The sequence below is a fragment of the Pan paniscus genome, chromosome 1, assembly GCF_029289425.2.
Source record: "Pan paniscus chromosome 1, NHGRI_mPanPan1-v2.0_pri, whole genome shotgun sequence".
NCBI classification, from domain to species: Eukaryota; Metazoa; Chordata; class Mammalia; order Primates; family Hominidae; genus Pan; species Pan paniscus.
Genome location: NC_073249.2, coordinates 200,777,187 through 200,837,251, shown reverse-complemented (window position 1 = coordinate 200,837,251; position 60,065 = coordinate 200,777,187). Strand labels below are relative to the sequence as shown.

Here is a 60,065-nt window from a genome sequence, read left to right as displayed (position 1 = left end):
TGGGGAGAGGCAGTCTGGCCCGGAGTCAAGAACTGAGGGTGGGTGGGAAAGCATACAGCTGGGGCCCAGGCAGCCTTCCCAGGGTGGGGAGGGCGCTGGATGCCAGGCCCAGCCAGGTGAAAGAGCACCTTTCCAATCACAGCTGTGACACCCAGGACACTGAACTGCCTTGGCATGTCCTCACCCATGGGCCGGGCACTGCTGGTCCCAGGGGTTCGTATTGTACCAACAGGCAGCCCAGACCGACAGGCCCCCAGACCCTGCTGTAGAGGAAGGTCTACCGAAATAAGGCAGAAATCCCAGACCTGCCTGCACTGGCTGTCTGACTTCAGGAAAACGATTCAACCTCTGAGCCTGTTTTTTCGTCTATAAGAATGCAGGACAGCAGTGATGGTCTCCGTTTTTTTTTTTAAGCTGGAGTCTCGCTCTGTCGCCCAGGCTGGAGTGCAGTGGTGTGATCTCAGCTCACTGCAACCTCTGCCTCCCCGGTTCAAGCGATTCTCCTGCCTCAGCCTCCCGAGTAGCTGGGATTACAGGCACAAGCCACCACGCCTGGCTAGTTTTTGTATTTTTAGTAGAAATGAGGTTTCACCATATTGGCCAGGCTGGTCTCGAACTCCTGGCCTCAAGTCATCTGCCTGCCTCAGCCTCCCAAGGTGCTGGGATTGCAGGCATGAGCCACCGTGCCCAGCCAATGACTGTCTCTTGAGAGGGGTGTAAGGACTTGGCATACGGCAAAGCCCAGGATCAAGTTCCTGGGGCCTGCCATGGCTTGGGTGGGGGGTGGGGAGTTGGGTGGGGGAGGTTGAGTCCCCTGAGATTGTGGTGGAATGGAGCACCCACCAGCAACCCCCCACCCCTCTCCAGGCCAGTGCTTTCCACAGACTTTTCACAGACCTGGAGGGGCTGAAGGACCCACCTACCTAGAACACAGGCGATCAGGATGACAGTGCTGGGAAGGCACAAAGAGGTCGTTTCACAGATGGAAAGACAGAGATTTAAAGTGGGAGGCAAGTGACCAAACCCACCTCCTCCCACCTTGGGCCAGAATAGTCAAGACAAACTCAGCACTGCCCCTGGGGAGGCTGGGAAGCCCACCTGGCTCCTCAGTGAGGCAGCCTTGGGCCACAGAGTTCCCTGTCTCCAGGATGGTAAAAGTAACCAATCTTCAACAACCACAGGTACTTGGCCAACTGGCTCTTGTTCTCAACCCTGTGAGGGAGGCATCAACCCTGTCGGTGTACAGATGAGACTGCGGGGCAGAGGCCAACTCGCCCAAGGCACTTGCTTGCAATGGCAGAGACAGACCTTGTGACACAGGACTCCCTGATAACTGGGCATGTTGTCTCGATGAGTCGGGGACAGGTTTCCCCTCTTGCATCTTGTAAACACAAGCCACCCCTAAGTCAGGAATCTTCACACACAAGCCCCAGGAAGCCGCGGTTTCCCTCCTAGCTGGCCTCTGGACCAAGTGCAGCCCCACTTGTCTCCCTTTCCCTCCACCATGCCAGGCTCCGACTGGGTCAGGCCAGGTAGGCAACAGAGCTGGCCCAGCCATATCTTTCTGGAGACTCGGAATCCCCTGGGACACTCTCAGGGCAACAGAAGTGCCAGGGGGCTTGGAGACTGTTAGCACAGAACCCAAGCTGAAATCTCTCTACCCCTTGCCCACCACCTGTGCCAAAGTTGTTTTTTGTGTTGGCACAGCTGAGGAAATAAGGAAAGAGGAAACCTGTCTCTTACCTAGTAAGAAGCCTCTCCCCTCCAGGAAAGGGAACATTTGGCTCACAGCTGAAGTGACTAAGGCACAGATAGGCCTCAGGTGCCTCCTGGCTCCCTGCCTCAGGGATGCTCAAATGAGAGTGTGAGGGTCCTCACCCCCGTGCCTATTGCTATAGGCAGACGGAGGGGCTCAGATTCATAAAGGCAAAGGCCAGCCAGGCTGAGAATGGGGCATGAGGCAGGCAGTATGGGCGCGCTGGGGCCAGCCTCCCCTTGGACGTCCCGTGGCTCACCGCCTTTGCCCCTGCGAGTGGTAGAACATTTGCTGAGGATTAGGCCCAAATACAGCCCTTCCAGAGCTGGCCCAGGAGCTGGAAGAGCAGGGTCACACTAGCTTTATACCCGCTGAGTCCCCACCCTGGCGCTGGCTGTAGTCAGATGGGAGGCTGGGAAGAGCTCCATTCCTGGAGTGGGGCAGAGGTCAGGAGGGGGACCTGGTTTATAACACAGCTGGGGTAGGCAAAGTCCTGGCTGGGCCTGGGGGACACTCAGTCCAGCCACCTGCAGGTCCTGTTCATGCCCCAGTTGGTGCCTGGGTGAGCAGTCAGTCTGAGGGGCCCTGGCATGCCTGACAGTCCTTCATGTCCTCCGAGTAGTCCTCGATCTGGATGGTCACGGTGTGGAAGTGGAACTTCCCTTGGAGGCGGCTGCTGGCTGTCTTCAGCACAGCCTGGGCGTCTGTATTCTGAGCTGGGGGCCGAGAGGACACAGCGGGGGAAGCCATTTACTCTGGCCCTTTGGAACCATCAGGAGCCCAAATCTCATACCCCATCCCCAGCAGAACAGGATGGGGGACCATGAACATGGAGAAGCCCCCAGATTCCATTCCTCTGCCAGGTAGCCTCCCAGCCCAAACCTGGCTCATGCCTGAAAGAGTTGGTAAAGCACTGGCCTTAAGGCCAGGAATCTGCCACCTACTGCCATATACTAGCTGTAAAAGCCTGGGCAAGTAACTTTACCACCCAACCCCAGCCTCAGTTTCTTCATGGATAAATGAGATTGTGCTGATCAGATGGAATAATGCGTATCAAGTACTCAGCATGAGGCTGGGCTTGATGCATGGGCGCTGTGAGCATCTGGGGTCACCTGGACCCGTTGGGGATGGCACTAGGCCTTTGGCTGCCTGTCTCCCACCCCACCCTGAGTGTCCCAAGCACTCACCAATGGCGATGTGGACAGACAGAACAGGCTGGGCCACCGTCAGTGCCCAGATATGCAGGCTGTGCAGGGCTTCTACCCCCTCCACCGACAGCAGCAGATCACGAACAGCTGTGAAGTCAACGCCCTTGGGGGTCCCTGAGGACGGCAAGGACAGGGGAAACTAAAGGAAACTACCCCTCCCATGCCTGCCCATTGGTGCAGGGCTGGCTCCTGATCCTCAGGTGTCATCCCCTCAAAGAAGACCTCCTTGGCCTGCAGGTCTGAGGCTGCCTTCACCTCCCAAGCTCTCTGCCCTATCACTCTGTTGTATTTCCTCTCCACTCTTAACACTGAAATTATTTATGAATGTACTTATTGTCAGTTTCTCCCTCTAAAATGGACACTCCATGAGGGCAGGACAGTCTCCTTTGATTACCACAGTATCCTTGGTGCCTAAAACAGCACCTACTCCATAGTAGGTGCTCAATAAATATATTTTTTGGGTTTTTTTGAGACGGAATCTTGCTCTGTCACCCAGGCTGGAGTGCAGTGGCGTGATCTTGGCTCACTGCAACCTCTGCCTCCCTGGTTCAAGCAATTATCCTGCCTCAGCCTCCTGAGTAGCTGGGACTACAGGCGCATGCCACCACGCCCGGCTAATTTTTGTATTTTTGGTAGAGACAGGGTTTCACTGTGTTAGCCAGGCTGGTCTTGAACTCCTGACCTCAGGTAATCTGCCTGCCTCGGCCTCCCAAAGTGCTGGGATTACAGGTGTGAGCCACTGCACCTGGCCAATAAATATATTTTTGAATGGAAAGAAGGAAAGAACAGATCCTGAGAATCCTTGGACCCACCCAGGGCACGATCATCATCTTCATCATTATCACTTTCATCTGGGTTAGCATATTCTTGGAGAAAAAGCTCTGACCTGCAGCCAAATACTGCTAAGCCCAGGCCAGCATCCTACTCCATTCCAGACTGACCCTGACCACGCAGAGGCCTATGACCCTGGCCCAAGACCCCAGGCCTAGAGCATAAGAAAGCCAAGGTGCAGGGCCAGGTGTGGTGGCTCACATCTGTAACTCCAGCACTTTGAGAGGCTGAAGTGAGATGATTGCTTGAGCCCAAAAGTTCGAGACCAGCCAGGGCAACATAGTGAGACCCCCCCATCTCTACAAAACATTTAAAAGTTAGCCAGACATGGTGGCATGCGCCTGTGGTCCCAGCTACTTGGGAGGCTGAGGCAGGAGGATTACTTGAGCCTAGGAGGTCAAGGCTGTGGTGAGCCTTGATGGCACCACTGCACTCTAGCTTGGATGACAGAGCAAGACCCTGTTTCAAAAAAAAGAAAAAAGAAAAAAAAAAGGTAATTCAGGGCAGACCAGATCATTCTCCACCACTGACCGTTCTCCAACCCCACAAAGCACAGCCATGTCCCCCCAGGGTGTGGCATTGTTTGGTCCCTGAGATGTAGGAAAGGCCTGCGCTGCAGTGGATTCAGTAGCTTTGTCCAAGGCTGACTGTCCTTCTCTGAGCCTCAGTCTGCCCCTCTGTGCAATGAGAAGCATAATCCTCACCCCCTCTCTCTTCCTGAGAGAAGGCAGCCAGAGCCTGGGGAGGTGTATAGGGGAGGGCTGGAGAGCTCCAGATGCTACAGATGTCCCCCAGAAGCCACCTGACTAGGCAGAGGAGGCACCCTTAGGGGTAGGGGGAAGGGAAGACTTGGGCTGGGGGATGGTTCCAGGAACTGCCACACCTGAAAGCCCAGGCTCTATGTCAAGGTCAGCCCAGGGGCCCCAGGAGGTTTTCCAGCCTATGCCGGGGCTCCGGATCCTGGCTCCCCGCCCATGTGCTAGGATGCCCCAGACACACACATACCCTATTTGAGCTGATTAGCGCTTGAGAGCCAAGAGCAAAAAGGGAGCCACAAAGCCCAGGTTACCTTCCATCAACACCAGGATCACATCTCTCAGGATGGTCAAGGTTGTCCCCAGGACCAGGATGGAGAAGACGAAGGTGCAGATGGGGTCTACATACTTGTATTCTGGCTGCAGGAAGACAGGAAGGCAGACCTGGAGTTCACCATCTAACACCTCAGCTTCCCTTCTCCCCTCCCACCCAGCACTGCTGGGGAGAGATGCTCTCTCTGCTGGGTGAGCATGAGCCTCGCCCTGGCCCTGCCTCCCAGTTTTCTGCTCTTTATTTCACATCTGCAAGAGCAGAAAGGACAGACCACAGTTCAGAATAAGGCAGTCCCTTCCCACCCCTCCTTCTCAAGGAGCTGAGACATGGACAGAGCAAAAAGGCATCTTAGATACCATCTGATCCGCCATCCATCCCCATTTGACAGATGGGGAAATTGAGGCTCCATTAGAGCAAGCAAACTCATCCAATGTCACATGGCTAGCAAGGAGGAGAGCCAAGCTTCAGAGCAAATGCCTGCCTCTTTCCACTACAGCTCCCTGCCTCTATGTGATGGGCATTGCCCAGGGTTTGACAACACACAGTTGTAGGCTTGAATCTGGCTCTATGCTTTACCGGCTGTGTGACACTGTGCAAGTCACTGAACCTTTCTGAGCTACAGAAAACACTACCACCTACCCTTCAGGTTGTTGTGAGGATCAGAAGTGCTGACACTTGGTAGGTATTGGATAAATGTTCCTTTCCTCTCCCCACCCTTTTCCCTAGAACTGGGAGGGAGCTAGAATCTGAAAAGAAACCCCGGTAGAGAGTATACTTAGGTGGTCTACACTCCCCTGCCACCCCCACCACCCTGTGTCCCAGCTCTGACCTTGAAGTATAAAATATAGGCTGCCACTAGGACACCCATGCTCTGCATAAAGTCGCCGATCACATGGATGAAGGCAGCTCGGACACTGGGGTTCTCCTCCTGCTGGTTGGTGGTGCCGTGGCTGTGCCCATGGCCAGACTGGTGAAGGGTCAACCCCATTCTATGGAAGTGGAGACAAAGCCAAGGGCTCACTGAGGTCGCAGATGGAGGTCACCTATTAGGACTAGCCAACTTGTAGGGCAAAAATCTCAAGCCCCCAAACCTTGTGATCTCTTTGGCCATGTGAGAAGTCCAACCCACGTGGCCTTGGTTCAGACAGCCATGAGAGATAGGGCCCAGTGCCAATGCCAGGCTGAGCCTGGGCACAACAATGCCACAGTGCCAAATCTCAGAGCAGGAGGGCATTAGGGAGGTCACTGTCAGTTCACTCCATCATGTCACAGATGGGGAAACTGAGGCCTCTGAACAAAGACGAGAAAGACCCCGAAAGAGATACCCATTGTCTCTAACTGAGACCAATTTCAGACTTGTGTTCTGCCCCTAGGGACAGCTACTCCTGCAACAACTGGCCTCTTCCCGCCCCACTTCAGGTATGAAGCCACCAAGGCTAGTCCCTGACATGTATCAGGGAGTGGGTAGAGTGGATGAAGACTCCGATTTACAGCTCCCAGTGTTCTTGGCCTAGGCCTAAGGTAGGACCCAGGTGTTCCAGGTGCCAGAGCTCAGACCATTAGGGAAGTTCTGTCCTGTGGCGTATGCTGGAAAGTGGCACGGTCTCTTTCCGCGAAGCAGACATAGGTGTGGGTGTGAGAGGTGGGAGGAGGAGGGGAGACGAGGGAAACTGGGGCCCCACTCACGTGATGTTCACAGCCACAGCGCAGCCCGACGTGATCAGCATGGTCCCCCCGTCAATTTCATAGTCCCCAGAGATCAGCCGCTCCACAGCCAGGTACACCAGTACCCCAGTCACGACCCAGATGGACAGTACAGAGACCAGGGCTCCCAAGATCTCTGAGGAAGAACCCAACCCCAACACCCACCTTGGCATGGGCCTGAAGCTAAGGAGTCTTCCCCCTTCCTTCAGGATCCTCCCCACCCACCTCCCACACAAAGTCAGGGCCTGGGTCCCACTGGGCTCTGCTGAAGGTATGGCCAGTATGGCTGCCCCTTACCCCACCCCTCATATATCTAGGAATGTAAGAGCTAGAAGGAACTAATAAGTCATCATCTGAGTCCACCTTTTTGGTTGTACATGTAAAGAAGCTGACTTATTAAAGTATGTGCCTTTTGTTCAGCTAGTAAACTGAGGCTTCCGGGGAAGACAGGCTGGGCCATCTCCCACAAAGAGGAAGGTGACGATGCAGTCCAGGGTGAACGGAAGAGAGGTTAAAGCCTATATCTTCCAGCAGCCTTTGCTGGCCTTCCCCTCCCCCCAGAGCTGATCCACAGAGTTATGTGCAGTGTTAATGCCATTGTCATTTGTTCTTGAAGCTTGGCTACTGCACTTCTTAGGAAGGTCAACTTTGCTTCCCTGCAGACTGAGAGCTCCTGGATGACTGGGACCAGGGCTCCCCCATCAGACTAGGATTTCCCAGAGGACAGAGGCCATGGTTGACATGCTCTTCCCCCATCCAGATCACCCTCCTGGCCTCACTCAGGGGAGGAAGGGGGGATCCACCCATTACAGCCACCTAAGAACCCCTGTTCTAACCCACCCTCTCTCTCAACCCCATCTCCAGCCAAACCGCGATCCTCACCAGCTCTCTGCCAGCCAAAGTTCATGGTCTTGGTGGCTGGCCGGGAGGACATCCAGAGGGAGAAGAGGCTGATGAGCATGCTGGCAAAGTCAGTGAGCAGGTGCGCTGCGTCAGTCATGACAGCCAAGCTGTGTGCCAGGTACCCACCTGCAGGGTGGAGGGTCCTTATCAGCTCCCCCAGAGAGCTGGCTCCCAAGACTGTGTGTGCAGCAGGGAGACCACAGGCTCTGGAAGAAGACATTCTGGGCTCAAGATCTCTCTACCCATGAGCTGTACCACCGTGACAAGTGACCTACTCTCTCTGAGCCTCAACTTCCACTCTCTGTGAAATGGGCCACCAATATCTACTTAGAGGGTGAATGTGCACATCAAGTTCAAATAGGGACTGGAAAACATAGTAGATACTCAGTAAATGCTCTTCCCTTCTAGGAATTCAGGCCTTCCCTTAGCTACGAGTTGTGCGTGATCTTTGGCAAGTTACTTCACCTGAACATGCCTCAGTTTCATCATCTGTAAAGTAAGGAGAATAACGTCACCCGTGTGAGAACACAGGTTGTTGTTAGACCTGCATCAGATAATGTGTATATAAAGGCTTACTGTAGTGTGTGTTCAGTAATTGGGGCTTTTAGTGTCAGTATTGCTGGGAACATCCAGTCTATCCATGCAACAACTTCATTTAATTAGCCCAAAAGTGCTTACCAACGACTTCTCCGATCATGAACAACAGGCAGATGGCAGAGGCTACATACAGCTGGCGCTGGGCCTTCCCCTTCTTGGGGTCACAGTGACTGTCAGGACCCTTCTGAGCATGGCAGTGATGGTTGCTCTGGGCAGCCAGCTCAATGGCCTGCAAGTCCAGGCCGGGTCGGGGCAGAGGGATCCAGCCAGCCCCTTCCTGCCACAGAGATCCCGTGTATGACCTGGCCAGAGGGGAAGAGAGGGAACGCTCAGCTCTGAGATGAGGTAAGGAGGGCCGACTCTAGTCCCATTTCTCTGTGAGGCCTTGTGTCCACTGGGAAAAACAGCTAAGGACGCTCCGAGCTCGACAAACCAGAGGTGAGAAGCCTGTATTCAGACGGGGATGATAGGGGAATGGGAGTCCTGGGGCCCGGGGCCCTTCAGAGGCCAGAGGAGGCGAAGACCCTGGGAACCGGCCAAGGGGCGTGCTGTCCAGTGGAGCGCGGGGAAGGAACAGAGCGCAGGCTCTGGGAGAACAGCAGGCCCCCTCCAGCGCACTTGGGACACAGGGCCTCCCCGGGGCGGGGCTGCCTGGGGCAAAGTGCTGGGCGGGGCGGGACTCCAGGCATGGGAACCGCCAATCCCCCGGCCCCAGGCCCCCCGCGGGCAGGGGTCAGGATCTGGGCTGGGCCCCAAGGGAGAGACGGTCCTTGGGCCACAGCCCATTATCTTCGTTCCCTCACCTCACCCCACCCCTCCTGCATGGTCCCAGCTCAAGCCGCAGCCAAAACCAACCACTGCTAGGATGGCAAATGCGGAGGTGCGTCGGCTGCCGCCAAAATTCCCGCCCGTCCCCAGGCTCTCGCCTTACCGGATTGCCGGCCTGGCGTCCAACAGATGCTGCTTCTCCTTGGCCTCCATGCAGTCCCGCGCCGAATCCCGGCAGCCGCGCAGCCGCCCCGCCGAATGCGCCCTGAAAGTTGCGCGCGGGACTCCGGGTGGCGCTCACCCACCTGCCCGGAGGGCCCCGCGAGGTGCGCTCACTCCGGCCCGGCTCCTGCGGCCCCTGAGCTCCCCCGGCTCCCGCTGCGGCTGCAGCTCCGGCTCTGGCTCCGCGTGCCAAGCGCTCCCGTGTCTCGGGTCAGCCGCTGCGCCCCGCGGCCGCCGGCTTTATCCGGCCCTCGCCAACCCGTGTGAAGCGGCCGTCGGCGCGTCGTGTGCAAAAGCCCGCGGGGAAGGGGGGGCGGTCGCCGGCTGCAAAAGGCCGGGCTGTGGCCCCGCACACCTGTGCCTGCGCCCATGGGGCCCGCGGAGCCCACCTGCCGGCCGCGAGAAGTCTGCCAGCCTTCGCCCGGCGCGGCGCCGGGTGTTGCTGAGTGAGGACGGGGTGACGCCTGCGCCCCCTCTCCCGCACGGGGTGCGCCGCCTCGCCGCCGAAAAGTTCTCGACTTTAGTTTGTAGAAATCCGCTTTGGTGGTCCCGACGGCAGGAATGTGGCTCCTTGCCTCGGAAGAGGGTCTCCAGAGGCTACTGGGGCCGCGTCTGCCCCCTCCGACTGGCGGCTGCCCTGGGATTGATCATGTTCCCCTCTCAGGCCGGAGACCCCCCGAGGTCGGCTTGCGTTCCTGTCCTCCTGCTAGGAGGGTCCTGGGGTGGGGTGGGCTGCGCCGCCCTCAGGCTGGGGCAGTGTCTCTCCCTAGCACCCATCCTCGCCACTGATCGACCCATCCTCGCCACTGAAGCAGCGCCAGCTCCTCCTCTCCTGCGCGCAGGAGAATCTGGAGTGGCCGGCTTTGTCTCCACCCGCACAGAGAACAGTGTCATCGGCAGTCACCATCGGAGCAGAGACGACCACTGCCACTGCTGCCACCCCTTCTCCCCTCCCCCGCAGCGGCTCCTGGGAGCCCCAGGAAGCCTGACAAGCAAGCCTGGGAGATGCAGGCCGGAGGTGCCACCGTGTTGGTACCGCTGGGAGAAGCCCTGTCCTTCCTGGCCAGCTTGGTGCCCCACCCACTTGAAGCAGCCTCCTTCCCTGGTGGTTCTTGGGGATTGGGGAGCCTGTGGCCCCCACGCTGGCCTCTGACAGGTGCCCTCTGTGTAGAAAGAAGCTGCTGGAGACCTCCCTGTCTGGTCAATTCGTCTCCCCAGCACCCTTTGTCGCTAGGGCCATAGGCTTGGTGGGTATGCCCTTTCACAGAGCCAAGAGTCAGAGGTGCAGGCCTCTTGCCCACACCACTGGGGACAGGAAGGGGCTCTTTCAGTCTCTCATCTTGTAGGAGACGGGGTGCCAGGAGTGAGGATGTGAGGTGCACCTGCTCTGCTTAGGTCCTCACTGAGTGCCTCTCTGCCTTCTCTGGACTCTGGTTTTCTTCTGGAAAACCTCAGACACCCTGGTTTTCTCCAGGTCTGTCTACTCTGAGCACCAGCAGGCTCAGCATTACCTGGAGAAGGTGTTACAACGCAGGTTACAGGTCCCTGCATCAGACCAACCGAACCAGAATCTCTGGGTGTGGAGCCTGAATATTTCCCGGATTCAGTAGGTCTGGGGCAGGGCCTGGGAATCTGTATTTATAAAATTCTCTGGTGCTATTGTGGCATCATTGTTCATTTTTATGTGTAGTGGTTTTTTTGTTTGTTTGTTTGTTTGTTTTTGAGACAGTTTCATTTCTGTCTCTGTCGCCCAGGCTCGACTGCAATCTCAGCTCACTGCAATCTCTGCTTCCCGGATTCAAGTGATTCTCCTGCCTCAGCTTCCTGAGTAGCTGGGATTACAGGTGCCCACGACCATGCCAAGCTAATTTTTGTATTTTTAGTACAGACAGGGTTTCACCATGTTGGCCAGGCTGGTCCTGAGGTTATGATTTTTTTCAAAGAACACCTTTATCTAAAGTATTTAGGGATAAAATGTCATCTGGGTTTTGCCTTAAAATAATCCCAGTGGGGAGAGTACGGTACTGGTATAGAAGAAACAAATATGTCACCAGCTGTTGAAACTGAGTGATGGGTAAATGGGGTACACTATAACTATTCCCTCTACTTTTCAGTATTTAAAAAATGTTGGCTGGGTACGGCGGCTCACACCTATAATCCCAGCACTTTGGGAGGCTGAGGCAGGCGGATCACCTGAGGTCAAGAGTTCGAGACCAGCCTGGTCAACATGGCAAAACCTCGTCTCTACTAAAAATAAGAAAATTAGCCAGGCATGGTGGCAGGCGCCTGTAATCCCAGCTACTCAGAATTCTGAGGCAGGAGAATCGCTTGAACCCGGGAGGTAGAGGTTGCAGTGAGCCGAGATCATGCCATTGCACTCCAGCGTGGGCAACCGAGAGTGAAACTCTGTCTAAAAAAAAAAAAAAAGTTTCAGAATTAAAGACTTGGGGAAAAATAAACCTTTCCTGGCAATTCTGATGTAGCAGCCCATGGAGCTGTATTCAAGATTCATTGAAAGAACCCCCTTGAAGCCAGCTGTCCTCTCTTGCAGCATGATTTTAAAGGAAGCATGTTGATCAAGAACCCTTCATACCATCTTAAGGGTTCTAGTTTGCAAGTACAGGAAGAGCCCTTCCTATGGCAAAGGAAAGATCCCCTTAGTTGCAATTAACAGGTATCTTCCTGGAATTTAATCTTTAACTGATTACCCAAAGTCTCAACTGCTCTCTCTTCTCTTCCATAAGTGACAAGATATGGGGCTGAAATGCTTGCTGCTTACGTGATCAGTAGCCTGGAGAAGTAACAGAACATACACACGTTATAATACTGATTCTTGTGATTTCAAGGTGATGAAAACCTCTCTCTTTCTGGCCTCAAATTTCTCCTTCTGGACTCAAATCCCTTCAGTTTTCTATGGGAGGATACTTTAGGAGACCAAACCATAAAGAAAAACAAGTATGTGATTGTCAAAAAAACAAAAAAATTGACCGCTCCTCTTTCCGCTGCCCCAATCAGAAAGAGGAGCTGTGATGTGGTAGAGGGGCACATGGAGGGCTTCTGAGGGCTGGCAATGTTCTTTTTTTTTTTTTTCACCTGAGTGGTAGTAACATAAGGTTTCATTTTACAATAGGTTATTAAACTCTACGATGAGTTTTGTGCACTTTTAAGGGTGTGTGTGTGTGTATTACGCCGTGTTTTAAAAACTAAAACAAAATGCTTCAGAACTTGAGAAAGGACTGGAAATGAGAGCAAAATCTGATTCTTTGAAATTCAAAGTTAGGAACTGAGTTAGCCTTAGAAAAACTACCAAACTCCCAGAAGTGAAAATGGGCAGAGGTTGTGAGGGTTTTTGAGCACTGTCCTAAAGCAAGTTCCACATAACTCTAGTTCCGGAGGATGTCATAGGAATAAGTTGGGAAATTCAGTCCACACACACAAAATGAAAGACTTAGGGGCAGGCAGCATTCCAAGCACCATGAACTTGATGGTCCTCGTCTAAAGTTAATTCACTTTCTTTACGGTGGGACGACTCAGACCCCTTAATTTGCTACTGTGATCTGAATGTCTAAAAGGGGGAACAGGCTCTGCAATGCTCCTCAAAGTTGTAAGTCCCTGGTGTATCAGCCCCGGTGAATGCGCTGCCTCGGATTCGCTCAGCCTTGCCTCTCTCCAGGCCCTTGGCTTCTTGCTCATGGAGATCCTGGATGCTACTGGGCCACAGTCATGAATTCATCCCCTACTGCCGGTGGCTGACTTGGCCTTTCCTGGCGTGAGTCTGGGCACCAGCCTGGCCCCATTGTGTTCACTGAGGTGGAGACAGCAGCTGCCCCACCCTTGTCCAACCCAACTGGACCATGGAGGCCCTGGCACCTCCCACCATCTCCAGACTCAGCTGAAGTACCACCCAATGTGGCAGGTGACCTTGCTGCCCCTGCACCTGCACCACCTGAAGTCAAGGTGGAATGAACAGTATGGGAGGCGGGAGACAGGAAGGAGTCAGCAGACACATTTCTTTTTTTTTTTTTCTTCTCTAGATGAAGGACTTTGAATCATGTTCTGTTCTTTATGGCCTGCTGGAAACATCTCACATGACTAAGCAGCCAGCCCAGTCTTTGGTGAAGCTGTGGCCAGCTCAGCCACACGACACCTTGTACTTGCTTCCCTCCTTGCCTGCCTCGCTTCCATTTTCCTTCCCTCTGTTGGCCTTGGGAGTGTGCCTCCTAGGGTCTCAGAAAACAATACCCCGAAATGAAGGCCTCCCTCGGAAGCAAACATTTCTCTCTGACCTTCTCCTGCCCTCCTGTCTCTGGTCCCTTATTCTCCCCCAAGGCTAGCTATAAAAACTACAATCCCTCTTCCCCAAAAGCCTGCCCTAAAACCTAAAAATATTACTCTAACTTTCCTCTTTCTTTCTGTGTAAAATTGGCCATAGGAAATTATTTGACCTTTGTCTGATTGTAGGTCAGAAGACCCCCATCCAGAGAGAGTCCTGCGCCATATGAGGAAGGAAGGAATGCTGCGCAGAGAGGCCGAAAAGAATCTTGACAGACAGGCCTCACTGGGTTCCCCACTCAGTCTATCAGCATTAGATCCGGCTCTTTTGTCCAATCGTATTTCTACACGGCCATCCATACTTTGTTGAACTGAAGCCTAAAAATGGACAGTTTCTCCTGTATCTTTGGGTCTTCATTCTGAAGGTTCTTGTATCTCATAAAACCATGGTCAAATAAATTTGTGTATTTGTTTGCCTTTTCTCCTATTAATCTGCCTCTTTTTTTTTTTTTTTTTTTTTTTGAGACGGAGTTTCACTCTTGTTGCCCAGGCTGGAGTGCAGTGGTGCGATCTTGGCTCACTACAACCTCCGCCTCCTGGGTTCAAGCAATTCTCATGCCTCAGCCTCCCATGTAGCTAGGATTGCAGGCGTGAGCCACCCTGCCCAACTAATTTTGTATTTTTAGTAGAGACGGGGCTTCACCATGTTGGTCGGGCTGGTCTGGAACTCCTGACCTCAGATGATCCGCCCTCCTTGTCCTCCCAAAGTGCTGGGATTACAGGCATGAGCCACTGCACCTGCCCAGCCTTAATCTGCCTCTTCTTGATGATTTTCAGTGAGCCTTCAGTGAGCCTTCAGTGAGCATGGGGAAGTCCCTATAACCTGCAACTAAAGCATTTAAATTTTGCCTCAGGCTCTGTTTTCTGGAGAACCAGAGCAACAACACGTTGAACCTGTTCTTGAAGGACCAGCTCAGGGCTGGCTTTCCATGGAGTCCACATTGGGAAATGGTGGTGTCGAGAACTCCTTTACTGGGACCTAAGCCTAGCCCTGCCATTGCCTCCTACCAGGGGTCCTGTTCATTCACACTCAACCCTCATCTCCAGGAAAAAAAGGCTGAATGAAACCCCGGCTCCTTTGAAGAACAGGAAGAGAGCATTGTGCATTTATTAAAACAACATATAACACAAACTCAGTTACCACCCCGTATGTCTGGGATAGGCACTGAAATACAGCACATCGTCCCTGTGAGTGCTACCCCATCCTCCTGCTCAGGAAAGGAAGTGGGCAGCTGTATCAACCTGGCTTCCTTCCCCTCTTTCTGACAATCGCAGGTCACCCAACGACCAGGCATTATTATACAAAAGTTCCTTTACAAAAAGCACCAAATTGGCATACATATACAAGTATATACAAAAATCACATTTTAAAAATGTACAAAATATTCCATTTTGCACCAATGTAGAAAAGTGTCCTGTGTGATTGTTTCAAGCACGTTTCCAATTCTGGTTCAGTGTCTGCTGGACGCAGCGGTGAGGGTCCTACCCTAGTCCCTGCTCTCTGAGCAGAGAGAAGACATTACCTCCCCATTGCCCCTCCAGGGGCCCCGACCCCTCCCACCCTGGGCCTGTCACCAAGGCCGCTGGGCCCCTCCCCACCCTCTCCAGTCTCTCTGCATCTGGGGGCCTCTCATTCATCCAGCTCCTTACTGGTGTCCTGAAATGAAGAAAAAGATACAGAGGCAAGGGGTGAGACAGGGACTCAGGAGGATCCAAGGCTTACCAAGCTACTGTTTATTCAAACAGGAGTTTGAATAAAACATCAAACTCCAATTCCTCCCAGTCTCTTCCTTTTAAAACCAAAATAGAATTTAGCTGCCCAAATATTATGGATTGTACATCAGTACAAAACTCCAAAAGACTACCTATAGTTTTCAACTGGATTGGAATTTAGTTTCAGTACCTGTGGTTTGAAAAATAACATTTGCAAGCATGTGCTAATTAGCAAATGTCCTTCCTATGCATCAGACACCGTGCTAAACGATTATCTTATTCACTCCCCACTACAACCTTTTGACGTCAGTACTGTTATACCCCCATACACAGATGAGTAGCCCAAGACTCAGAGAAATTGTGAGCTGCTGTGATTCAGAACCCAGGCTCCTAATCAAACTCTGCCAGGCTGGCAAACTCAGATGCCTACAAGGAGCCAGCAGATAACATGAATGAGTGAAGCAAGCGGGACTGATGGTGGCGGGGCTGGGCAAACTGGCAAGGGCATGTCCCATTTTTCTTTTCTTTTCTTTGTTTTTTTTTGAGACGGAGTTTCACTCTTTTGCCCAGGCTGGAGTGAAGTGGCGTGATCTCGGCTCACTGCAAGCTCCGTCCCCCTGGGGTTCTAGCGATTCTCCTGCCTCAGCCTCCCAAGTAGCTGGGATTACAGGTGCCCGTCACCGCACCTGGCTAATTTTTGTATTTTTAGTAGAGACGGGGTTTCACCATGTTGGCCAGGATGGTGTCAAACTCCTGACCTCAGGTGATCCGCCTGCCTCGGCCTCCCAAAGTGCTAGGATTACAGGCGTGAGCCACCATGCCAGCGTGTCCCCTTTAAAGGGGAGAGCCACTGCCCAGAGCCAGCACTCTGGGACTACAAGGAAGTTCAAGTCCAGCATTGTTTGCTTTTTCTAAACTTTCACAAGGTGAAAATGCAGATTCTTAGTTCAAATCTCCTTTTTCTTAACCCTTAAAAAAAAACCTAATTTTAAAAATGTTAGCAATTAATTTTTTCTTTTAAGAGACAGTGTAGTGTCCTCTGTTGCCAAGGCAAGAGTGCAGTGGCGCAATCATAGCTCACTGCAGCCTCTACCTCCTGGGCTCAAGCAATCCTCCAGCCTCAGCCTTCCGAGTAGCTAGGACTACAGATATGTACCACCACGCCTGGCTAATTTTTAAATTATTTTTGTAAAGACGAGGACTTGCTGTTGACCAGGCTGGTCCCAAACTCCAGGTCTCAAGCAATCCTCCCGCCTCAGCCTCCCAAAGTGCTGGGATTATAGGCACGTACCACCACACCCAGCCAGCAAGTAATTATTTATTTATTTATTTATTTTTTGAGATGGAGTCTCACTCTTGTCACCCAGGCTGGAGTGCAGTGGCACGATCTCGGCTCACTGCAACCTCCACCTCCCAGGTTCAAGCGATTCTCCTGCCTCAGCCTCCTAAGTAGCTGGGACTACAGGCGCCTGCCACCAAATTCAGCTAATTTTTTGTATGTTTAGTAGAGACAGGGTTTCACCATGTTGGCCAGGCTGGCCTTGGCCTCCCAAAGTGCTGGGATTACAGGCTCGAGCCACCATGCCTGTCCAGCAAGTAGTTTTGTTTGTTTGTTTGTTTGTTTTAATTTAAACACAGTGCTGGCCAAACAAAACACCTCAATGGGCCCAGCCTAGCTCATGAGCCCCTGTCTTTTCCCTCTGCTGTGCCATATTGCTTTCCATTTAAGAAGATCATTTAGATGTGAAATGGGAGCATTTTATTATGAATAGTTTGGGGTTTTTTTCTTTTCTAAGGGTAAAGAGAACAGGACTTTACCCTCAGTAGGGTTAAAGCACGTGCTGGGGACAGTTCTGAGCGTCATTGCCAATGTCTAACACAGTGCTTCACATACAGTAGGCACCTCAGGTTGTTGTGGAATGAGTGAAGGAACGAAGGAATGGAGGTAGATGAATTTCTTACCTTCTTCCTTCCCTTCTGTGGACTCTTCCTCTTCCTGATCTTCTTCTTCAATGAATTCTTCCTCTTCCTCATCTGTGACAAAAAACATTTGTGTTAGGATGGGGCCGGTTCCTTGAGGAGCTACTTGAAGAGGAACCAGGCAGGAGAGAGCAGGGTCTAAATCCCTTCCTGTGCCCAGTCGGGTCAAACGGCCACACAGCGACGGCAGTGGTCTGGGAGGGGATGGGCTTGCCAGACCCGCGCTGCACAGAGGCCCTGCTCCTGCAATCCCCCGCACTCCGTCCCAGGGAGCTGGGCTCAAGTCACTTCCTTGCTCCAGCAACAGCAGCTTCTATCACCTGCTCTGCCTGTGACCAGAGAGGGGACTCGGAGGAAGCGCACTCTGTGCTTCTGCACATCTCTCGGGTAGGCAGATAAACATCGCCTAAGGAGGAAAAACCTCCTCGATCCTCAGGGATCAGAGTCCTTGTCTTGAAGGAAGCTACTTAGCCTATGAGATCTGCTTGTTCAGCAGCCACTGTCCCATTTTCCTCATTCCTTAGCCTGTGGAGGGGAGGGGTGGACATGATGGGGAAGCACTTCTGGAGCCACCTCTGCTCCCTGAAGCTGAGCACCAGAGGGACAGTGACTGAGCTGCAACTCATGTCCCCACTTTTTTATCCTGAGATGTCACCGTCAAGCTTTAACAGGGAACATCTCCCTTCCCCGCTCCTCTCCCAAGCTACCTCCTTAACCTTTTGGGGCCCTGAAGGGGTCACCACAGAATCAGAACATTTGTCAAGAGTATCTTCAGGCCAGGCTTGGTCGCTCACACCTGTAATCCCAGCACTTTGGGAGGCTGAGGCGGTCAGATCACCTGAGGTCAGGAGTTCAAGACCTGCCTGGCCAACATGGTAAAACCCTGTCTCTACTAAAAATACAAAAAATTAGCTGGGTGTGGTGGCATGCACCTGTAATCCCAGCTACTTGGGAGGCTGAGGCAGGAGAATCTCTTGAACCCAGGAGGCAAAGGTTGCAGTGAGCTGAGATCACACCATTGCACTCCAGCCTGGGCGACAAGAGCAAAACTCCGTCTCAAAAAAAAAAAAAAAAAAATAGTATCTCCAAAATGACAACCAAAATTCCAGCCAAGTAACTGATATCAGAGTATAACCCAGGGAGTTCTGTTGTTTAATCATTGTCACAATAACTACATTTAATAGCAGTTGCTGAGTACTTACTATGTGCCAAGTAGTGTGCTCAGTGTTGAATCTGCATCGTCTTATAAAATCCTCACAAGAGTTTTGCAAGCCAAATGGCCCTCAGTAGAATTTGCACGGGCTACTTGCTAGCTGTGTAGCCTTGAACAAGTGGCTTACCCTCTCTGAGCTTTAAGTTCCCTCAACTACAAAATAGAGATGGTAACAGAACCTATCCCATGAAGTTGTGTTAAATGATAAAACTTATGTTAAGGGCTTAGCGCCTAGGACATACAGAATATTCAGTAACTGGTGACTGTTGGTACTCTCTTCATTTTACTTGTGGAGAAACTGAGGCTCAGGGAGATTATGAAGGCCAGTGCAGGACTTCACAATGTTATGTTCACACCATATGACCCACTCTTGAATATCTATTTTCTTTCTTTTTTTTTTTTTTTTGAGATGGAGTTTCACTCCTGTTGCCCAGGCTGGGGTGCAATGGCATGATCACAGCTTACCGCAACCTCCTCCTCCCGGATTCAAGCAATTCTGCTGCTTCAGCCTCCTGAGTTAGCTGGGATTACAGGCATGCACCACCATGCCCAGCTAATTTTGTATTTTTAGTAGAGATGGGGTTTCTCCATGTTGGTCAGGCTGGTCTGGAACTCCTGACCTCAGGTGATCCACCTGCCTTGGACCCCCAAAGTGCTGAGATTACAGGCGTGAGTCACTGTGCCTGGCCGACCCACTCTTGAATATCTTAGCTTAGGGAAGCTGACAGTGGAGCAGCTCACTACAGCAGTGGATGTCCCCAAGGCCATTGGTATCTCTGCTTTGGGATGTATTTTGTCCTTACCTATGAATGGGGTATATCTGGGGCTCTGAAAACAGACTTAGCACCAGCTACTGAAGGTTTGTAGGAGAGCGACACAGGAGGTTCCAAGAAGCTCTTCTCTTTCTCACGCCAGCCATTTACAGTTCTTCCTTGTTCCTTCATCATCCCCTTGTCCCCCAACCTCAGCTGGTCATTGGAGCACCACCTCTCAGACCAATGCAACAGTCAGCAATGTGGGATCTGCCCTCTCTTTCTCTGTTGCCTTTTAGCTGTGTTTCCCTTTTAGCTGTGTGACCTTTAGCAAAGTAACATATTTGCTTCCATTCAGTTTCTTCATTTCCTTTGTTATTTTCACCCTTATTATTGTTACGGTTGCATTGTTACAATTATTATAGGCACTCTATGGAAGAGTAATTATAAACAGAAATGAGGACATGATGTTGATCAATTAAGGTGCCTGGGTATCACAGGTGATAGCATTAAGAAACTGAAGCTAAGACTACCTTTAGGCAATAACTAGTACATCTTTAGGGCTCTACAGGACCTTTCTGCATTGATATCTGATTTTTTGCAACAGCACCATGAGTTGGTCATTATTAGAGGGCTCACTTCTAACCTGACTTTTTAAATTAGAAAATAAAACTCAGGCAGAAGGGGGCTTGCCAAAGGTCACACAGATAAACAAATGACAGAACCAGGATTTAAACTCAGGACTGTCTGATTCCAGAGGCCATATTATTTCTACTGCCCCAAGAGGCCTCCCTGCCATGGATCCATATGTAATTTATGAAGCAGGAATTCTGCACCAGGCATTGTGCTAGGCTCTGGGCTCATCTAGAAGTCGACTATATGAATTTTTTTTTTTTTTTTTGAGATGGAGTTTGGCTGGCTCTTTTGCCCAGGCTGGAGTGCAGTGGCACAATCTCGGCTCACTGCAACCTCTACCTCCTGGATTCAAGTGATTCTCCTGCCTCAGCTTCCCAAGTAGCTGGAATTACAGGCACATGCCATCACGTCTGGCTAATTTTTGTATTTTTAGTAGAGATGAGGTTTCACCACGTTGGTCAGGCTGGTCTCAAACTCCTGACCTCAAGTGATCCACCCACCTTGGCCTCCCAAAGTGCTGGGATTACAGGCATGAGCCACCACAGCCGGCCAGAAGTTGGCTATATGAGTTTGATTGATATTTGGGGATCTTTATTAGTGTATCTGCCTCCCCATGGGGCTCAGTGGGAGGGATGCTGGTTTCCAGGGGTCAGGCAGGCAAATAGACAAGTGGCATCACCACCTCCTTTACCTGTCCCAAAGTCAATGGCTCTCAGGGCGTCTGCTATGTGCTCTAAATCCAAAGTAAAGAAGTCCATGTTCTCAAAGCCCTGCTCTGTCTTCCCCAGCTGGCAGCCCTTGGAAGCTTCCACAATGCTGCAGGGGAGACAGAAAGAGAGGCAGGATGAGGTCTCTGGGGCTCAGTGCAGGGAGGAGAGGGCACATGCCTTGCCACGCCCAGGCCTTCTACCCAGAGGCTCCCCTGGAGGGATGGAGTATTTCCTCTCCAACCTCAAGCACAAGGAGTGGTCCAAAAAGTCAGGGATGCAAAGGGTCAGGGAAGCCAGCCTGGAGTGAGACCCTCCCAGCAGGCCTAATGCCCAGGATGAGGCTTCCTGGACAGAGGTCCTGGTGGGAACTAGGGGCTTGGATCATAGCCTCTAGGAAGACACTGACCTTTTGATGAGTTGCTTGGCAGTCTGCAGGGGGAGAGAGAACAAAGGATTAGGACTGCAGAAGAGGTAACCGCAGGAAATCAGCAAAACTAGTGAACTAGGTGTTGTAGGTAGATATTTGGTGCCATTCTCTAGCCCAGTTGTGACCTGCTCCCCACCCCAAACTGAGCAGAATCTGGAACTTTTCCCTCTTTCTGTGGTCTGTACAGGTCTTGGTCATCACCCTAGGACCCATTGTCTTGACAGGAAGCTTGGATTCTAGGGGTATCAATCCCAAAACTCCTAAACCCTGAACTCCCCAATCCTAACCACCTTTTCATACCTAATGTCTAGCACAAAGCCTGGCCCACAGTAGAAGCCTAGAACATTTTTATTGAACTGAACTATGAAGTCTTATAACTGAGCCTTTTCTGTCCTCCCCAACAAGCTCTTTGAGGGCAGGGCTGTGTCTGGTTTATCTCCTTGTCTTCCACCTCAGTGCCTGGCCTACAGTAGGGGCTCAATTAATAGTCTGTAGATGGGACACTGTATTGTGCAGCTTACAAAGTCATTTCATAAACATCCTCTTATTTGATCATCATAAAATCAGTAAGAGGAAGGTGGGGGGTGTTACATGCCCATTTGACAGATGAGGAAACTGAGGCTCACAGAGGTTTAAATGGCTTTTCCAAGGGCCCATGGGTGGTCAGTGGGGAAGCATAACTTGAACCTTAGAGCTGTAGAGTTGAACTGACCCCACCCAGACCCTTCTAGTCCTGCTCACCAAGAGGAAGGTGGCTCCCCCAGGCTCGTCCAGGGACTGGATGGCAGTCTCCACCAGCTTTGTGGACTTGTCCAGCTGCTCCTGGTACTGCTGGATGAGGGCCTCAATGAAGCTAAGCTTTTCCTCCTGCTCCTGCGTGATCCGCTGCAGCAACTCACTTTTCTTCTCATCCAGGATGGCATACAATGTGTCAAACTTCTGGCTCAGCTCTTCCTTTACCTGGTGACTGTTCTCCTGAGGACGGAAGTCTTGCGGTCACGTTCTGTAGGGTCCTTATTCCCTGCCCACTACACTGCCTTCCTAGGACAGTAGCAAGGAATCTAAAGCTAGAAGAGATCTCACTACATACATCCCCACACTACAGAAGATGAAACAAAGACTTAACAAGAAGAAAACACTCATCTGGCCTCACAGCTATTTAGTACACCAGTGATATTTGGAGGATGATGCCTTGAAAAACAGCTAGCCCCTTCTTCCAAAATAGAGGCTCTAGGGTCACATGACACAACATGTTCTTCCTTGTTCCTGCACCCTCCCCCTGTCCCCCAACCTCAGCTGGTCATTGGCGCATCACCTCTTAGACCAATGCAACAGTCACCCAATGTGGGATCTGCCCTGTCTTTCTCTGTTGCCTTTTTTTTTTTTTTTTTTTGAGATGGAGTCTCGCTCTGTTGCCCACGCTGGAGTGCAGTGGTGCGATCTTGGCTCACTGCAACCTCCACCTCCCAGGTTCAAGCGATTCTCCTGCCTCAGCCTCCCGAGTAGCTGGGATTATAGACACGCTACAACGCCTGGCTATTTTTTTGTATTTTTAGTAGAGATTGGGTTTCACCATGTTGGCCAGGATGGTCTCGATCTCCTGACCTCATGATCCACCCAGCTTGACCTCCCAAAGTGCTGGGATTACAGGCGTGAGCCACTGCGCCCAGCTCTCTGTTGCCTTTTAGCTGTGTTTCCCTTTTAGCTGTGTGACCTTCAACAAATTAACGTTTCCTGGGCCCCCCATATGTCCCAGGTCACACTCTTCCCTCCCTTTCAGGACCAAGACTGGATTCGGGAAGCTCTGCATCATTTGGTCCTAGGGGAGGTGGAAAAACGGCTCCTTTCGTAGCACCCTCCTCAACTGAAGCTCCCTTCTCTCTATGTTCTTTTCTATAAAATGGGTGTGACAATAGCATCTCATCAGACCGGGAGCCTCTCATGGGTGATCACAATGTTCCCCTCCTTCCTACCCTTCGCCCAACTCTTCATCCACTAGCAATTATGATGACCCCTTCCCCTCATCTCATCTCCAGATCCCTACCCCAAGTGAACAAGGAAAATCGTGGAAGCTTTTTTCAGGGATAGAAAAGTTCCCTTCTGCCCTCAACAGTCTCACTACTCAACATGTGGTCTGTGGACCCAGCAGCTTGGGCAAATCCTGGGAACTGGCTAGAAATGCAGCTCTTATGCCTCATTCCAAACCAACTGAATCAAAACCTGAATTTCAACATGATCCCAGCATAATTTTCACGCACTTCAAAGTTTGGGAAGTGTTGGTCTACAGCACGCTGAAGAACTGTGCTCTGAAAACAATTTGTGCTGAATAAATACTGAGAATTATTGATGGGACACTCCCTGAGCTCAGGGACCATGTCTGTCTGGTTCACTCCTCCATCCCCCACATCTTGGGTGGGGCCGGACACACAGCTGTGCTTAAGAAGCATTTGTTGAGAGACTGGATGAATGGATTAGTCCCTCCCCTGCCATCCCTGCTTGACCACCCCAGGCTCCAGGCCCCAACTTTTAGCCACAACCTACGGGTGAGCCTTCCCCAGAGACCAGGCTGCCCTGGAAAGCTCCAAATCCCCAGGCAGGACTATTCTGTTCCCTCACCTTGGTCACTCGACGGGAATCCTCCAGCTGAGTGATGATGGTCTGCACACGGTCATTCCCCGCCACCAGCATGGAGATACAGTTATTCAGTTCAGTCTAGATGGGGGTGTGGGGGTCAGGAGAGGAGAGACACAAATAGCCTCAGGGCCTACCCACTGGGGCATGGCAGCAACATGGCTCCCTCCCTCCCCTCTCTGCTAGAAAGAGCCTCCAGTAGGGATCTGGCCCCTCTTTCGGGTATAGCTCAACTCCAGAGTAGAGGATATTAGAAAGACACTGCATCACTTATTTTATAGGTGAGGCCAACAGCAGGCAAGTGAGCTGCCCAAAACACACAGCAAGGAACTGACAGAGGAGGGGCTTGTTTCTAAGAAAGAAGGGACAAAAAAAGAAATAGAGCTGGAGACGTCTAGAAGAGAGAAACCTAGAGAAGAGTGGGGAGTAGGGAAGAGAGAGTACGGAAAGGGGGTGGCTACGGCTTACTGCACGGACAGGGTGGTGGGCCCCCACAGGCCCAGGGACCCAGGGAGAAGGCTCTAAGCTGCCTCCTGCTGTGGGGGAATGTGAAGTCTTGGAGAAGAGGTGAGAGGCACAGGAAGAGGTGTCTGGGGGATGGAGAAGCCGTGGCCTGAGAGGACCCCAGTGGCCTGGCTGGGGCGTCTGACCGCTCCCCTGTGGCCACACCCAGGTGCTCTCGAGTGGCTCTAAGTATAACCATGAGCTCAGCTGCCTCCCCCAGGAAGGCCAGGGCTGCTGTCCCTGTGGCCTGGGAAGTCCCTCCAGAGAGACTATTCCTGAAAGGCCAGATCAGCAGATCTACAGGGATCAAATCTGCCTCCTGAATCATCAGGCCGTGCCCAGCAGGCCCAGGCTGGGGGTAAAAGTGGCTGGAGACAGTACCTTTTGTCCCTGGAAGACACTCTGCAATGGGGCCACCTCGCAGGCCTTGTGGATCCCAAACACCTTGCACATGGAGCAGGTGGGCACCTCACACGTGAGACAGTAGATGTTGATTTTCTCATCTTCGTGCTCCTTGCACATGGGGTGACTGCCCTTCTGCAGCGGCCGACTGCAGTGGAGAACAGTCACAAGTCATGGGGGTCCTGTGTCCCTGCATCCCCCTCCCCAGCTCCAATGCACCAGTCGCAGTTACTGGGGAGGCTGAGGCAGGAGGATTGCTCAGCCCAGGAATTCGAGGCTGCAGTGTGTCTGTGAATCTCCAGATTTATGCCCTGGGCCCTCAGGGTTTGGCTGCCCTAAAATCTTTCATCTTCTGGGGACCAAGGACTTGGGAAGCCAATGACACCAAATCTGTCCCCACATCCTAAGAGGGAGTTAGCCTGAGGCTCTGCCAGTGCCAAGGACACAGAAAGGGCCATAGAATTACAGAGTCAGACCTGGAGATGTTTTAGAGAAGAGGAAACTGGGCTCCAGAAAAGTGAATTGACTCGTCCAAGGTCATACAGCAAGTAAGGGCAGAGGAGGCTACAGTTCAGTTGCTCTAATTATAGTCACCTTAGCTTTGGTTACTGCAGGCTGGGCTCTGAGCTAAGAAATTTATACTGATGGCCTCATTTAATTCTATATTTAATCTACCAGACTGTAACCTCCATCAAGGTAGGGAAACTTGCCTGTTTTCTTCACCCCTGTGCCTGCACTGTACAGTGCCTGGCATAGAGGAGGTGGTAATTAAACAAAGGTAGAAAGAATAAATCAATAAGGCTGGGCGCAGTGGCTCACGCCTGTAATCCCAGCACTTTGGGAGGCTGAGGTGGGAGGGTCACCTGAGGTCAGGAGTTCAAGACCAGCTTGACCAATATGATGAAACCCCGTCTCTACTAAAAACGCAAAAAAATTAACCAGGCATGGTGGCATGCACCTGTAATCCCAGCTACTCGGGAGGCTGAGGCAGGAGAATCACTTGAACCCAGGAGGCAGAGGTTGCGGTGAGCCGAGATGGCACCATTGCACTCCAGCCTGGGCAACAAGAGCAAAACTCCGTCTCAAAAAAAAAAAAAAAAAAAAGAATGAATGAATCAATAACTAGCATAGGAATCAATAATATTCACCATCTTGAATTTATTAACATTCTCCATAAGAAAACAATTTTTTTAAAAAAGAATATTCACCACAGAGTCAGTCATACCCTCTCTCTTTCTCTTAGCTTCACCACTTTCTAGCTGTATGGCCTTGGATAAACCTCTGACCCTCTCTGAGCCATGAGGTTGCCCCTGAGGCTCAGAGAAGGAGCAGTGTGTATGCCCCATGTCATGGTGACTGGTGAGTGGGTAGCCCAAGGCTGTCCAACAGCCCAGCACAAGCCTGACTTCTAGTCCAGAGATTCTTTCAAAGGCCCAAGTCTCTTCCTCTACTTTCTCCCCTAACACATATGCTTAGAACTACCTTTCTTCCTTGAGACCTCCGACCTGTTATTTGTGCTTCTCTTGGGACATCAGTCATTTCCTAACCTAGATTCATTGGGGCTTGGGGGGGATTTTTTTGTTGTTGTATTGTTTTGTTTTGATTTTTTGCCCAGGCTGGAGTGCAGTGGTGAGATCTTAGCTCACTGGAAACTCCGCCTCCTGAGTTTCTGATGCCTCAGCCTCCTGAGTAGCTGAGATTACAGACATGCACCACCATGCCCAGCTAATTTTTGTATTTTTTAGTAGAGATGGGGTTTCACCATGTTGGGCAGGCTGGTCTCAAACTCCTGGCCTCATGTGATCCATCCACCTCAGCCTCCCAAAGTGCTGGGATTACAGGCGTGATCCACTGCACCCAGCCTTTGTTTGTTTGTTTGTTTTGAGACAGGGTCTCACCATATTGTCCAGGCTGGAGTGCAGCAGCGATTCACAGACACACTGCAGCCTCGAACTCCTGGGCTGAGCAATCCTCCTACCTCAGTCTCCCCAGTAGCTGCAACTGGTGCATACCACCATGCCTGGTGTAGATTCGATTTTTTGAGTCTTCTGTCTCCGGCTAGACTATACACTCATTGAAAGCCAACACTACCTTCGATTCCCAGCCCCAAACAGAACAGGCATCTTGCAAATGTCAAATGGTGACTGTTCCCATCAGTGTCAATGCCTCACCTCCAAACAGCCTTACATGACTGATCACACCCTGGGCTCTATTGTCCTCTCAAGTTCTTAAATAAGCCCCTTTCCAGGCTTGTCTTTTTGCATATTTTACCCCAGGGTCCCTATGCTGGCAGGGGTCTGCCATTGCCACCTGCCTCCATCCCCTGATAAAGGGATGGCAGGGAGTGCAGAGGTGAGGCAAGAGCCTGAGGGTCTGGTTCATGTGCCCGCAGCCCTCCCAAATGCCCACCCTCCCAAGCTCAGACTTTGGCATCGGGGTTCATATCCAGATTGTTCTTTTACATTCATTTTTGTGATTTTGGACAAGTGATTTCACCTCTCTTGCCTGTGGGATTCCTCCCAGAACTACTGCAATCATGGTAGAAATTGTCTATAATGAATGTGGAGTGCCCGGCACAGAGCAGGCCCTCAATACAGGGCAGCTGTCATTGTCATTCAACTATGCGGAAAGGCCTCAAAGGTTCACATACAACATGCTCTTCATAGGTCGGCACTGGGTAGGCTAACACTGGTGTGGAATTGATTTTATTATTCCTTATGATCAACAATATGTTTGCATTTTGTAGTGTTGTGCTCTAGCAACATGAGAGGCAATCTAGCTCAGCAATTAAGAATATTCACCGGCCGGCCAGGCACGGTGGCCCACGCCTGTAATGCCAGAACTTTGGGAGGCCAAGGCGGGTGCATTACCTGAGGTCAGAAGTTCAAGACCAGCCCGGCCAACGTGGTGAAACCCTGTCTCTACAAAAAATACAAAAATTAGCTGGGTGTGGTGGTGCACGTCTGTAATCCCAGCACTTTGGGAGGCTGAGGCAGGCAGATCACCTGAGGTCAGGAGTTTGAGACCAGCCTGGCCAACATGGTGAAACCCTGTCTCTACTAAAAATATAATAATTAGCTGGGCACGTTGGCACGCATCTGTAGTCCCTGCTACTCGGGAAGCTGAGGCAGGGGAATCACTTGAACCGAGGAGGTGGAGGTTGCAGTGAGCCAAGATCGTACCACTGCCCTGTAGCCTGGGCAACAGACCAAGACTCTGCCTCAAAAAAAAAAATAAAAATAATAAAAAATATTCTCACACCCTCTCTCTCTTAGCTCTACCACTTGCTAGCTGTGTGGCCTTGGACAAATCTCTGATCCTCTCTGAGCTTCCATTTCCTTATGGTAAAATGGAGACAGGAATGCCTTCCCGGGTTACTATGAGAAGCAGATAGGAAAAATGCCTGAAAGTACTTAGAACAGCGCCTGCACACAATAGGTACCCAATAAATGGTTGATACATTAACCATTTTCCATTAATATCTTATTTGACAGCCACAATAACAGATCTTACTGTTTCTGTTTGCAGACAGAGGAAATGAAGCTCTAAAGGCTTACCCAACATGGTACAGTACATTAGTCACAGAGGCTGACTAGCAAGCACAGTTCCCCGGGCCAGGGTTTTTTCACCTGAGATCTGGTCTGTCACCTTCCCTTGGGCTGGGCACTGCCTGCAGGCAGATGCCTTGGTGAAGGCTTTGGACCTTAAAGGCTGTGAGGTCAGCACTCCTGGAGTCTTACCAGGATGTCCTGATTTGTAAAGATCTTTCCTGGAGCTGTGTCTCTCCCAAATTTTTGTGTTGTGTTGTGTTGTGTGTGTGTGTGTGTGTGTGTGTGTGTGTGTGTGTTTAGATGGAGTCTCACTCTGTCACCCAGGCTGGAGTGCAGTGGCACGATCTCTGCTCACTACAACCTCTGCCTCCCTTGTTCAAGCAATTCTCTTGCCTCAGCCTCCTAAGTAGCTGGGATGACAGGCACGCGCCACCACGCCCGGCTAATTTTTGTATTTTTAGTAGAGACGGGGTTTCGCCATGTTGGCCAGTCTGGTCTCTAACTCCTGACCTCGAATGATCCACACACCTTGGCCTCCCAAAGTGCTGGGATTACAGGTGTGAGCCACCGCACCCGGCCTCTCAGTGTTTTTGTCTGTTTGAGGGATGGTCTCACTGTCACCCAGGCTGGAGTGCAGTAGCACAATCATGGCTCTGCAGCCTTGACCTCCCTGGCTCAACAATTCTCCTGAAGAGCTGGGACTACAGGCATGCCCCACCACGCCCAGCTAGTTTTTAAACTTTGTAGAAACAGGGTCTCACTATGTTGCCCTGACTTGTCTTGAACTCCTGGCCTCAAACAATCATCCCACCTTGGCCTCCCAGGGTGTTGGGATTATGGGCATGAGCACCATGCCTGGCCCTCTCTCCCCAGTTTGAGGCCAACCCTTCACAACCTCCACCACTCACACATTCTGCCTATGAATGAGCTGCTATTTTATTAGCAGGAAGACTCAGAGCTAGATTGACTGGGTCAACTCCCAGCTCTTTCACTTCCCAGCTGGGAAACCTTAGCTAATTGACTTCACTTCTTGAGCCTCGGTTTCCTCATCTGTGAAATGAGGATAATAAAGTCATGCCTGATTCACAGAGTTATTGGGAGGTACTTAGATGAAGCATTCCCAGTGCCTGACGCTGTTCCTCGTGGCACACGAGAGAGTAGCTGTTGCTATCCTTATAGACAACCTGGCTGTCTCTCACCGGCCACTTTCTCTGCTGACCAGAGCCACTTGGCTGGCCCCAGGGCCTTTCTCTCCCTCTCACATCTCATCTTTCCCCCAGTCTCTGTCTTGGTATTGCCTGGAAGGGCAGCCTAATGTCTGGGCCCCTTCCCATCCGCTGAGCAATCCTGAGAGCTGGGTTGGGGTGTATGGGTCTCCAGGCCTGTCTCTGAATGGCTTGTGTAGCTAGTCCAGCTAGAGGCCTGGATCCTGAGCAGATGAAGGAGGGGGAAGGAGCTTGGGGGATCTAGGCACAGCATGGCTGGGAAGGAGGGCGGACCCCCAGCAGGCACGAGAACCGACCTGGAGCACTCCTGTTTGTAGATGTCGATGATGTTCTCCACCAGCAGGTTCCTCTGCAGGCCGTACACTCCGTGACGATCCATGATCACCTCGTGGCGGCAGGTGGGGCAGCGGAAACGGCCTCCAGACATGGACACTGAGCTGCCCCGGCTGGTCCAGTAGGGATTTGCAGCCTGCAGGTGGCAAAGGTCAAGGTGAGGCCTGGGCTCCCTCCTCAGCCCTTCTCCTTTCTAATCTCCTCTTATCCTTTCCTCTGCCTATCCCAACCACCCCGGTCAAACCTAACAACCTGGAGCTCCGCAGACTGTGATGAGAACCAGTCCTCACACAGAGAGCACCTGAGAAGCAGCTAAACAATCGTCAGGATGGGGAGGCAGGAGACCTGGGTTCAAGTCATGTTTATTCTCTGAGTGATTTTGGGCAAGCAACCTTATCTGTGTAGGCCTCAGTTTGCCCACTTATGAAATAGGTATTACAATGAGAGCAAGCTCCTAAGGCTGCTACTTTAAAGATAATACCATGAAAGAACATTTTGTAAAGTGTCCATGGGGAACCTCGCATCCTGCCTCCCAGCCAGGACACCTACCCCCTTCCTTTCTCGGGGAGTTGGAGCCCCTTCTGCCCCCATATTGTACGGAACAGCCTCAAAAGGGAAGATGCCTCTACTGCCCACTGCCTCCCTGATACCCTCCTCCCAAAGCTCTGGGCCTCTTGCCACCAGGACCTGGCTCCAGCCCTAGGGGTCTGGTTTCTCTCTCCTGTCCCTGCCTCCCCTGCTTATCACTTGAGGCATTTGACTCTTGATTGGAGAGTCAACAGCAGTGCTCAGGGCAGGGGTGGGGGAACTGTGGGCAGGGCAGGGAGGGGAAACATGTGTTATGGAGAAGAACCGCAGCAGCCAGAGCCGCCTCCCAGCCCCCTCTCAGCCCTGTCCAGAGGCCTCTGCAGGGGTTCACTTCCAAGGGGAAAGAGCCTGTCCAGGTTGGAAGTCTAAGGGAGAAGAAGGGTTTCATCACAGGGAAGCCAAGTAGCCACCTGGGGCCCCCGGATGAAGCTGCACCCGGCACTTACCTGGAAGATGTCATTGGCACACTTCCGGCACAGGTTGTGCTGGCACGGCAAGATGACCACTGGCTTGGTAAACATCTCCAGGCAGATAGGGCAGATCAGCTGCTTCTCCAAGTTCTCCATGGGATTCCCATCCTGGATCAGGCTCGACTTATAATCCATTCTGTGGGCAGGAATGAGAGCCACGCCTAGCTGCCTCCTCTACTAACTTTGCTCTAAGTAGACCTGGGGGTCTTGCCTTTGTCACGAAACACCAGGTCGGATCCCGTTGGCTTCCTTCTCCTGGTGCCCGAATTCTGTCTTGGTCTGAGGCCCCTCTGATATTTATAGCTAGATCTTGGTCACATGAGCCCCAGGAGGGGACCAGCTGAGCATTCCGATGCCAAGCGGCTGGTGGGGCTTGAGTTTCCTCCAGGCCTGAAAGACTGGCCCTCTCAAATCACATGCAGGGATGAGCAATCACTGTTCTGCTGGGACGGGGGTCATAAACAAGAACAGCCTGTTCAGAGGCAGGCTTAGGGCAAGACTGGGTACCCAGAGTTTCCTCCAGAAATTGGTCTCCCCCCGGCACCAGGCTAGTGGGTCAGGGATGGCACCCAGCAAGTGAGCCACGGGGATTCAAGGGGTTAATAGCCAATGCTATGATGAAAATGTTCGATGAATGAATTTTATTCATTCATCAGACATTTTTCTGAGTACTAGTATACATCAGGCAACTAGTATACATCACAACGTGACAGATGGATGAGTGATCTGTTTCCCTGCCCTGAGAAACTCACAGCCCAGGAAGGGAGATAGAAAGGATTGTGCAGTGGCGCGATCTCTGCTCACTGCAACCTCTGCTTCCCAGGTTGAAGTGAGTCTCCTCCTTCAGCCTCCCAACCTCAACCCCCTCCCAGCCCCGCTCAACCCCTCACTGACCTAAATCAACTCCATCCCCTCCTCTGGAGCCCTGGGCAGCTCCTAGATGGAAGGGTCGGGCAGCCCCTCTCTCTGAGCCCATCCCTCTGCCTCAGACTTCAGCACAACATTTTGCTGGAGATGATGGAGACCCCCACCCCAGCCAGCCCATCCTCCATCCCTCGGCCACTTATTTCACTTAGTGCTGAAAAGCCTCCTTTGAAACACAGTCCAGTCCCCTCATCTTATAGATTTTGAAATAGGACCAGAGAAGAAAAGGATTATATTCAAAGTCAGTTGGAAGGTAAGTGGCAGCCGGGCGTGGTGTCTCACACCTGTAATCCCAGCACTTTGGGAGGCTGAGGCAGGTGGATCACTTGAGGTCAGGAGTTCGAGACTAGCCTGGCCAACATGGTAAAACCCTGTCTCTACTAAAAACACAAAACTTAGCTGGGTGTGGTGGTGCGTGCCTGTAATCCCAACTACTCAGGAGGCTGAAGCAGGAGAATCACTTGAACCCGGGAGGCGGAGGTTGCAGTGAGCTGAGATCGTGCCACTGCACTCCAGCCTGGGTGACAAGAGTGAAACTCCGTCTCCAAACAAAACAAAACAAAACAAAAAAAGAAAGAAAGTAAGTGGCAAAGACAGAAATTTTATTCATTCATCAGACATTTTTCTGAGTACTAGTATACATCAGGTAACTAGTATACCTAACAACGTGACAGAAGGATGAGTGATCTGTTTCCCTGTCCCAAGAAACTCACAGCCCAGGAAGGGAGATAGAAAGGAAAAACCCAGCGGGCACAGTGGCTCACGCCTGTAAACCCAGCACTTTGGGAGGTCGAGGCGGGCAGACTATGAGGTCAGGAGATGGAGACCATCCTGGCCAACATGGTGAAACCCTGTCTCTACTAAAAATACAAAAATTAGCTGGATATGATGGCACGTGCCTATAATCCCAGCTGCTCAGTAGGCTGAGGCAGGAGAATCGCTTGAACCCAGGAAGCGGAGGTTGCAGTGAGTCGAGATTGCACCACCGCACTCCAGCCCGGTGATAGAGTGAGACTCTGTCTCCAAAAAAAAAAAAAAAAGAAAGAAAAAGAAAAAAGAAAGAAAGAAAGGGAAACCCCTCATGCGGTGCCACAGAGCCCTGCCTGGACACTTAGAAGGCGTCCCTCAGCTCGCTGCACACATTTTAACTTTTCTTCATGTGTTTTAGGACATCTTCCACGTTGGCAAGTAGAAGTCATTAGAGCAGTTCCAGTGGCTGGTTTTGTTTTTTGTTTTTTTCCGAGACGGAGTTTCACTGTGTCGCCCAGAGGCTGGAGTGCAGTGGCGCCATCTCGGCTCACTGCAACCTCCGCCTCCCAGGTTGAAGTGAGTCTCCTGCCTCAGCCTCCCGAGTAGCTGGGACTACAGGCGTGTGTCACCACACCTGACTAATTTTTGTATTTTTAATAGAGACAGGTTTTCACCATGTTAGCCAGGCTGGTCTCGAACTCCTGACCTCAGGCAATCCACCTGCCTCGACCTCCCAAAGTGCTGGGATTACAGGCATGAGCCACTGTACCTGGCCTCCAGTAACTGTTTTTAAGGTAGCATCTAATGAAAGGACTGTGGGGTCATCTGGTCCAAGGCGATGGGGCAGAGATATGGAGCAGTGGTATCAGGGCCCAAGATGAGCCTAAGAGGCCGTGGAATACTCAGGAGGAGTATGAAGGATTTCAAGAAAGAGGAATGATGGGAGCAATGAGACAAGACATAGAGCAGAGAAGCAAACCTTGGAAGAGAGGAAATGGGAGAAGAAGAGGAACAAGTTACAGAAAAAGGAGGAAGCCTTAAAGGGCTGGAGGATTTCAAGGAGAGAGTTGTCCCCCCAAAATTTTGCTGAGCACTTAGGTTTTGCTGAGCACTTACTATGTGCTATGCATTGTGCTAAATGCTTTGTATGCATTATTTCATTTTACCATCTCAACAGCCAATAACAAAAGACCCGTAATATCCCCATTCCACAAGTGAGGAAACTCAGGCACACAAGTAAAATAACTTGTATGAGGTCCCACAGATAGCACGAGGTGGCTCTAGGACATGAACCCAAATATGCTTGACTTAGGAACCCAAGCTCCTCATGTAGACTCTATTGAACTGTGTTTGGGTCAAGTCAACACTGACTGAAAAAAGGCCACCTTTTCTTCCTTGCTCATGGGACCTCAGTTTAGTTCAGGCATTGGCAGCATTGTGCTCCAGGAAGATGGCCCTCTCCACTGCCACAGGAGATGAGTCATACACAGTTTAAGCCTATCATACAACCCCATCCTCTTTTGCCTAATGATGCAGTTATGGCCAATGAGACCCAAGGATATGTCTGTTGGCTAAAGATAAAGGATTTCCTCCATGATAAAAATGAATGTGCAAGAAGAAAGCTTCATCCTTACCTTTGAATGGGGCTGTGAGAGGGTAGAGCAGCTATCTTGCAACCACAAGGGGACAAGGCTGAAGATGATGTCAACACCCTGAGGATAGCATAGAGGAACCATAGGAGGCACCTGGGTTAGAGATGCCATCATTTTGTTGCCAATTTATCCAACCCTAGAGCTGCCCGTCTCTTGACTACTTAAGACGTGAGATTACAAATGCCATTACAGTGTAATTACTCTGTTACTTGAAGCAGTAAGCACCTCATAAATCTGCGTGATTCCAACTCCCATATGCTGATGATTCTCAACTCTCTAATTCCAGTTCCGACTTGTCTCTCCCCTAAGCTAAAGATTTGTTGGAGATTTCTACTGGGATGTTCTAATAGTATCTCAAATTCATCATACTCCAGCCAGAATACACCATCTTCCCCGATACCTAGCTCCTCCCTCCATTTTTCTTGTCTCGCATCTTAGTGAACAGCACTACCGTCCACCCATTTGCACCAACCAGGAAGCTGAGAGTCATCTTAGGGCTCCCTCTTCTCATCACATGCCTGCTTAATCTCTGTGTCAAGCATGGCCCATCTTTGCATCTACTTGCCGTATTACCATCATCTGCTTGTGAGTCCGACTCTCCCTCTGGACTTTGAAGACGTTGAGGGCAAAGATCGTCTCTATTCATCTCTGTACCCCCAATGCCTGGCACATAGTAGGCACTCAACAAATGTTTCTTGGCTGGGCGCGGTAGCTCACACCTATAATCCCAGCACTTTGGGAGGCCAAGGTGGAAGGATCACTTGAGCCCAGGAGTTAGTGTGAGACCAGCCTGGGCAACATAGTGAGATCCTATCTCTCCAAAAAATTAAAAATTAGCTAGGCGTAGTGTTGCCCATCTGTAGTCCCAACTACTCAGTAGACTGAGGTGGGAGGATTGCTTGAGCCTGGGAGGTTGAGGCTGCAGCAAGCTGTGATCACACCACTGCACTCCAGCCTGGGTGACAGAGTGAGACCCTGTCTCAAAAAAAAAAAAAGATTCTGAAATGAGTGGACAAGTGAATGAGTGGGTTAAATATAAAGGAGCAGCTGCATCACTGTCAGACTTGGAGAAGGTTCAGATCCTTGAGCAAGTTTTTTTTTTTTTTTTTTTTTTGAGACAGAGTCTCGCTCTGTCACCAGGCTGGAGTGCAGTGGTGTGAACTTGGCTCACTGCAACCTCTGCCTCCCGGGTTCGAGCTATTCTCCTGCCTCAGCTTCCCGAGTAGCTGGGATTACAGGCACCCACCACCGTGCCCAGCTAATTTTTGTATTTTTAGTAGAGACGGGGTTTCACCATGTGGGCCAGGATGGTCTCGATCTCCTAACCTCATGATCTGCCCGCCTCGGCCTCCCAAAGTGCTGGGATTACAGGCGTGAGCCACTGCGCCCAGCAGTATTTTTTTTTTTTTTTTTTTTTTTTTTTGGCTGAGATGGTGCAGCCAATGGAAAAAAAGTACTGGAGATGGGGTTTTGGGGATGATGGAGTAAATTCTAAAGCCTTGGGAAAGAGAGGGACACTCCAACCTTTGAGTTGGAAGGATGGAAGGAGAGGAATGGATGGAGGTGTTGGGAGGTGGAGAGAAAGGTGTTCATATTTGATGACCTTGATCAAGAGAGCATTGAGGTCAACTTCTGAGGCTAAGGAATCAGTGGTGAAAAAGATTTGGACTGGCCAGTGTGGAACACAACAGGAAGTGCCCTGGAGAGAAATGGAAGGATTGTCTAGGGGCAGAAGAGCCTTGCTGATGTTTCCCAGTACTGATGTGTCATTTGTGAGGAGCCATTCACATGGCCCTGTTGACTTTCTCCAGCCGCACTTGGCAGTGCAGGTGCAGATGCCAAACAAATGGACAGTGGGATCGACTCCAGCCGGGGCGCTGGCAAGGCCAGTGCTGCTGAAAGTCAAGGGGTGAGGAAGGGAAATTCCCACATGGGCTGTGCTGGACATCAAAACATGTCATTTAATCCTCACCACAGTCCTGCAGGGGAGGTTTTATGATCTTCGGGTTTTTTCCCAGGAGGAAATGAGGCTCAGAGAGTTAACTGGCTTGGCCAGAGTCACACAGCCACAAGTGGCAGAGCCGAGCTGGGGTTCATATCCACGGCAGCCTGATTCTTCAACCTGTGCTCCCCTCACTGGAGGATTTACTGAGCGCTTATTATGTTCAGGCGTTGTGCTAAGTCCTTTCCATCCATCCTCCCGTTCAGTCCTCCAAATAACTTGGTACAGCAGGGATCATAATTTTCCCTGTTTTGCAGGTGAGCTTCAGAGGCTCAGTGAGGATAAGTCACACAGACAAAGTCCCCCAGCAGTGGGTAGCAGAGCCAGCATCAGAATCAGGAAGTTATAAACCAGCATCATTACAGTTATGAGAACATACCGTAACACTATAGTACTGGCAGATGAAGAGACAATTACGGAACACCAGTGGGTGTCTGGACCCAGAGCTCTTAACCACTATATTTACTGCCTCCCTCTCTGCAAGTCACTTCATTTATTTTTATTCCTTATGAATGAAAGTTTCAAACACACAAAACTAGAGAGAACAGTATAATGAGCTCATGTAATCAAACCCAGCTTAACTCATTCATTCATCATTGCCCCAATATTCCCATACACTTCTTTTATCTTTTCTTTCTTTTTTTTTGAGACGGAGTTTCACTCTTGTTGCGCAAGCTGGAGTGCATTGGTGCGATCTTGGCTCACTGCAACCTCTGCCTCCCGGGTTCAAGCAATTCTCCTGCCTCAGCCTCCCGAGTAGCTGGGATTACAGGCGCATGCCACAATACCCGGCTAATTTTTGTATTTTTAGTAGAGACGGGGTTTCACCATGTTGGCCAGGCTGGTCTCGAACTCCTGACCTCAAGTGATCAGCCCACCTCGGCCTCCCAAGCTACTGGGATTACAGACGTGAGCTACCGTGCCTGGCCCATGCTTCTTTTTTCTAAATTTTTTTTTTTGAAACAAAGTCTCACTCTATTGTCCTGCCTGGAGTGCAGTGGCGTGATCTTGGCTCACTGCAACCTCCACCTCCCAGGTTCAAGCGATTCTTCTGCCTCAGCCTCCCGAGTAGCTGGGATTACAGGCACTCGCCATCACGCCCAGCTAATTTTGTTTTTACTTTTAGTAGAGACAAGGTTTCACTATGTTGGCCAGGCTGGTCTCAAACTCTTGACCTCAGGTGATCCTCCCACTTTGGTCTCCCAAAGTGCTGGGATTACAGGCGTGAACCACTGCACCCAGCCTCTTTTCTTTTCTTTTTATTTTTTCTTTTCTTTTCTTTTCTTAGAAGGAGTCTCACTCTGTTGTCCAGGCTGGCTGAAGTGGTGCAATCTTGGCTCACTGCAACCTCCACCTCCTGGGTTCAAGCAATTCTCTGCCTCAGCCTCCGTGCCCAGCCTTTTCTAAAATATTTTAAAGAAAATGTTAGACATTAAGTCATTTCACCCATAAATACTCCAATATGCATTTCTCATAGATAAGGATTTTTGTTACATAATCACCATGCCATTATGTTAACAAACAATAATTAAAGTTTTGTTTTTTTTTTTTCTGAGACAGGGTCTCACTCCGTTACTCAGGCTGAGACCTCTGTTGTTTTTGTCTCATGGATCTTTTAAACTGTAACAACCGTCATCCCTCTCATTCTTCTGTGCCATTGATTTATCAGAGAATTATTCTGGGTATTATGATTCTCATTTTTACATATCAGGCACTGAAGCTTAAGTGACTTGTAGAAAGTCACCCAGCTAAGCAACAGACCTGTCATTTAGAATTGCTCCCAAAGTCTGTGTCATGAGTGTAGGAAGCTGTAGGGCCCAAGAGGGTCCCAGCTGGGTAGAAGACAGGCAAGGCATCAGGGAGAATGGTCTAGGCCTGGCAAGGAAAAAGGGGAGGTAGAGGGTAATAGCGATTATAATGCTATGTTTTATTGATTCAGTGCTTGCAAGTGGCTGGGCATCTACAAAGAGTTTTGAGGCACTATTTTATTCAGTCCTCACAACAACTATAAATAGGTTATCCTTAAATTTTTTTAATCGACAAGTAAAAATTGCATATATTTATGGTGTACAACATGATGTTTTGATATATGTATATATTGTGGAATGGCTAAATCAAGCTATTTAACATATGCATGACCTCACATACTTATTGTTTCATGGTGGGAACACTTAAAATCTACTCTCTTAGCAATTTTCAAGTATACATGTCATACTTATTGTCCTCATTTTACAGATGAGGCACAGTTTAGGGTATGGAGTTGCCCCAAGACCCACAGCTCATGCAGGCAAAGCTGCAACAGGCCTGTTTAACCCTCAAAGTCTATGCTTTTTCTTTTTCTTTTTCTTTTTTTAGACAGAGTCTTGCTGTCTGTCACTCAGGCTGGAGTGCAGTGGCGCTATCTCAGCTCCCTGCACCCTCCACCTCCTGGGTTCAAGCAATTCTCATGCCTCAGCCTCCCAAGTAGATGAGATTACAGGTGCCCACCACCACGCCTGGCTAATTTGTTGTATTTTTAGTAGAGATGGGTTTTCACCATGTTGGCCAGTCTCTAAATCCTGACCTCAGGTGATCTGCCTGCCTCAGCCTCCCAAAGTGCTGGGATTACAGGCATGAGCCATCATTACCAGCCTATGTTTGTTTTTTGTTTTTTTTTTTAATTGTCTCTAGAAAGGGAACTTTTCAGAGATCTGAGATTTTTTTGATGCCTCTTGGTTCAGAGGAGAAAACCCTGGCCTAGGGCCCAGACACCTGGGTTCCATCTCCATCTCTGTTGGAGACCTGAAATGTGATGCCCAGCAAACCATACCCACTCTCAGTTTCTTCATCTGCCAAATGGAGCATCTACAGGAGATGATCCTGGACGGTCCTTCCACATCCCCAGTGGCCAAGTTCTCAGAGGAGTGCTCCGGTGATGACACAGGCCCAAGGGGTGGTGATGCTGGAGAGGAAACAACTGTCCATCTCCCCTTTCATGTCCACATAGTTCAGGCTTGTGGTAGTGCTTCCCTGGTACATCATGGAGCAGATCTTTTTCACGTGTGTGTACCTGTTCTCCCTCATTTCCTCCCTAGGAGTGTGAGGTCTGCCCTGCCTTGCTCTGGATTTCCCCTCAAGCCTCTGCTTGGAGCACCCTCAGGAAGTGGAACAGGCGTGGCACAGGGACTGTTTTTTTCTTATGGTTTAAGATCCCCGTCACATGCTTTGATGTCATCCTCATTGAAGAATCATCCCAAATCACAGGATCAAACCAATGGGTCATTTGATCTAGTGGCTAAAGCTGGAGCAGTTGGCAGAGGCAGGTCTATGGGGTCTGGGACATGAAGCAGTGCCCTCAGTGCCAGGGCAAAGTCCACTGGGCCTGGCCTGCATGCCACAGAAGGGGAGCAGAATGTCCCAGGACCTACTCACTCATGGCCTGGGCTGGGAGCCACACAGGCCTCCTCCCACTGTCCCCAGGGCCAGATAATGCTTGTGGACAGCTATAAGGGCTCTGGGGAGTGGGTGGTCTTTAGAGAAAGGGACTGCCCCAGGGCAAATGGAGGCAAGTAGGGTCAGGAGGGGGCTCTGCATTGATGATCCTGACATGAAGTATTGAAAGTGCTTTATAAACTGTGCAACATATAAACTGTGAAATGCAATAAATCCTTACTATAAGACCCTAAGAGTGCAGAGCAACAAAGACGCTGCCCCAGGACGGATGGATCTGAGTTCAGGTTTTGACTTCTTCACATATCAGCTCTTTTATCTTGGGCAGGTTACGTGACCTGTGTGTGTGAGTTTCCTCATCTATGAAATGACAATTGGGTAGGGTAATGATGTCTGTGGGCATTTCTAGTCCTGAGAGTCAAGGGTTCCTAGTGACTATCCTCCCCCAGCATTCTATGCCTTGCTGAAAACTGATGGCACAGAAGTGGGAGTCCATTTGCACAGGCACATAGCACACGTTTGACACATGGCAGACACTTAACAAACGCTGTTAACATTATCACAGTTGGGAATAACACGGGTTAGCATTTACTGAACAGTTAGTATGGGTAACCCCATGGCTTGCGTACCATCTGTTGTTGCATAACAAATTATCCCAAAATGTAGCAGCTTAAGACAATAGTAAACATTTATTATCTCATACAGTTTCTATGGGTCAGGAATTCAAGAGCAGCTAAGCTGGGTGGTTCTGGATCTGGTCTCTAAGGAGGTTGTAGTCAAGATGTTGGCTGGGGCTGGGCGCGGTGGCTCATGCCTGTAATCCCAACAGTTTGGGAGGCTGAGGCAGGAGGATTGCTTGATCCAAGAGTTTGGGACCTGCGTGGGCAACACAAGGAGACCTTGTCTCTACAAAAAAAAAAAAATTACCTGGGCATGGTGATGCATGCCTGTAGTCCTAGCTACTCAAGAGGCTAAGGTAGGAGGATTGCTTGAGCCCAGGAGGTCAAGACTGCAGCAAGCTGTGATAGTGCCACTCCAGCCTGGGCAACACAGTGAGACTCTGTCTCAAAAAAATATATATATACATATATATATATAGGCTGGGGCTGCAGTTGAGTTTAGCAGAATGCTTGACTGGAGCTGGAGGATCCACTACCAAGATGGCACACTCATGGTTGGCAAATTGGTGGGAGGCCTCAGTTCCTCAGTACACATATCTCTCCATAGGGCTGCTTGAGCATCCTTATAACATGGCACTGGCTTCCCCCAGGGCAAGTGATCCAAAAGAGCAAGACAAAAGTGGTACTATCTTTTATGACCTAGCCCCAGAAGTCACACACTATCATTTCCATTGTATTCTACTGGACACACAGACCAACCCTGATACAGTACGGGAGGCAACTGCACAGGACCTGATTACCAGGAGGCAAGAATTATTGAGCTGTATCTTGGAGGCTATTACAGTCTGTTCTAAGTGTTTTATAGGTATTAATTCATGTGTTAATTCATGACATTGATACCACTACCATCCCCATTTTACAGATGAGAAAACTGAGTCACACAGAGATTAGGTGACTTGCTTAAGGTTACACTTCCAGGAAATGGACTGGGGTGTTGTGATGGACTGAATACTGTGTTCCCCCAAAATTCACATGTGGAAGCCCTAACCCCAAATGTGAAGGTACTTGAAGATGGGGCCTTTGGGAGGTAATTAGGGTTAGATGAGTTCATGAAAGTAGGTCCAGTGGGATTAGTGCCCTTATAAGAAGAGACATAAGGCTGGGCAGCTGAGCAGATGGGCAGATGGGCATGGTGGCTCACGCCTGTAATTCTAGCACTTTGGGAGGTCAAGGCGGAAGGATCACTTGAGCCCGGGAGTTCGAGACCAGCCTGGGCAATAGAACAGACCTTGTCTCTACCAAAAAAAAAAAAAAAAAAAAATTAGCTGGGTGTAATGCCACACACCTGTAGTCCCAGCTACTTGGGAGGCTGAGGCGGGAGAATTTCTTGAGCCCAGGAGCTGAAGGCTGCTGCAGTGAGCTATGATCACACCACTGCTCTCCAGCCTGGGCCACGGAGAGAGACCCATCTTTAAAAAAAAGAAAAGAGACACAAGAAAGCTTGCTCTCCTTTCTTCTCTCTCTGTTTCTGTGGCTGTCTCTATGTCTCTCTGAAACTGCCTTTGCAAAAATTATAACTGAGGAAACTATGACAGTGAAAGATTTCAGATCTAACCAACTCCGTCTTGCTTCTAACCTTTAAGCAATCCTTGTTCATTTCTGGGCTTAAGCCAAACTAACCTAGGGAGGAATTTAGTTTGACTCTGAAACAAAATTGATAATAGCCCTTTCCTGAAAAGACCCCCTTCTTCTGTTGGGACCAGTCTGCTTTTGTAGGACTAACAAATTAGCTACAAGATTAGAAATTATGGTTAGGGGTCATGCAGCCTCTGACTCCAAGTCTGAACCTCCCCCAAATTGCTCCTGGGGACATCACTATTGTAAAACCTAAGATCAGTGCTTAAGATATTTTGCAGATCCCGCACTTGATGGATCAGCTGACACCACCCAGGCCAGTAATCTGACTCAACCCGTTCTGCGATCTTATCCAGGAACTGAAGACAGCAAGAAAAATTGACTTTGACCGCCTCTATGATTCCATCTCCGACCTGACCAATCAGCACTCCCCACTTCCGGAGCCCCTACTCACCAAATTATCTTTAAAAACTCCGATCCCCGAATGCTTGGGGAGACTGATATGAGTAATAATAAAACTCCAGTCTCCCACACAGCCGACTTTGCATGAATTATTCTTTCTCCATTGCAATTCCCCTGTCTTGATAAATTGTTTCTGTCTAGGCAGTGGGCAAGGTGAACCTGCTGGGTGGTTGCCTCTCTCTCCCATTCTGTATGCATACACACCAAGGTAAGACCATGTGAACACATAGCAAGAGGGTAGCTACCTACAAGGCAAGAGAAGAGAACTCAGAATAAAATCACCTTGATCTTGGACTTGCCAGCCTCCAGAACTGTGAGAAGTAAATTTCTGTTGTTTAAGCCACCCAAGCTGCGGGATTTTAGCAGACTCATGAGGCTTTGCACTCAGAGGGTTCAGGATTTGACTTCAGAGCGCTGACTGTTTAGCCCTTGTTCTTAACCTTTCCCTCTTTCTCCGGGACAAACACAGGCCCTGGCGCCCCCTGATTCCCGCCTGGCCCGTTGGCTGGGTGAGAGGCTCTTTTCACTGACAGTCAGGCCCTACGTGCCACTGGGAAGACTTGGAAACAGGACTGGGGGAAGCCTCTGGGGCAAACTCCAAGTCCAAGGGTTCAGTGCTGACCCACATGTTCCTTTGTTTATACCCCTGGGAGACAGTCTTGGGGGCTCAGCTGCCCACCCCACCTGGCCTGCCGCTCCCCACTCCCACAGCTTGAACCTGGGGTTTGCCACACACACCCTCAGGGACTATCCAGATCATAAACAGTGAGCAGGAGGAAAACAAACTATATTTAAACCAGCAGTTGCTTCACAAACAAAGCTGGTGGGGGGAAAACACTAGAAACATGAAAAGACCAAATGTCAAAATCCATAATACGTTAAAATTTTAAGAATAAGCAAAAGATATAAAATGGCAATTCACAGAAGAATAAATGTCAATGTCCCCAAAAACAAAAGCGAAAAAAAGTGCTTATCCCCACTAATTTAAAAATATCACATTAAAACCACAATAAAATCTGATTTTTCTTTGATCCAATAGACAAAAGTATTAAAAATTAATAATATCCAAGCTCGGTGAGGGGTAGGGACATGGGCACTGGCACTGCTCTTGGCCCTGGGGAAGCAGGAGAGTGCAATCTGACAAAGAAAAATGTTAACAATACATACATGTGACTCAGCAATTATATTCTGAGGACTCTATCTTATCAAAAGACTAGAAAGATAACAGAAAGATATAATTAGATAGATAGATACAGATATGCAGATATAGAGAGCTATTTACACACCAGGACGTTTTTGCAATTTTGTTTGCAGTAGCAAAACCTTGGAAACAGCCCAAATGTCCATCAATGGGACAAATAAATAAATTGCCGTATAGTCACCTAGTGGAATATTATACAGAATTAGAATAAACAAATCTTGCCACACGTAACAACATGAGGGAAGCTCATAAATAGAATGTCAAACAAAAGAGGACATCCTGTATAATTCTGTTCATATAAACTTTGAAAAAGGCAAAACGAATCTGAGCTGTCAGCATTCAGGATGGTGGTTATCCTTGAGGAGGCCAGAAGGAAGCATGGGGCCCCTGCGAGTGCTGGTGATGGCCTGTTTCTTGACCTGGGTGTGGGTGATGCAGGTATACTCACTCTGTGAAAATGCCTTGAATTGTACACTTAGGAATTGTGTACTTATTTTGTTTTTTTGAGACAGAGTTTCACTCTTGTCACCCAGGCTGGAATGCAGTGACGCAATCTCGGCTCACTGCAACCTCCACCTCCCAGGTTCAACCAATTCTCCCGCCTCAGCCTCCCGAGTAGCTGGACCTACAGGCTAATTTTTGTATTGCTTGGTAGAGACGGGGTTTCACCATGTTGGCCAGGCTGGTCTCAAACTCCTGACCTCAAGTGATCCACCCACCTCAGCCTCCCAAAGTGCTGGGATTGCAATGTGTACTTTTCTGAATGTATATTATACTTGAAGAAAAAGTTTACTAAACAATAACAACAACAAAAAGCATACCCTAATAAGCATTCCAAATGTCCATGCAGAAAAACAAATGCTTATATATATACAAAAATACTCCTCCAATTTTAAAACAATGGACATTGAGCTTTCCATATTGAATACCAATATCAAAAGATGTCAGCAATATATTGTTAGGCACAAACAGAAAAACACATGCCTATTAAATATAATCTGATCCTATTCTTTTAAAAAATATTATACATGGGTATATAAATAAACGTATGTAACAAATATGTGGTACAGGCATAGAAAATGGATGGAAAGAAATCTCCAAACTGTTAAAAACTAGGAGCCAGGGCTCCTTAATGAGGCCCTCTAAAGGCTCCTTAATAAGCCCATTTAACGAGGCCCAGCAGGAAACTTGAGCTACAGCTGAGCAGAACTGGGCCCTCACCTCTGTCAGAGCTGGGCCCTGGCACAGCCCTGGGTAGGCCAGGGGCCACTTAGGATCAGAGTTTCTGGAAGCACCATGCAAGGCGAGCCCTGGGGGCCCTGGAACAGCCAGGTCAAGGCCGGGGGAATGGACCCTGAGAGGTAGGATGAAGACAGGAGAATTAGCCCTGGCCTCATGGGCCCCAGTGGTGTTGGGGGAAGTGGGGGGAAGACAGCCCTATTTGGACACCCCAATTAATCATCACAACCCTCAGGACACCAAGGTCATACTGTTAGTAGGTGGAACAGCCAGGCCTTGATCCCAAATCTGTTTGACTCTCAAGTTAGAGGCTCTGTACTGGGCTGGGGAGGGTGTGGTAAAGACAGTAGAAAGGAGCAGGGTGCCCTGTACAAAGACCCAGAACCCCACGGCAGGAATCACAGAAGTGGCTTTGGCCCAGTGCCCGCAGCTAAGCCACCCTCTGGGGTCAGAACTCAACCACTAAATCTGGCCCCAGGAGCCGCTCCATTAACTCAGCACTGACCTCCACCTCCAGCTTCCAGCAGCCTGGAGGCTGGCCCCATCCAAAATAGATCCCAGGAGCGAGAGCCAGGTCTATCTACTGTGCCTCTGTACACAACCACCCCCAATCCCCCTACTCACTCACCACCCTACTTTCCCCAGCCCCCTTCACCCACCCCGCCCCTGTGTTCTGAGTCACTCACGACATGATGGCTATTAAGGAGATGGAAAGAGTAGGGGCAGAGGAGCAGGGGTGGCTGGAATGGCCTGGGTCCCAGGTTCAAGTCCCCAGAGTTGAGCCAGATGTGGCCTGGCTGATTGTCCCAAGCAACTTAGAACAAACAAATTTAGCAGGTGTGGGACAGCAGTCAGCAGTTGGGAGCCTACTGTGTACTGGGTTTATTCAGTCTGTACAACTGTCGGTATTAATGTCTCTGTTTTACAGATAAACTGAATTCAGAGGTGAAGTCACTTGTCCAAGGTCACCTACAGCTTGGACCACTGAACCAAGGAAAACGTAGATTTTGAGCACAGTCCTGCTACTTACTAGGAGGAAAGCCGTGTGGCTTGGGCAAGTTACTTTACCTCTGTGAGCCTCAGTTTCCTCATCTATAAAGATGATGTTAAATGAATATTTAACTTATAAAATTGTGAGGATTCAAAAAGATAATGTTAATCTGAGTGCTGTGGCACACACCTGTAATTCCAGCTGCTCAGGGGGCTGAAGCAGGAGGATCGCTTGAGCCCAGGAATTTGAGGCTGCAGTGAGCTGTCATTGCACCACTGCACTCCAGCCTGGGCAACACAGCAAGACCCCATCTTTAAAAAAAAAACAAAAAGGTAATGTTAAAAGTCTTAGCATGGTATCTGGCACATAGAATGTCCTTAGAAAATGTTTGTTTTACTTTTTTTTGAGACAGGCTCTCTCTCTCTCTCTCTCTGTCTCTGTTGTCCAGGCTGAAGTGCAGTGATGCAGTCACAGCTCACTGCAGCCTCAACCTCCTGGGCTCAAGTGTTCCTCCTGCCTCAGCCTCTGAGTAGCTGGGACTACAGGCATGTGCCACCACACCCGGGTAATTCTTTTTATTTTTTGTAGAGACAGGGTCTCTCTGTGTAGCCAGGCTGGTCTCGAACTCTTGCCCTCAAGCAATCCTCCCACCTTGTCCTCCCAGTCTTAGCAAATGTTATTATGATTAATTTAATTATCTGACCAATGAGAGAGTTTACTCCCTCAGAGCAGTGGGGTTAGGGAAAGTTTTTAACCTTCCTAGATCAATCCAGGATGTCTTCCTGAAAGAAGCAGCATTTCTGTCCCATTTTAACCTGAGACCATGAATTCCCTAGGTATATAAGGTTGTGATGGGGTAAGCATGGGGAGTATTTGGTAGAAGAGGGCACAACTTGGATAGGGAGAATTGCCTCAGTCTGGGTGTGGGGGGTCAGGCCAGGTCTAAACACAGGCAGGACTCCAGATCTCGTTCTCGGAGAATGTCCCAACATCCTGCTTGGGCACCTTGGATGATAAACAGGTTGTCACCCTCCAAACCCCAGGTGAACCTGATAAATCCTGGCAAAGCTGAGGCGAGGAGAAGAGGCCCATCTATAAATACTCAGTGACTCAGGCTCAGCGTCGTGTTGAAAGAGCTGCTTGTGTTTATGGCTCGGTTGCTCTGGGGAGGCAGTCCAGCTCTAGGAGGAAGGTCCAGGCTGCCCTGAAGTCTCAGACCTCCCAGTTTTCTCTGCTGGGGCAGGTTTGGGACCTGGGGCCAGACCCACCATACCCTGGCTTAGTGTCCAGTCCATTATGGGACTCTAAACAAACCTCTCACTTTTCTGAGCTTCTAGCCATGCAGGAAATGAAACATGTTGACTCTCCCTACTTTGGCCAGATAGGCTGTGAGGCAGGATGGTCTAGTGATCAGGCACTCAGGTTTTTGGTGCCAGATAAATGTAGGTTCAAGTCCCAGTTTCATCCTTTAACTAGCTATGTGACTTTAAGCCAGTCAATTCATTTTTCTGAGCCTCAGTTTCCTGAACTATAAAATGGAGACGATAATGGAACTTTTTTCATAGAGTTGTCATGAGGATGAAAGAAGACAAAATACATAAAGCACTTAGCAAAGTAACTGACAGGTAATAAACACTCAGTTAATGATAGCATTATGATTGCAAATTAAGCTAACTGTTTAAAATACTTTGAAAAGGGATATTGGAGATCTTGGTTCCCCCAGAGAGATATTTTGAGAGTCAATGATTACCCAAGAACTTCAACTACCTCTCTGCTTCCCAAGTAGAAAGAGCCAAGCTATGAGGAAAACAAGACAGTTCCCCAAGATTGGTAGGGAAAGGGCAAGGCACTGTCACTCATCAAATACCTACTGTGTGCCAGCTGCTGTCACCTCCAACATCATCTCACTTACTCTTCAGCCACCAGCAAGGCACAACTTCCCTACACAGACCAATAAACCCAGACCCTGTGAAATGAACTGAATGGCAGAGCTGGGATTTGAGCCCAGGTCTGAGTACTTTCAAAGTGCTTGCGTGTGGTCCTATCACACTATGGTACTTGGCTGCCTCCCTGGTCTAGGAAGGTGGCCAAGGAAGAGACAGAAGTGAGAGAATGAGGAAGGAAAATTCAAGGTGCTCAGCAACAGTCAAGGGAGAGTGTAGAGATTTAGAAGGAGATGGGAGGTGGAGAGCTGTTTGGGAAGAACACATGACTTTGAGGTGACTGTTCTATGGGTCAACCAGCAGGCAGATGGAAAAGTACAGCTGAACTCAGAAGAAAGATCAGACTGGAGGCTGGGTGCAGTGGCTCGCATCTGTAATCTCGGCACATTGGGAGGCTGAGGCGGGAGGATCATTTGAGTTCAGGAGTTTGAGACCAATCTGGGCAACATGGCGAAACCTCGTCTCTACAAAAAATGCAAAAATTAGCCGGGCATGGTGGTGCACACCTATGGTCCCAGCTACTTTGCAGGGGCTGAGGTGAGAGCATTGGTTGAGCCCAGGAAGCGGGGATTGCAGTGATCTGAGATCACACTGCTGCACTCCAGCCTGGGCAACAGAGTGAGACCCAGTCTCCAAAAGAAAGAGAGACAGAGAAAGAAAAAAGCTGGGATGGGGTTGTGAGGAAAGAATCCTTTGCTCAAGGCTGTCTGAAATGACTTCTAAACTTACAACCCCTAAAGACCCTCTTCTGCATGGCTTTGAATGCCATCTCTGCAGCATCCTACCTCCTGGCCTTTGTACATGCTGTGTGATCTGCCTAGAATAGTCATTTCCTCCTCAGCTGAGATGTCACCTCTTCAAAGAAGCCTTCTTTAACCACTCTATTTAAATAGGCCCCGTCCCATTACTCCTGGACTGAGCACCTGCTTGGTGCTTGGTTCTTTCTCAATATTTATCACAATCTACATTTTACCCAATTTCTTTGTCAGTTGTTTGTCCCCACCCTCTGCCCAAGAAAGTATCTGCTCCATGAATGCAGGGATTGGATGAGCTTGTTCACTGCTATCTACAGCTCCTGGAATAGCGCCTGGCATACAATGCAGCTTAGCGTGTTTATGGAATGAATGAATGATCCAGTCCCAGCTGTCTCCTAAAATCCTGTCTCCGACTGTCTGATCCGTTGGAATTGATTTCCCACTATTTCTCCATTGCACCCTCCTCGTTCTCCCCTTCTATGGCCCCCTACTTGGAATACCCTCTCTCCTCTGCCCATTCAAGCCCTGCCCAAGGCTGAGCTCCCCTGGGAAGCCCACTCACCCCCAGATCAAGTGAAATGAATAATCTATACAACTGTACATGGTGGCCCTACTCCAAGCACCACTACTTACCTTGAGTAAGTCACATCAACTCTCTGGAACCTATTTTCCCCAGTTAATTCTATCCTCGGGATTGCATCCAAAGGAAATCATTCAAAACCAGAGAAAAGCCAGAAATGGCCAAAGATATACCCTGAAGTATTATTTAAAATAGAAAAAAGCTTTTAAAACAACAAAAATGTTAAATGTTAATAATAATAAAAAGCTACTGTGTAATGAGTGCTTAAATGGGTCTGGCAGTGAGCAGCTGTGGTTCAGAGCTGTGGTTACGCACACAGGCTCTGGACCCACAGCCCCACCACTTACTGTATGATCTTTTAGTTTGTTTGTTTGTTTGTTTGAAATGGAGTCTCACTCTGTTGCCCAGGCTGGAGTGCAATGGCGCAATCTCAGCTCACTGCAACCTCTGCCTCCCAGGTTCAAATGATTCTCCTGCCTCAGCCTCCCAGGTAGCTGGGATTATTTATAGGCATACGCCACCACACCCAGCTAATTTTGTATTTTTAGTAGAGACAGGGTTTCACCATGTTGGCCAGGCTGGTCTTGAACCTCTGACCTCAGGTGATCCACCTGCCTCGGCCTCCCAAAGTGCTGGGATTATAGGCGTGAGCCACCACGCTTGGCCGATCTTTTTTTTTTTTTCCTTGCTCTGTCACCCAGGCTGGAGTGAAATGGCACGATCTCAACTCATGCAAACCTCTGCCTCCTGGGCTCAAGCAATCCTCCCACTTTAGCCTTCTGGGTAGTCGGGAGTACAGGCATGAGCCACTGCACCTGGCTGTACTGTATCTTGAGCCAATGATTTAACTTCTTTGAGATTCAGTTTCCTCATCTATAAAATGGGAATGATAAAGTTTCCTTCCTCGTAGAGCTTTTGTTGTTGTTGTTGTTAAGTAAACCTTTTACTGACTGTAATCCAAATACCAAATTGTGCATGATTAAATGTGTAGCTGAATAAATTTTCACAAAATAAGCATTGTTGTGTAATCAACAAAAAAAGATGATTTTGACGATTACATGAGACAACATGTGGGAAATACTTAGAGCAGTGCCCGGCACAGAGAACATGCTGGGATGGGTTGCTCCTGTTTCATGGGCATTGTGCTAAGCACCCTCTTTACATGCATTATTTTTATTTAATTTTGTTTTCCTTTTATTTACCTCACAATAACCCTTTGAGGTAGGCAGTAATATTACCCTCATTTCAAATAAGGAAACTGAGATTCAGAGAAGTTAAATATACTGCCCAACATCACAAAGTTAGTAAATGACAGAGGTGAGAGAGGAACCCACGTCTTTTGCCAAAACCTCCTTCCAAAACTCCTTATATAATGACTCCCCAAGACATCTATTGCAGCATCAGCTAATAAGCTATTTTTAAAAAGGATATTCAATGACCAACTAGGTAAACTGTAGTCTGCTGAATTCTCTTTTTTTTTTTTTTTTTTTTTTTTTGAGACAGAGTCTTACTCTGTCACCCTGGCTGGAATGCAATGGCTCGATCTCGGCTCACTGCAGCCTCCGCCTCCCGGGTTCAAGCAATTCTCCTGCCTCAGCCTCCCAAGTAGCTGGGATTACAGGTGCCCACCACTACACCTGGCTAATTTTTGTATCTTTAGTAGAGATGGGGTTTCACCATGTTGGCCAGGCTGGTCTCGAACTCCTGACCTCAGGTGATCCGCCCACCTCGGCCTCCCAAAGTGCTGGGATTACAGGTATGAGCCACTTTGAGCCCAGCTGGTCTGCTGAATTCTCAAGTTGATAAAATAATTATCTGTTGAGCACCTACTACATGCCAGGCACAGTTCTAGGCACTGGAGATACAGAGAAAGCAAGAGAGAAAAGTTCTCTTTTCTCCCCAGGGAGCTTATATTTTGGCAGGAGAAGACAGATTTTTAAAAACAAAGATAATTTCTGATGTAATAAATGCTATCAAGAAAATAAACCAGGCCGGGCACGATGGCTTATGCCTGTAATCCTAGCACTTTGGGAGGCCAAGGTTGGCAGATTGCCTGAGCTCAGGAGTTCGTGACCAGCCTGGGCAACATGGCAAAACCCTGTCTCTACTAAAAATACAAAAAATTAGCTGGGCATGGTGGTGCGTGCCTGTAGTCCCAGCTACTTAGGAGGCTGATTCAGGAGAATCCCTTGACCCCGGGGGGCGGAGGTTGCAGTGAGCCGAGATCACACCACTGCACTCCAACCTGGGTGACAGAGTTAAACTCTGTCCCCAAAATAAAAAGAAAAGAAACCAGAATCGACTGGGAGCAATGGCTCATGCCTGCAATCCCAGCACTGTAGGAGGCCAAGGTGGGAGGATCACTTGGGCCCAGGAGTTAGAGACCAGCCTGGACAACATAGAGACATCCTGTCTCTACAAAAAATTTAAAACTTAGCTGGGCATGGTGGCACACACTTGTAGTCCCAGCTACTCAGGAGGCTGAGGGAGGAGGAGTTCAGGAGTTCGAGGCTGAAGTGAGCTATGATGGTTCCACAGCACTCCAGCCTGTGCAACATAGCTAGACCCTGTCTCTATAAAAAGTAACAATAATAAAGTATTCTAAGAAAGAAAGCAAGAAAGAAAGAAAGAAAGAAAGAAAGTTAGTTGGTTGGGTGTGGTGGCTCATACCTATAATCCCAGCAGTTTGAGAGGCTGAGATGGGGGTATTGCTTGAGTCCACAAATTCAAGACCAGCCTGGGCAACACAGCAAGGCCCCATCTCTACCCAAAAAAAAAAAAAAAACCAAATATATATATATATAATATGTATGTGTATATAATATATATATGTGTGTGTATATGTAAATATAAATATATAAAGTAGAGTAATAGGATGGAGAGAGACTTTCATTCAGGGAGACTGCCTTGGATGCTTTAGATATGATGTTCAAGGAAGGCCCCCTGAGGAGGCGACAGTCGATCTGAGACTTGGATGATGTGGAAGAGCTGACTGAGTGACAACCTTGGGGAAGGACACTCCAGAGAGAGCCCCAAGGGTTATGCAGCCATTCTAATATATTGTATTGAGACCTGGAAAAAAGTAAAACAAGGCCGGGTGCGGTGTCTCACGCCAGTAACTCCAGCACTTTGGGAGGCCGAGGCGGGCGGATCACCTGAGGTCGGGAGTTTGAGACCAGCCTGAACAACATGGAGAAACCCAGTCTCTACTAAAAATACAAAATTAGCCAGGTGTGGTGGCGGATGCCTGTAATCCCAGCTACTCGGGAGGCTGAGGCAGGAGAATCGCTTAAATGTGGGAGGTAGAGGTTGCAGTGAGCCGACATGCGCCATTGCACTCCAGCCTGGGCAACAAGAGCAAAACTCCATCTCAAAAAAAAAAAAAGTAAAACAAAAAAGCATAAGATACACTAAGATGACAACTATTACAATACGTGGGCTCACCTGGTCCCAACCTTTGCCAGATAGATAACATCCTGAGAAAAGTGAAACAGTCAGTTATTGAGGTGCTGTGATTATGGGTGTTTTGGTTTTCTTGTCCTTTTCCAAAAAAATCTGCTGTTGTTACATTTCTCTTTTTGCAACTTTTTTAAAGTACAGAAAAAAGAAGAAATATTCCAGGAGTCTCATACAAACCAAATAAGAGTTCTCTGATTACTACGAAGGCTATGCGTGTGAGAAGAATGTATTATCTTAGTGAACATGCTGTGCAATCTCAAGTGAGTCACACTCCCTCTCTGGGCCACAATCCTAAACATGCAGGATGTCACATCACCTGCTATACCTGCCAAATGTGGGGTTCTCCACAGGCAAGAGCACTGGCAAAGTCAAGCCTTTCTGCTGTTCATACGATACATACTTTTAAGAACACCTATTTTTTAATTTTTAATTTTTTTTTTTTTGAGATGGAGTCTCACTCTGTTGCCCAGGCTGGAGTGCAGTGGTGCAATCTTGGCTCACTGCAACCTCCACCTCCCAGGTTCAAGAGATTCACGTGCCTCAGCCTCCCAAGCAGCTGGAATGACAGGCACACACCACCACACACGGCTAATTTTTATATTTTTAGTAGAGACAGGCGTCTCACCATGTTGCTGGTCTCTAACTCCTGACCTCAAGTGATCCACCCGCCTCGGCCTCACAAAGTGCTGGGATTACAGGTGTGAGCCACTACGCCTGGTCAGAACACTTACTTTTTGGTAACAGAGGAAAAGAAACACTGAGCCATTAATAAAAATCAGTCAGGATAATGACAAGCCAAGTCAAGAGACTGGGAGAAAATAATTGCAAAAGACACATCTGATAAAGGACTATTATTCAACATATACAAGGAACCCTTAAAACTCAACAATAAGAAAACAAATGGGCCGGGCACGGTGGCTCAAGTCTGTAATCCCAGCACTTTAGGAGGCTGAGGCGGGTGGATCACGAGGTCAGGGGATTGAGACCATCCTGGCTAACACGGTGAAACCCCGTCTCTACTAAAAATACAAAAAATTAGCTGCGCGTGGTGTCGGGCACCTGTAGTCCCAGCTACTCGGGAGGCTGAGGCAGGAGAATGGCATGAACCTGGGAGGTGGAGCTTGCAGTGAGCTGAGATAGCGCCACTGCACTCTAGCCTGGACGACAGAATGAGACTCCATCTCAAAAAAAAAAAAAAAAAAAGAAAAGAAAAAGAAAACAAATGACTCAATTAAAACATGGACAAGGCTGGGCTTGCTGGCTCATGCCTGTAATCCCAGCACTTTGGGAGGCCGAGGTGGACTGATCACAAGGTCAGGAGTTCAAGACCAGCCTGGTCAACATGGTAAAACTCCGTTTCTACTAAAAATACAAAAATTAGCTGGGTGTGGTGGTGGGCGCCTGTAACCCAGCTACTCAGGAGGCTGAGACAGGAGAATCATTTGAATCTGGGAGGCGGAGTTTGCAGTGAGCCGAGATGGCACCATTGCACTCCAGCCTGGGCAACAGAAAAAGACTCCGTCTCAAACAAAACAAAACAAGAGAAAAAAAAAAAAAAACATGGACAAAAGATCTGGACAGACACTTCACCAAAGAAGATAAATGAATGGCAAATAAACACATGAAAATATGCTCAACATCATGTGTCATTAGGGAATTGCAAATTAACACAACAACGAAACGCCACTACTAGAATGAAATACCAACTAGATTAGCCAAAATCCAGAACACTGACACCACCAAATGCTGACGAGGCTGTGGAACAACAGGAACTCTCATTCATTGCTGGTGGGAATGCAAAATGGTACAGCCACTTGGAAGACAGTTTGACAGTTTCTTACAAAACTAAACACACTCTTACCATACTAGCCAGTGATCACACTGCTTGGTATTTACTCAAAAGAGTTGAAAACTTATGTTCACACAAAAACTTACAAAGGAATGTTTTTGGCAGCTTTATTCATAATTGCCAAAACTTGGAAGCAACCAAGGTGTTCTTCAGCAGGTGAAAGGATAAATAAACTGTGGTACATCCAGACAGTGGAATAGTATTCTGCACTAAAAAGAAACGAGCTAACAAGTGATGGAAAGACATAGAGGAAACTTAAATGCTATAATTAAGTGAAAGAAGACCATCTGAAAAGGCTGACATACTATATGATTCCAACTATATGACATTCTGGAAAAGGTAAAACTATGGAGACAATTAAAAAATTAGTGATTGGCCAGGTGCGGTAGCTCACGCCTGTAATCCCAGCACTTTGGGAGGCCGAGGCAGATGGATCACTTGAGCTCAGGAGTTTAAGACCAGCCTGGCCAACATGTGAAACCCCATCTCTACTGAAAAATACAAAAATTAGCCAGGCATGGTGGCACACGCCTGTAATCCCAGCTACTCAGGAGGCTGAAGCAGGACAGTTGCTTGAACCCAGGAGGCAGAGGTTGCAGTGAGCCAAGATCATGCCACTGCACTCCAGCCTGGGCGACAGAGCGAGTGAGACTCTTATCTCAAAAAAAGAAAAAAAAAAAAAATTAGTGGTCAGTGGTAAGCAGGGAGGAAGGGATGAATTGGCAGAGCACAGAGGATTTTTATGGGAGTGAAATTAGTCTGTATGGTACTGAAGTAGTAAATACATGTCACTATACATTTGTCCAAACTCCAAGAATGTACAACACCAAGTGAACATTAATGTAAACTCTGGGTTGGGGTGATAGTGCTGTGTCCACATAGGTTTATCAATTGTAACAAAGGTACCGCTCTGATCACCTAAGGTCAGAAGTTCAAGACCACACTGGCCACCGTGCAAAACCTTGTCTCTACTAAAAATACAAAATTTAGCCGGGCGTGGTGGTGGGTGTCTGTAATCCCAGCTACTTGGGAGGCTGAGACAGGAGAATCGCTTGAACCTGGGAGGGGGAGGTAGCAATGAGCCGAGATTGGGCTACTGCACTCCAGCCCGGGCGACAGAGCGAGACTGTCTCAAAAAACACAAAAACAAAAAAACCAAGGTACCGCTCTGGTGGGGGATGTTGATAGTTGGGGAGGCTGTGCATGTGTAGGGGCCAGGGCTCTATGGGGTATCTCTGTACCTTCCTCTTGATTTTGCTGTGAACCTAAAAACTGCTGTAAAAAATAAAGGGTATTACTTTTTTAAAATCAATTTTTAAAATATTTTTTTCTTTGTTTTAAGAAAACAAAGAAGCATTGTCTGGTATAATTTGTTAGCTCAGGTGGAAGAATGAAAAATTCCTGGAAGATCTTTGTTCCTTAAGATCTGCCACAGCAAAAAAATATCCCCGACCCAAGACTGTGTGGTAGATAGAGCTCCCTCTCCCCTCTCCCCTCTCCCCTCTCCCCTCTTTCCACGGTCTCCCTCTGATGCCGAGCCGAAGCTGGACGGTACTGCTGCCATCTCAGCTCACTGCAACCTCCCTGCCCGATTCTCCTGCCTCAGCCTGCCGAGTGCCTGCGATTGCAGGCGCGCGCCGCCACGCCTGACTGGTTTTCGTATTTTTTTTGGTGGAGACGGGGTTTCGATGTGTCGGCTGGGCTGGTCTCCAGCTCCTAACCGCGAGTGATCCGCCAGCCTCGGCCTCCCGAGGTGCCGGGATTGCAGACGGAGTCTCGTTAACTCAGTGCTCAATGGCGCCCAGGCTGGAGTGCAGTGGCGTGATCTCGGCTCGCTACAACCACCTCCCAGCCGCCTGCCTTGGCCTCCCTAAGTGCCGAGATTGCAGCCTCTGCCTGGCAGCCACCCCGTCTGGGAAGTGAGGAGCGTCTCCGCCTGACCGCCCATCGTCTGGGATGTGAGGAGCCCCTCTGCCTGGCTGCCCAGTCTGGAAAGTGAGGAGCGTCTCTGCCCGGCCGCCATCCCATCTAGGAAGTGAGGAGCTCCTCTTCCCGGCCGCCATCACATCTGGGAAGTGAGGAGGGTCTCTGCCCGGCCGCCCATCGTCTGAGATGTGGGGAGCACCTCTGCCCTGCCGCCCCGTCCGGGATGTGAGGAGCATCTCTGCCCGGCCGCCCTGTCTGAGAAGTGAGGAGACCCTCTGCCTGGCAACCGCCCCGTCTGAGAAGTGAGGAGCCCCTCCGCCCGGCAGCCACCCCGTCTGAGAAGTGAGGAGCGTCCTCCCTCCTCGTCCGGGAGGGAGGTGGGGGGGTCAGCCCCCCGCCCGGCCAGCCGCCCCGTCCGGGAGGCGAGGGGCGCCTCTGCCCGGCCACCCCTACCGGGAAGTGAGGAGCCCCTCTGCCCGGCCAGCCGCCTCGTCCGGGAGGGAGGTGGGGGGGTCAGCCCCCCGCCTGGCCAGCCGCCCCGTCCGGGAGGCGAGGGGTGCCTCTGCCCGGCCGCCCCTACTGGGAAGTGAGGAGCCTCTCTGCCCGGCCAGCCGCCCCGTCCGGGAGGGAGGTGGGGGGGGTCAGCCCCCCGCCCGGCCAGCCGCCCCATCCGGGAGGGAGGTGGGGGGGTCAGCCCCCTGCCCGGCCAGCCGCCCCATCCGGGAGGGAGGTGGGGTCAGCCCCCCGCCCGGCCAGCCGCCCCGTCCGGGAGGGAGGTGGGGGGGTCAGCCCCCCGCCCGGCCAGCCGCCCTGTCCAGGAGGTGGGGGGTGCCTCTGCCCGGCCGCCCCTACTGGGAAGTGAGGAGCCCCTCTGCCCGGCCAGCCGCTCTGTCTGGGAGGGAGGTGGGGGGGTCAGCCCCCCGCCCGGCCAGCCGCCCCGTCCGGGAGGCGAGGGGTGCCTCTGCCCGGCCGCCCCTACTGGGAAGTGAGGAGCCTCTCTGCCCGGCCAGCCGCCCCGTCCGGGAGGGAGGTGGGGGGGTCAGCCCCCCGCCCGGCCAGCCGCCCCATCCGGGAGGGAGGTGGGGTCAGCCCCCCGCCCGGCCAGCCGCCCCATCCGGGAGGGAGGTGGGGGGGTCAGCCCCCCGCCCGGCCAGCCGCCCTGTCCAGGAGGTGGGGGGCGCCTCTGCCCGGCCGCCCCTACTGGGAAGTGAGGAGCCCCTCTGCCCGGCCAGCCGCTCTGTCTGGGAGGGAGGTGGGGGGGTCAGCCCCCCGCCCGGCCAGCCGCCCCGTCCGGGAGGGAGGTGGGGGGGTTAGCCCCCCGCCTGGCCAGCCGCCCCGTCCAGGAGGTGAGGGGCGCCTCTGCCCGGCCACCCCTACTGGGAAGTGAGGAGCCCCTCTGCCCGGCCAGCCGCTCTGTCTTGGAGGGAGGTGGGGGGGTCAGCCCCCCGCCCGGCCAGCCGCCCCGTCTGGGAGGGAGGTGGGGGGGTCAGCCCCCTGCCCGGCCGGCCGCCCCGTCCGGGAGGTGAGGGGCGCCTCTGCCCGGCCGCCCCTACTGGGAAGTGAGGAGCCCCTCTGCCCGGCCAGCCGCCCCGTCCAGGAGGGAGGTGGGGGGGGTCAGCCCCCCGCCCAGCCAGCCGCCCCGTCCAGGAGGTGAGGGGCGCTTCTGCCCGGCCGCCCCTACTGGGAAGTGAGGAGCTCCTCTGCCCGGCCACCACCCCATCTGGGAGGTGTACTCAACAGCTCATTGAGAACGGGCCATGAAGACAATGGCGGTTTTGTGGAATAGAAAGGGGGGAAAGGTGGGGAAAAGATTGAGAAATCGGATGGTTGCCGTGTCTGTGTAGAAAGAGGTAGACATGGGAGACTTTTCATTTTGTTCTGTACTAAGAAAAATTCTTCTGCCTTGGGATCCTGTTGATCTGTGACCTTACCCCCAACCCTGTGCTCTCTGAAACATGTGCTGTATCCACTCAGGGTTGAATGGATTAAGGGTGGTACAAGATGTGCTTTGTTAAACAGATGCTTGAAGGCAGCATGTTCGTTAAGAGTCATCACCACTCCCTAATCTCAAGTACCCAGGGACACAAACACTGCGGAAGGCCGCAGGGTCCTCTGCCTAGGAAAACCAGAGAACTTTGTTCACTTGTTTATCTGCTGACCTTCCCTCCACTATTGTCCTGTGACCCTGCCAAATCCCCCTCTGCGAGAAACACCCAAGAATGATCAATAAAAAAGAAAAAAAAAAAAAAAAAAGATCTGCCACAGCTTCCCTGGGGAAGAACAAAATGGGAAGTTGTGTGTAAAATGAGGAGTTGGGCTACCAACACCCACTACTTCCCAGACACTTGCTGTACGCTAATCCCTGTGCTTTTAGGAATTATTTCATTTGTCCTTTCAATAGCCAAATGAAAATGTTCCTATTGCATGTGTAAACCGAGAAGAGTGTCTAAGACAGGTCTCCATCAGTTTAGAGGTTTATTTTCCCAATGTTGAGCTGGAGAGGAAGGAGGAAAGAAAAAAAAAGGGAGGGTAGAAAAAATGAGACAAGTCTGGTTACATTGTTCTGAGGCTTTGCTGAGCCCTCACTGAATCCACATGTTGCATGTGAAAGGAGGGGGTAGAGGAACAGTCTGTATTCGGGCTGGGTGCGAGTGCAGTGGCTCATGCCTGTAATCCTAGCACTTTGGGAGGGCGAGATGGGCGGATCACCTGAGATCAGGGGTTCGGGACCAGCCTGGCCAACATGGTGAAACCCTGTCTCTACTAAAAATACAAAAATTAGCGGGGCATGGTGGCGCATGCCTGTAATCCCAGCTACTCGGGAGGCTGAGGCAGGAGAATCACTTGAACCCGGGAGGTGCAGGTTGTAGTGAGCCGAGATCGCACCACTGCACTCCAGCCTGCGCAACAGAGTAAGACTCCATCTCAAAAACAAACAAACAAACAAACAAAAAATTATATATTCCTCTCATGCTCAACGTGCTCAGTAAATCTACACTTTACATAAGATAAACACACAGCAGAGGAAGAAGTCAAATACGCATTCCTCTGGGGTGGGCGGTGGGACTATTTCTAGTCTCCTCTTGTCCCATACCCATCAAGATAAGATGCTCGTTTACATTGTCAGGGTGAGGGAGGTCACCTGGGGAGATACCTATTTAAGAAGAGAAGGAAAGGCAATTGTTTATGTGTGACTCAGTTTCCAAACTTAACTTTCCCTTTTGGCACCGCGAGTTGGGGGTCCCAAGATCTTATTTTCCTTTCATACATGGAAGGTGTAAAAAGTAAAGTAGAGGTTCCTCTTCAAAGACTTTCCTCCCCATCTAATTAAGAATAAATAGTAACTTCTCTTAGAAGCAAAATTTATTCAAAGACCTGTGCTAACATTCTTAAATATCTGCTAGCCGTAATAAAGAAATCAATATACTTTATGTTCTTAGCTTCCACAATTTAGCCTAAATATTTGCCCTGGCATGCTTATACTGGTCCAAGCAAGCATTAGGTCATAGCCTGTTCCTCTTCCTTATTTAAAAGTGTTTTTACCTTTCTCAGCATTCCACAAGTTACTTCCTCCTTCCTTTGTTCCCCTCTACCTTTGCCTCTTTTAAAAAGTTGTAAGTCGCTAGCCAATAGGGACAAATACAGAATGTGAGGTCAGGTTCCAGCCAGTGGAAACCGGACACAGCAGTAGGGTGGACGCATCAGGTTATAAATGACCCTGTCTCCTTTGTTCGGTGTACTCTCGTGGCAGAACTGCTGGAGAGTGTGAAGTAAAAATGGCCTTACTAAATAAATTAAATTTATGTCCAAGTGCTATTTCTTTACTGCACCGAGGAACAAACATTTCAAACAAAGGGTTCAAACTTAGTATTATTCCCAGTTAACCGCTGAGGAAACAGGCTGAAGGATGTAGATTTTCCCCATCACTCAGGTCTGCCTGAGTCCAGACGCTGTGTCTAAACCCCCAAGGCAGATGGGAGTCCTTTAAGCCCCCTTCCAGTTTTGAGGGTCCTCTGTTCCATGCCTGGATCTGTTCCTTCTGGGAGCGCTGCTCTTTTGGGCTTTGGATCCCTGGAAGGACAGTGCTGTGCCCGTAGGGGAC

At 50.0% G+C, this 60,065-nt stretch overlaps 2 protein-coding genes across 2 annotated transcripts; both read right to left on the bottom strand.

Annotated features, from left to right (window-relative positions):
• Positions 1 to 976: 976 nt before the first annotated feature.
• SLC30A2 (solute carrier family 30 member 2) lies at positions 977 to 9,158 on the bottom strand. Its single transcript, XM_063593912.1, has 8 exons — positions 9,020 to 9,158; positions 8,170 to 8,390; positions 7,471 to 7,617; positions 6,571 to 6,724; positions 5,714 to 5,873; positions 4,865 to 4,970; positions 2,944 to 3,078; positions 977 to 2,472 (listed from the first exon to the last, which is right to left on the bottom strand). The coding sequence occupies exons 1-8, from the start codon at positions 9,067 to 9,069 to the stop codon at positions 2,327 to 2,329; spliced, it is 1,119 nt and encodes a 372-aa protein (XP_063449982.1). The 5' UTR covers positions 9,070 to 9,158; the 3' UTR covers positions 977 to 2,326.
• A 5,329-nt stretch (positions 9,159 to 14,487) lies between these two features.
• Positions 14,488 to 33,891, bottom strand: TRIM63 (tripartite motif containing 63). Its single transcript, XM_055103757.2, has 10 exons — positions 33,855 to 33,891; positions 30,523 to 30,682; positions 29,452 to 29,624; positions 24,358 to 24,526; positions 23,458 to 23,553; positions 21,583 to 21,816; positions 20,821 to 20,843; positions 20,396 to 20,520; positions 17,086 to 17,157; positions 14,488 to 15,067 (listed from the first exon to the last, which is right to left on the bottom strand). The coding sequence occupies exons 2-10, from the start codon at positions 30,679 to 30,681 to the stop codon at positions 15,057 to 15,059; spliced, it is 1,062 nt and encodes a 353-aa protein (XP_054959732.1). The 5' UTR covers position 30,682; positions 33,855 to 33,891; the 3' UTR covers positions 14,488 to 15,056.
• Between the last annotated feature and the right edge of the window lie 26,174 nt (positions 33,892 to 60,065).

Excerpts from the sequence above, each read along its gene's own strand:
- SLC30A2 (XM_063593912.1), bottom strand. The coding sequence starts at position 9,069 with ATGGAGGCCAAGGAGAAGCAGCATCTGTTGGACGCCAGGCCGGCAATC. Across the intron at positions 8,391-9,019 it reads GACGCCAGGCCGGCAATCCG|GTCATACACGGGATCTCTGT; the intron begins GTAAGGCGAGAG and ends CCCTCTGGCCAG. Across the intron at positions 3,079-4,864 it reads GATCCTGGTGTTGATGGAAG|GGACCCCCAAGGGCGTTGAC; the intron begins GTAACCTGGGCT and ends TGCCGTCCTCAG.
- TRIM63 (XM_055103757.2), bottom strand. The coding sequence starts at position 30,681 with ATGGATTATAAGTCGAGCCTGATCCAGGATGGGAATCCCATGGAGAAC. Across the intron at positions 23,554-24,357 it reads GTGTCTTCCAGGGACAAAAG|ACTGAACTGAATAACTGTAT; the intron begins GTACTGTCTCCA and ends ACCCCCATCTAG. Across the intron at positions 20,521-20,820 it reads GCCAAGCAACTCATCAAAAG|CATTGTGGAAGCTTCCAAGG; the intron begins GTCAGTGTCTTC and ends TCTCCCCTGCAG.